This window comes from Poecilia latipinna, unplaced genomic scaffold (assembly GCF_001443285.1).
Source record: "Poecilia latipinna isolate Pla-1442-1.1 unplaced genomic scaffold, P_latipinna-1.0 Scaffold937, whole genome shotgun sequence".
Lineage (NCBI taxonomy): Eukaryota > Metazoa > Chordata > Actinopteri > Cyprinodontiformes > Poeciliidae > Poecilia > Poecilia latipinna.
This window is the reverse complement of record NW_015113553.1, coordinates 11,076-73,829: the sequence shown is the minus strand read 5'-3', so window position 1 is coordinate 73,829 and position 62,754 is coordinate 11,076. Positions and strand designations below refer to the sequence as shown.

General features: G+C 39.0%; 5 protein-coding genes and 2 long non-coding RNA genes across 7 annotated transcripts; 5 read left to right on the top strand and 2 right to left on the bottom strand.

Annotated features, from left to right (window-relative positions):
- Positions 1 to 5,796: 5,796 nt before the first annotated feature.
- LOC106957796 (junctional sarcoplasmic reticulum protein 1) lies at positions 5,797 to 10,171 on the top strand. The gene is made up of 7 exons (XM_015049267.1): positions 5,797 to 5,906; positions 6,462 to 6,568; positions 6,894 to 6,922; positions 6,999 to 7,074; positions 7,157 to 7,291; positions 8,240 to 8,337; positions 8,445 to 10,171. The coding sequence occupies exons 1-7, from the start codon at positions 5,860 to 5,862 to the stop codon at positions 8,763 to 8,765; spliced, it is 813 nt and encodes a 270-aa protein (XP_014904753.1). The 5' UTR covers positions 5,797 to 5,859; the 3' UTR covers positions 8,766 to 10,171.
- Positions 10,011 to 14,353, bottom strand: sf3a2 (splicing factor 3a, subunit 2). Its single transcript, XM_015049266.1, has 8 exons — positions 14,246 to 14,353; positions 12,916 to 13,183; positions 12,756 to 12,802; positions 12,418 to 12,527; positions 12,267 to 12,316; positions 11,255 to 11,395; positions 10,895 to 10,963; positions 10,011 to 10,482 (listed from the first exon to the last, which is right to left on the bottom strand). The coding sequence occupies exons 2-8, from the start codon at positions 13,111 to 13,113 to the stop codon at positions 10,213 to 10,215; spliced, it is 885 nt and encodes a 294-aa protein (XP_014904752.1). The 5' UTR covers positions 13,114 to 13,183; positions 14,246 to 14,353; the 3' UTR covers positions 10,011 to 10,212.
- An 873-nt stretch (positions 14,354 to 15,226) lies between these two features.
- plekhj1 (pleckstrin homology domain containing, family J member 1) lies at positions 15,227 to 18,264 on the top strand. The gene is made up of 6 exons (XM_015049268.1): positions 15,227 to 15,594; positions 15,755 to 15,822; positions 15,925 to 15,991; positions 16,271 to 16,361; positions 17,170 to 17,233; positions 18,045 to 18,264. Exons 1-6 carry the CDS (start codon positions 15,501 to 15,503, stop codon positions 18,135 to 18,137), a joined length of 477 nt encoding a protein of 158 aa, XP_014904754.1. The 5' UTR covers positions 15,227 to 15,500; the 3' UTR covers positions 18,138 to 18,264.
- Positions 18,265 to 20,774: 2,510 nt separating this feature from the next.
- Positions 20,775 to 21,432, top strand: LOC106957798 (uncharacterized). The gene is made up of 2 exons (XR_001427032.1): positions 20,775 to 20,817; positions 20,891 to 21,432. It is a non-coding gene; the product is annotated as an uncharacterized LOC106957798 (long non-coding RNA).
- Positions 21,433 to 23,122: 1,690 nt separating this feature from the next.
- On the top strand, positions 23,123 to 34,638 carry fzr1a (fizzy/cell division cycle 20 related 1a). Its single transcript, XM_015049263.1, has 14 exons — positions 23,123 to 23,309; positions 24,243 to 24,316; positions 27,020 to 27,148; positions 27,336 to 27,399; positions 29,545 to 29,675; positions 29,762 to 29,847; positions 29,944 to 30,127; positions 30,234 to 30,299; positions 31,413 to 31,515; positions 31,706 to 31,890; positions 31,982 to 32,215; positions 32,607 to 32,711; positions 33,490 to 33,582; positions 33,685 to 34,638. The coding sequence occupies exons 2-14, from the start codon at positions 24,245 to 24,247 to the stop codon at positions 33,724 to 33,726; spliced, it is 1,494 nt and encodes a 497-aa protein (XP_014904749.1). The 5' UTR covers positions 23,123 to 23,309; positions 24,243 to 24,244; the 3' UTR covers positions 33,727 to 34,638.
- Positions 34,639 to 40,413: 5,775 nt separating this feature from the next.
- On the top strand, positions 40,414 to 42,909 carry LOC106957794 (uncharacterized). The gene is made up of 2 exons (XR_001427031.1): positions 40,414 to 40,807; positions 42,353 to 42,909. It is a non-coding gene; the product is annotated as an uncharacterized LOC106957794 (long non-coding RNA).
- Positions 42,910 to 53,039: 10,130 nt separating this feature from the next.
- On the bottom strand, positions 53,040 to 57,969 carry LOC106957793 (spindlin-1-like). The gene is made up of 5 exons (XM_015049265.1): positions 57,822 to 57,969; positions 57,228 to 57,269; positions 55,510 to 55,769; positions 54,909 to 55,142; positions 53,040 to 53,374 (listed from the first exon to the last, which is right to left on the bottom strand). The coding sequence occupies exons 2-5, from the start codon at positions 57,245 to 57,247 to the stop codon at positions 53,169 to 53,171; spliced, it is 720 nt and encodes a 239-aa protein (XP_014904751.1). The 5' UTR covers positions 57,248 to 57,269; positions 57,822 to 57,969; the 3' UTR covers positions 53,040 to 53,168.
- Between the last annotated feature and the right edge of the window lie 4,785 nt (positions 57,970 to 62,754).

Sequence of the window (62,754 nt, the reverse complement as noted above, 5' to 3'; positions counted from 1 at the left end):
GTCAATGTGGCCTGTTGAGGGTGGCCAATATGCTGAAGTGACCCTCGGCGAAATTGAGTTTGACACCCCTGGTCTAAACACTTAAATTAAAAAACGATGTAAGATAAAACACATACTGGTCAAATATTAACACATAAATTTTTTTTTATGTGTTAGTATCCCTATGTCCACCCTATTAAAAATAATAACACATATTGCTTGAATATTGCTGCAAAGTCGATGGTTAATTATGAGACAGTGATGTTAAACCAACTTCACGTTTCTTGTCTAACTTCACTCTTTAACCCTAACCCTAAATACATATGACCCCTCATTTAAGCAGATATTAAACCCTTTTTTTCCATTAAGCAATATCTATGTATTGAAAATGTTTTTTTATTGGTCTGATGCAATATTAAATATAATAAAATGTTGTGTTTTCAATAATATTATGTGACTATCTTCTATTTTTGATTGCTTTTTGTCACAGTTCATGTTTCATAAAAAATAAACTAAACTTTTGTATGTCAGAAGACGATAGCTGGGTAAACGTAAATGAAGTTCTCAAATGATAATTTATTTATAACTGCAAAACAAGTTATGGAAACCAAGGTGGGCCTATGTTAAAACGAAAATTTAATGTATTTAATTAGATGGGAAAACTGAGATTGACTCATTTATTTTACCTTTATTTATAAAAGCTGGGATTCTTACTCTCATTTCCAGAGGGAAATTGTAACACATACAAATACACAGCTGACAAAATGACTCCAGTGAGTTGATGAGCAGCACTTAAACACTTTCAGAAATCATTCGCGCTTTGTGTGATCCACTCTAGAAAAGGAAGTGGGAAAACTTTGTCACATCTGACATATTTCACTGTGTTTCATCAAACATCCGCAATCTTACAGCTCCAGACCAATCACAATGTTCCAGCAATATATCTCTCATTCATTAGTGCACGAGGATTCACGCTGCTCTCCTCCCACAGGCACACAGGATTCTGCCGGAGCATTAGGGTCGTGACAGAAGCTGTGAACAGCTAGCCCGAAAGTGCTGCTTTGTGACATGCTGAAAGGACGAATGGCCTCAGATGAATGGATGGTAATTAATACATATCGCACCCATGAGACTCGAGTACAAGAACAGAGCAAATTACTCTGTCAATAAAATGGCCCAAAGACACAATGAGAGAGAGAGACAGGAGGAGATGTGCACTGGGCTGCCAAAGGGGCCCGTAACGCAGTCATGCGTCCCTGGACAAACACTTTTAATGGAGGAAGTGTCCTAAAGCAGCCTTGAAAAGTCCATTATGGGAGAATATTTATGAAGGAAGTGAAGAATAGCTAAAACAAAGATTTTTTACGTTAACAGCCCAGAATAAAAGCCACACATAACTGTGGATAACAGACTCCGGAACAAAGAGACGATGTTTCAGACCTGAGCGTTTATGATCGAACAATATGGACTGGATTTTAGTCCCTGCAATGACAAAAAAAAAAAAAAACGACTGCTCTTTCTTCATTTCTCAGTTCACACGTCATCCCTCAATGTCTTGTGTGCTTTTTATTTAGCGACGATGAAAAAGGCTCGGAGATATTTTGGAAGGAAAAGATCAATGAGTGGAGGCACATGCCCTGCACGAGGGAAAATCTTTCATCTTGTTCTCTGAAATCATCCATCCACTACAACGCACGTCCCGGCCTTCCTCTGGCTCTTTTCCCAGATTATCTCTCGGGATGTTTTACCTCTCCTCTCCTGTGATAAAAATGTGACAGGCAGAGTATCACGTTGTTTAGACAGTTGAACATATATCTGCCTGGGGGCGCGGCTTGAGCAGCAGAAGGGTCCATCCCTCTCCGCCACCAGGACCCCGCGCGCTTACATGTCGTGGTCTCTTGGAGATCAAAGTTTCAACGAGCCGCCTGAAGACATACCGAGCATGTGGGAAACAAACGAGTCCCACAGCAGCTCCGGCAGAACGTGAAGCCTTTGGTCTGAAGATGCGAAGAGAAAGGCAAGCAGCAAAGAGACAATGACTATATGAGCCCTGGTGGATCTGGTGTCACTTCTCCTCAGATGCTAGTTTTACGCTGTCAGCACAACGGTGAAGGAGGATGCTAAACACACACAGGCTTCGAGTCTTTTCCAGCCACTGCAACTGGTTTCCTTCCAGTATCACCCTGTCTTCACCTGCAGCCATTTCCCACCAAGTCTAAGCAGCTTCCCTGCTGAAGAACATCATCTCCACCACAGTTTTACCATTGAAAATTTCCACATAGCATTGACCATGTTGACAAGACAAGAACAATTCAATCTTAATCTTCCACATTTTTCGGTTCCCCTAGAAGGTTTCTAGCAAATGGTATACATTTTTCATCCATTTTTTTAAAAATGTTTTTTATGTTGCCACTATTTGATAAAGGTCAGATGTGCGAGGGGAGAAAAGCTGCTACTCTGCTATGAAATTGAATTTACCCCCTAGCAGACTCTTTAAGATAATGTTGAAGTTTCTCCCAACAAACCTGACCAGCAGTATTCGCATAGATTGGCTGTTTATTCTGCTTACCAAATGCACTTCATATCTTATGACCTCATTTGCGTTCAACCTGACAATTTGCTCAGGATTCAGAAATTAGTTGAGATAAGGACAATGTTTTGGCAGAACTACTTGCTCTCCAGGGAAATCTCTTTACTGTGTGAAGTAAACACAACTATTAATCAAACTGCTGCTTTGGAGATTACTTCCCCCACATAACTTATATGACAACATGAAGTAAACCAAAGGATCTCAAAGAGCAACACTTCATGCCCCAACCTTAATAAATGTAGGAACGGATATGAAACATCACCACATCAATTACTTCTGTCAGTCTTAAACTGATCACAAAGCAGTTTCTATGACTCTGAGAGTCCAGAGTCATAGAAACCACAGTGAGGGTCATCAACGTCCAAAAATGGAGAAGGCATGAAAAAATTGCTACTTTTTTTCATGCTGTGGCTATTTAATATAAAAACAACTTATACAAAATGATCAGAAGCCTAAAAGGGACCAAAGAGCAACTGGCAAGACATCAAGCTGGAAATAGGTTAATAAGAGGATCTGACAAATGACTGGAAACTGGGCTGGAGTGAAAGTTAGTGACCAGATTTACAGAGTAGTACTCTAGAATATATTCATAATGTGGGATTTTTTTCTCCACCTATAACACATTTATTTAAATTAAGGTTTTTTAGGTATAGCTTCTTTAAAAGTGAGATTATGGTGCTGCCATGAAATCTGAATGGTTCTGAATGTTTGTAACCAAGTAAGCCAAAACAAGAGATCGCTTTAGTCACAGCTCTCCAAACAGATAAGCAAAAAAAAAAAAAAGATAATCTCATTGACTAGGATTGTCTTTTACAATCAAATAGTAATCCAAACACAAAACCAAACAGTTAATTTTGATAAGAACTATTTATGTCTCGTCTAATATTTTATGGGGAGGGGAGGGACTGAGCTGCTTGCTGGACAATCAGGCTGTCCTCTTTTGTGGAAGGACAAAAAAAAGGACACAAAATGGGACAGAAAGCTTCGTCGGGTCTCTCTGGTGCCTCAATCTGGAACTTAGGTTTTTGCCGTGAGTGATGTTTGCTCATTTTATGTGCTGAGGTGTTTGCACAAGGGGCTGTTATTCACCTCAAACCGTTCTTTAAAACCCCAAAGAGTCACTTTAACCTTCTTAGTTTTTATCTCAAAAAGTGCTTGGAACACGAGCACAAAGTTAAAATGAGTTGATAGTAAGAAGCAAAGTCATGAATTATTGTTCACAAGCTTGTTATGGCTTTTTCAACCCATCCTGACTGTGTAAATAGAAGAATATCGACTTAATTTGTTTTTCGAAGACATTTTGTTCAAAAGGCTTATTCAGCTGATTATGAGTCTCTACCAAAGTGTTGCCTTTTCCGCCAGTGTTAAGTGAAACTACTGATTCCACAGAGGATCCACTCTTACAATCAGTCGATCCTCCCAAACCTTTTAGGTCTACAAAGAACAGAGGGTTGAGTGCGGGCAGAAGACGACAAAAACAACATGAAACGTAACTGATATTACTGATGAGTTTGGAGTAGAAACTCTTCAATTTAGGCTGCTCTAGTTTTGTAATTAATTTGAATTAACGTTTAGAAGAGGGATGTATATCCAAGCAGGCCACAGGCTGGGTGAGTACAACCACCAAACTGACCTTATGCTGAATAAAAAGCCAGACATCACACTACAGAAGACAGAGTGCCGCAGGCCAGCTGTTCAGCCATATGTCCCCGATTTGGGCATTTCTCTGCCATCTTTTGACCAGTTTACACATATCAAAGGTTGCAAAGCTAGTGTCCAATTGGGATTACAGACGGATAAAGCAAAGTGTGATTCATCTGGAACTGGACACCAGCAGATGCATGAGTCACTAACATATATCGCCACAAGCCTGTTTACCAACACTTCCACTGCACTCCCACATACAGGGGGCCCGAAACCACCTAACCCTGATAAAACCCGGTCATTGCTACATCTGGTCATAGAGCTTGGTGCTAGCTGCCTGCTATCCTTTTCCCTCAAACAATTACAAAACACGGCAGTTTGGATAAAAAATGAAAGAAATAGGGAGATGAACCAAAGCTGCAATAGAAACATAATTCAATGAATCACAGCGGTCTCAAGATAAACTATAGAAACTGTTACGGTTTTTCAGAAGACGGGAGTTAAGTTGTTGACTTTTTTTTCCCCTTCTTCTTCAGCGACATGAGCTGTAAACTTGTAAAAGCAAAGTGACCTTCCGAGAGCTTCCAAGAACGGTGGCGCTCTCTGCTGGTGAATACCGCACATGACAGCCAGACAATTTCCTAGACCAGAGAAGTGGAGAAGTCTGCATGTGGATCGTTTCCCAGCACATGGTGGCTGGTGTGCCTTTAAACGTAAAGGCAGGAGTTTATAAGTTCCTCTTTGTGTTTTTATGTAATATCTGATTAGAATAATCACAACATAATAACACTAATGATGCAACGGATGCCTATTTTGTTCAGTGATTTTATATCACCTAACTGAAAACAATGTGCTTTTTTTATCGTCCATAAAAATGTGAAAGCATGGTTGGAAAAATTGTGGAGAAAGTGTGGAAGGTTGTTAATGTATTTTACAGTTCTGGCTGAGTATAAAGCAAAAATAAAGAAAGGAATTTTGAAAACTCTGTTTCGTATGTTTTCATCCTCCTGTTCTTCATTCTCTTTGCTTTGCCTTCCCTCATCTTACTAATTGTTTGTTGTTGCTGTTGCTTTTTTCAGGTTTTATTCATAATTGCTGTCCACAATAAAAAAATCTGACATAATTTCATATTTTTAACTTCAATGTGCTGCAAAATCTGATTATTTCAGTTCAGAACCGTATGAAATTCTGATATAAATTGGGATTGTTAAGAACAATAATTGCTTAATGTCTTTTGAGTATATATTTTAACATTGCTGTAAATGGGTTGTCTTTTTTTAAGGGTCAAGTACGTTTAAAGGCACTTGAACTACATTTCATGGAGATCCAGGATCAAAGTTGGTATTATAAGGGTTGTCCTAACAACATTGTAAGATTACAAAAATCCTTAGAATAAAAGCTAAAAAGTCAATAATAACTACTTATGTGAGCAAAGGTCTGGCTGCTAAGTAAAACTGTCTCTGCATACCTTCTCTTGGCAGGTTATGTTTGTCTTTATTCTTACTTTTCAGCATAATATCTAACAGCTGAAAGAGGCATGGTAATTTCAAGCTTGTCTCAGTCAACACGTTTTGTTTTTTTCATCCTCCTGCACCTGTGCTTGGCTGTCAGACAGCCCAAAGACTCTGTGGAGGAACAACAGCCCCATGACAAAAGGTTTCCTGACTCCGGACAAGGAACACTGCATGTCAAGGCAGGTAGGTCCTTATTTCTGCCTGAGGATTTTCACCAAATGGATTTAATAGCATTCAATTGTTACATCCAACATATTCTTTTCATGTATTTTTATATTGTCAATCCATCTGTCTTTCCGGGTGGCCCTGCTCCATCTATTTATAGGCCTACAAGGACATTAGCTCGGTGTTCGTGTAGAAATGTCATGTAAGGGCCTTACAGAAGGTCAAGAAAAAGGAATCGGTTTTGTCCATAAAGGGGAGAAATTAATCTTTTTCTTTTGACGGTCTGTGCAGCCATGCTGAATACTAATTTATTCTGACATTTTGTGTGTGTGTGTGTGGGTAAAAGTAAATAAAGTGAAATAAATAACCTCAACACTTGGAATATTCAAATGTTGTTTTAAGCAGCTCTCAAATCAGAAGCGCTAAGAAAATAAAATATCATGTGCTAAACTGGTGTCTGATTACAACCTTATATAACGTGCATGCCTGAAGTTTCAGATGTAGTTTGAATAAAAGAAGAAGAATAATTTCTGCTGCTTCTGTCTTCCTCTGTCTCTATCTTTTTTCAGAGGAGGAATGGAGGAAAGCTACGAGACATTCGAGGAGGAGTTATGGCCACCGAGGGCAGACGCTCCTCCACAGAGACCTGTTCGGCAGATCCGCAGAGCGAGTGGCGGCACGTACAAAAAGCACACACACCGACTCACTGATGGCTGCATGCTCAGCTGGGTTCAAAATAACGGCAGTCCATTGTCACTGAGATCAAGCACAGTTTCAGATTACCCTTATATCCCGTTGAATCATATCATAAAATAAGAGAAAACGTAAAGAAGAAAATTCACAACTTGTCCTTTTTGGTAAAAAGGTTTACAAAAGACGACAAAGGCTGCGACCTCAGTTTCACACATCGTTGCCGAGAAGAACCGTACAGAAATGAGACATGCTTTTTTTTAGTTGTTTTATTGTATAATACTTCAGTGGGTTTGTTATTTTTATTTCAGAAATGTACACTGCAAGAAAAATCAGAGAGGTGAGTTTGGGAACAACCGACATTTACAAAAGTGGTTCATACTGAGATCCTTTATTGCCAAGTTGTTCCCCGACAGGACGTGCCTCCGGTGTCTCTGCAACCAAGATCGGAACCTAAGATCTTACCCAAAGAACCCAGCTCCACCAAACCTAGTGAGTAACCTACATACTTCCTCTTAAACTCCTTAATCTTTTTAAGTTCAATATTTAAAAGCGTTTTCTTTACATCTTCCAGCATTCTCGCATAAAACCCTGTCGATCCAGAACCCGACCCAGCCAGAGACTCCCTGGGAAAACGTCACCCTCAACCGTTGTCTTTTTGTAGCCATTGGCATCCTGGTGCTCACCTCAGGCTTCCAGAAGCTTCACGGCAAGTAGACTAAACTATAAATACATAAAAATACGCTTCTGATCAAAATATGAAATCTGGGGAGTTCAGACTATCTGCTTTTCATGCTGTTGGACTTTAACCTGGTTTTAAGTTGAGGTTCAGGGACATGAGATGAACAAAACTGAGCAGACAATTTACAGAAAAACACATCTAAACTGTTCATCAGTTTTAAGACCAAGGCCAAAAAACAAATAAAAAACCCTAAAACAAAACAAAACACAAAGTGCAGAATTGAGTGACCCTGATGTTCTTGTTCATCACTTCGAAAAGTAGTTAGAACTATGCAAATGTTCACAGTTGACTTGAAGCTCAGTTGATCAACTAAAGGAAAAAGCTACCAGATCACAATGGACCCATGTCCACTTATAGGACACCTGTCCAGTGGGATCTTCTGGTGTTTCCAGTGACATTGGAATCCGTCATGACTCTTGTTTTTATCTTCTGGTCAGAAAATGAAATTTTCTTCCACCTTTGAACATCCCACCTTTGGTGCTGCTTTGCAGTGTCCAAAAAGAAAAGAAAGAAGGAGACGAGGCCTTAAAGACGTTCTCTTGCTGCCCTTCTCACACAGATAGTCTTTTGACTTGTTGGCTGTAGTCGGCATCAAGGATTTGCTGGTGTCATCGCAGGCAGCTCATCAGCACAGATGTGAACTTTTTTTGTGCCTCAAGAATCATTGCACTTTTAAAGATGGAGAGACTTTTTTTTGTGTTTGGCTTCATGAGAGTGTGAATGCATGACAGAAAATAACACAAAAGCCATATAAAGCACTTTGATTAGCTGATGGGCAGCTTAAGTGTTTTCAGTAATTTGCCAACTCCGCCTCTTGCAGCAGGATGGAAAATGATCCCTGGTTTCGAGATGTTGAGCAGAAGTGTACAGAAATGACTGAGTTGTTGTTAAATAAAGTATTTCAAAATCCCACAGAAACTTTACGTGGCCAGGGAACAATAGAGGAGGAAGAGGAAGCTGGACTAACAATGAGACGATCAGAGTTGTTACGTCGCAGAGGCCGTCTGCCGGAGGTAAAGCTGGTCTCCTGTTGCAGGTGTTTTAGAATTAAACATCGAGCGTTTCATCACCATGACTTTGATAAGCCCATCTAAGCTAGACACATTTCATTTCCTTAAAGCCAGAGACGTCTCTATGGGAAGTCATGTTTTGGTGGCTGCCAGACCTCGACGATGAAGATGAAGACGAGGAGGACGACGAAGAGATCAAAAGAAGAAAATCAAAGAGGGGAGTAACGAGACGAACATCGAGAGGTCTCAGGAACAGGCCGCTGCCGGAGAAAAAACTCTTAAAGCAAAGAGACGGGAAATTAAAGGACAGGAGGGCCAGGAAAGCCAGGGCAAACAAAATCAAAGACAAGAGAGGGAGAGCCAGGAAAGAGGACCCTGAAGAGGCAGCAGACAAAGAGGATGAAAGAGGAGACAAATGCAAAAAAGAATAAGCGGCAAGATGGGAAATAAAACGAAAAAACAGAATTTTTATTCTGCTCTCACTACACATCAAATGGAGTCTCAAATGTTTGCCTAATCAAGTGGCAGAAAAGTTTTAAAGCTCAGTGGTGCTTCCGTGGAAAGTTGCTTTAACGCGTCAAGCTAAAAATGAAAGCAAAATATGTTCCATGCTTCCTTATTGGAGAAAACACTTAAAATATTCTGCTCTGAATCGACTGCTGGTTGAGATATCTGTACATTTAAGGTGAAACCTCAAAAGGTTCATTTATTTTACTATCTTAAAACTTTAAAGCTGAAACTCATGCAGATACATCACAAAGTCTGGTGTGTTTTAATAGTTTATCTCTGTTGATCCACAGCTACTGAAACCCCAAAATTCAGTCTCTCAGAAAATTTTATTATTACAGAAGACCATTAAAATAAGGGATTTTTACGCCGGATGTTAAACCCTATTGGAACTGAGAAGTCAAGAAAGGGAACTGCTGAAGAAAGCTGGATGTTCACTTCACATACAAGACTGATCATGGATAGTTTAGTGGAAGAAAAAAGTGGGTTTGAACAGATGTCCAAGTAACACCTGATGTTATCCTTTTATAAAGTTAAACATCAGTGAAGCTTTCTAATTTTATAGCATTTCATGCTGGAGTTTGATGTCAAGTTTTTAGGTAAAGTCTATTATATTTGCCAACAGGAGAAGAGTAACCGTCCACATGTCCAAAACAATCAAAACCTGCTTTTCTGAGAATATATGGAGTATATATAGAGGGGGAAAGGAAACATACAGAGACTGCTCGTAAAGACATGCGAGCTTCCTTAACACCTCAGCAGAACCACAGGCTGACCTCCATGTCAAACTGCATTGATGCAGAAACTCGAGCAAAAGGAACCCAAACCAACAACTGACAGCAAATACAATAAGAGCACATAGTTTTCAATGAGCTAACAGTTCTGTAGGGAAAAAAAAAAACTTTAATGGTTCTGTGTAATTTTTAAAGGTTCTGGTGAACATAAACAGTCAAAATGTATCGCTGTGAAATTAATTACTGTTTGAATTGAATTTAAAAAGTAGTTTAAGAAGCGGGGGTGGAAAAAAAATCCTAAGGTTTGACGTATTGAAACAAACCTGAAAATTGTGTGAAGATTCAATCTGAAGCTTTATCCTTGTAGATAAATTTGACTTCAAACAGGTCAGCATAGTAACATCTTCACCGTCACAACAGACACAGACAAAATGATATTTTTTCTTGGTATTTATTTAGAAAAACTGTTTGTCAAAAAAGTTTTCAGCTCACATTATGTACTGATTTTAGTAGGGGAAAAAAAAAAAAAAAAAACATGTTGGAGAAGTGACCGAACATATTTTATCCCGAAAATTATAAGTCCAGAAATGATAATTAAAAAAAAAAAAAAAACTATGACAAAACCAATTATAGTAAATTAATTCATTCCGAGGCCTTCCGGAGGCGGCGGTCTCATGGGCATGGGGGGCATGGGCATCTGTGGGGGCATCTGTGGGGCGCCAGGAGCCCCGGGTGGGAGAGGAGGAACCGACATCCCTCCTGGAGGAGGAGGGGGCAGCGAATCACTGGGCAGCCGAGATCCTGGCCCGCTCATGAGTGGAGGTGGGTGCTTCATGCCGGGAGGAGGAACTGGACCGCCGGGCTGGGAAATAGCTTTCTCCATTTTGAAGTGGAACTGCAGGAAAAACTGCACACAAGAAAAAAAAAAAAAACATGGTGTCAAAACATGCAGTCATATTCAATAAATTAAAATTTACGTCCCAATGAGACTTGTTTGTCAAATTGAAAATACCTTTTGACAATAACCTGCAAGCAGGTATTAAACATACTTTTCACCAAGTCAACATTTAACTTTTGTTTTTGAAAACAGTTTTTTTTTTTTTTTTTAATTGGTTTGCTCAGATGTATTTTTAAATGCCCTGTGTTCATTTGCTGCAAGTGGAAAATGATCATAATTAACAGAAATAAAGACTTTCAAAAGTCCATCTGAGTGTAATTAATTTATAGAATGTGTTTCACTTGGTGATCAATAATATTCCAATTTATTCTGTAGTTCCTTCGGTTTATGTAAACTCCCATAATTGGGTGCGCGTTAGTACCTGTTTAGTTTCTTTGTTCCAGTGGGTCCAGAAGCGATTTTCTGCTTTATCTATTTCCCTGCTGGGAACCTGAAAGAGCAAACGCATTACGTTGGTGCCTTCAGCACATTGACATAATTCCCGCACATCTATTCGTAACTGACTTCCATACTTTGAAAATCCAATTTTTCACAGTTTGTGTTCCACTTTTTGCACATTTTATCAAAGTATAAATACCAAAACTTCACCATGAACAGAACTGGAACATTTCTGTCGAGGTGCAGCTTTAAATACAGAATGTCAGCATAAATGAAGGAAGACCTTGTCTTATGTACTTGCAGAAACACGGTAACGATTACACAAAGTGAATGAGCAGCTCACCTTGAAGGCGATAGTTTCATAAGGTTCGGCAGCGAACAGCAGGTACTGCCAGCGGCGATCGGGGGGCTCGATGCGCTGCTCATAGGCAGACATGAAACGATGCCTTGGTCCGATTCCTTCGGCAATCTCAGGATAGTCGATCTGATCGAGACGGATACAAAACATTAGCCGACATCTGGAGCAGAAAGCAGCTTTTTTAATTTAATTAGTAGCAGATGAGTCCCAATTATTGGGAAAAAAAAAACCCTTCAAAAAAAACCCGAGAAGAGGAGGTTAGTTTTTTTTAACATACACATGAAAAAGGAGCTATAATAAAGGCAGACTTAGCATTTCATTTTCTCTGTTAGGCACAGACCAATATGAGATTCCCACAGCATAATAGAGTAAAAACAACACAGTGTATTCACACAGACTTAAAACATGATGCATATGCTTTTATTAAAAACAGAAAAACAATTTTAGTAAAACAAAAATAGAAAGTACTGATTATAATAACCCAGATTATGCACCGTAAACTTAATCATGTTCAAATAAACCTTCTTACTGTGCAGAATATTAGATATTTCTGCTGCGTCTCCTAGTTATTAATAAGATTATTTGCTTCATTAGTGTTTGCAGTCGTTTATTTTACAGAGATGTAAAAACAACAATTGTGATAAGTGATACTGCTTTAGCTTTGCATGACTGATTGATTTTTTTTAAAGGCTGGAAATATCTCCAGTCAAACTTATCTTTTTTTGAAAGAAAGGTCAAACCTGTTAATAGCCTTCTTCCAGCCAGCTGAATGGCAGTGCACAGAACAAGGTGGGGAAGAGGAAATCCCTCATTATTTTATACTCCATATAGTAGGAAATAATCCAATACTTCCTCTTGCATCTTATTAGAAGAAAACCTTTTTTTTTGTTGTTGTTGTTTTTTGGAGTTGTGAAACCAAAACTATTTAAATCCTACATATTCCTTGAGGAGTTTTCCCCAAAACAAACTGATTTTGGTTTTCATATCAGGTTCTAACCTGGAACAATAACGACTGCTGACCGGTCTCTGGATCCCTCTGCTTGGTCACTAAGAAGAATAAAGACACAATGCACTTAGAAACCACTGCATTAGCAAAAATATGAGAGGACCACAATAAACCTGATTTGATTATTGCACAGCCAGCCTACCCTTGTATCCTGGTCGACCAATTTTGACAAACTTCTTGACCTCAACCTTTACTTTGGCTGGAGCTGGTTGAGCAGGAGCTTCTTTTGCCTCTTTGGCTGCTCTCCGTGCTCTGAGACACAAAGTATCAAACCGTCAGAAGGACGAGGGTTTAACAAGTGACACAGCATCGTATTGCTGCCTGAGCCACAGAAATAATAAAGCAGGTGCCACCGCAACACAAACTTAATTATAAATATAGTTACAGTTATAAACAGGTAAATGTGAAATATAAACATATATATTTCTAAACAAGAAAAATAATGATGCATTTGGAAAAGCAAGAGTGAGATTCACTTACAAGTTAGTCTGATGCTTCTTTCCTTGTGTGTGAGCCAAGTAGCTGCCCTGTAACACACCGGAGAAACTTTTAAGTTGTCTTTAAAAAAGAAAAAAAAAGTGTACAAACATATGGAAGCATAACCGTAAATCTAAAGCCAGTTGATCACTTGCATTCTCACCTCATTGTTGTGAAGCGTCAGACAAAGTTTGCACTCATATGAGCCTAAATGATTCTTCATAAAGTAGGGGTCTTTGTTGATGTCGATTGTCTCCAGAGCCAGCTGGCGTAAGCGCTCACGCCTGTCACGGTTACTCTCGGAGGCAGAGGCCACCCCGCCGCTGCCGGTTTTCCCTCCGGCTCGATGCTGGAAATCCATGTTTCCGAGTGGATGGACTCAACCACTTAAGCAGAATCTGTCCAGTTAAAACTAGACTTAGAGCAAATTCCTGTGTGAAAACGTGATAATAAAAAGCTTATGACGGACCATTTTACTTATATAACAAACAATAGAAATGCAGAGGAAACTATTACCTGGAAACCAGAATCTGGTCATTTTTTTTTACTGTGATTTACTGTTTTATCCATCAAAAGAGTCTAAATGAAAGCATCTAACAACTAAAAACAAATCGGAGCTTTTTTCAGATTTTTTTTAAGACAATGTTTTAGGAGAAAAAAAGTGTGCATTACATTTTGGTTTGGGACCATTATTCTACCTGGAGAGAAAATCAGAAGTGTTGTAATTCTTTTAGCATGAGTAAAGTAGGAAAAAAATACCTCTGTCACATTCATAAAACGAATTTTATTGCATTTATAGCTTTTCAGTGAAACACCAGTATCACTGAAAATTATTTAGCCTGAAACATTTCGCTGTTTTTGAGGAATTATCATTTTATTTTACAAAGTATATGTTATTGTTGAAACTGTTACATTTCCAATATACGCCGGAGGAAGGTATGTTATTATCATCGAGTCTGCAGCTCAGTTTAACCACAAAGCTTATTTTTGAAGTTTTGACCCAACAGAACTGTGCTTGATTTATCTTGCAAGAATGCATTTCTTCTCTTTTTTTATTTAACCTTTCTGTTAAAAATCAGCGTAAGTAAAACACAACATATAAAATAAGTACTTTAAGTAGGTTCGCTACAAACTAATGTATTAATGTGACAGGGTTTCCGTTCACGTGCTTCATAAAGCATATTTTCTTTTATCCAATTTGACCAATATAATTTATAACACATGAATCATAATTTACTACTCCACAAAGGACCAAAAGTTTCAAAATCAAACAATCCATTTAAAACGCACTTAGCTCTATGTTAGCTTAGATTACATTGTAAGCATGCTAATACAAATCTAGCGATGTTAGCATATAGAAGCAGATTTCTCCCAGTTTCTCCCTCACTAATCATAAAACAAAGCATACGTGTATATATAATTATGTACAGGTACGCACAGAGTAAAATATCGTCGATATGTAACAATGAAACTACGTTTTCCAAAGCACTTACCGACTCAAACGAAAGAAGAACGCAGAAGCAGTTAGCTTTCTTTCTACAGTTTTTTTTTTATTTTTTATTTAGCAATTTATTAGCTGAATACTGCCACCTACTGACTGGGAGTCCAGGCCTAAAGTTAACATCTCTTCTCTTCTCTTCTCTTCTCTTCTCTTCTCTTCTATTCTCTTCTCTTCTCTTCTCTTCTCTTCTCTTCTCTTCTCTTCTCTTCTCTTCTCTAAATCTATTTAAGCTTGCAGCAAATTTCTGAAAATAATGCTGGTGTTCTGTGGTCCATATCAATTACATTTACTCAAAGTGATTTTCTATGAGTGTCTTTAGATAGTTACTCATTGCTGGGGTAAGTTTTACATATACACATAAAAACTATATATCTGCTGTTTTGCATTTGTCTTTAGTCAATTAACACATTGAATAAGAAATTCAATGAGTTAATTTTCTAATTGTTTTCACATGTTTTTTTGTTTTAATTATGAATATGTGCTTTGTTACATTTAAATGATTATAGCATTAATTTTTACTTCCAATTTACCTTAACTTTGGCAAAACAACATATTTGAAAGCTTATTTATTGATAACATTTTGATATTCGATAGGGTCCGCAAACTTTTCAATACAAAGAGCTGCTTTTTGTCTAGCCTCAAAAATGTGAAACTTTATAAACAAAAATACAATGTTTTATCTTGAAAACTAATAACATTTAACTCGTTTTTCTATTTTCAGACATTAGAAAAAAAATATTAAATTTTTACAACTGAAATAAATATTTTTAGTGGAATGACACTAGCTGAGTGAATTCTTCACATAAATATGGGAACTGGAGAAAAATAGATATAAAAATATGTCATAGTTTCATGTTAAGAAAAAAACCCCAACAACATTAAATTATGCGGTTCTGGATAGACGGGCACGTCACCTGACATTCCAGCCCACTAGATGGCGGTAATGGCCGTTCTGGATGCTTGACAACCTTCGCAAATCTTGTCAGGGAGGCACAGAGTAGCGAGTTTATCCGGTGTGTAGCAGAAGAAGTGTACACGGATGTTCAACAACCTCACCGCAGAGATGAGTGGACTGCCACGGTCACAGTGCGAGGACATCAGATAAAGGAGATAGGGAACTCGGCTTGAGAAACACCAACATCGCTCCGGCATATTTATCGTTTGAGAACTTCTTTGAAATGTTTTTATTGAGTAAAGCGAGCCACTCGTAGCCAAAGAAAACCCCTCCGCCTTCTTCAGTGACCGAGATGCGTTTCAACGAGAAGGAGCTGGTATGTTTGAGCCGCCAACCCTCAGAGATGGCAGCAGAGCTGGGAATGCGAGGTCCCAAGAAAGGAGACGGTAAAATACGACCCATTTCCTTCTGACTACAATATTCGTTCAACTCTAGAGTATTCTGTTACAGCAACTAATGTTTGCGTCATTTATTTATTGGCTGTGCTAACATCCGTTAAGTGTACAGTTCAGAAGGGTGTGTTATCTGTGTATCTTTCACGTACAGTTGTCAAGAGGAGGCTGGTGAAACTGGTAGTTAACTTTCTGTTTTACTTCCGGATTGATGAAGAGGAGGTCAGTTTGAGTCTCTGCTTCCTCTTTTGCTATACACAACAATTATTGCATCTGTTTTAGTAGATGAGTTGGCTCATTTCCATGTAAATGTTTACTTTACAGCCAATCGGGGCTCTGCTGTTGGAGCAGTGTCGTGTAGAGAGAGAGGACAGTCAGACTTTCTCTATTGGTGAGCCACTGACCCTCAGCAACAGATATTTATGTACACCACATACAAATAAATCACATTTTTATTCTCACCGCCTGCCATTAAATTGGACAGAGCCGTTTTTTTCTTTCATCAACTTTCTTCCTAGTAAGAAAAACTTTGGTGTTTTGATACCAGTAACAATCTCATTCCTATTTCTGCTAAGAGGTGCATCCATGTAGGAGCAAAGTCCAACGATTGTGACTGTTTTACAGTTTCAATTCGAGTGTTTTACTAACTTGATGTATGTTTCTCTCCCAGCATTTCTAGATGAAGCAGAGAGGAAATATCTGTTTGAGTGCGACTCTGAGGAGCAATGTAAGGAGTGGACAGACTCTATTATCAAAGCCAGGTAAGACCGACTGGCTTTCTTTCTTTTAACACTTAGCATAAATGCTTAGCATAAATATGGGGTGGTCTTACCATAACCTCAATTAACCTCTACAGTAGTCACAAAATCAATGACAAATTGATGTGTGCATCACCGTTTTGCATATTTTTAATTTCTTATTGCTGTGAGAAACGGTGGCATTAATGTCAACCATATCATTCTTAACGGCGTCTCTTTGGAAGTGCGTCTCCTTTTGCTACTGCTTGAAGGCAGTGTTCCTTTTGTTCAGTGGGAAAAGTAGTTGTTTTAATCTTACTTCATCGGTTTCTTTGTCTTGTTTACTTTTGTGGTTTTAAATATGTTATAGTTATAGAGCTATATTCCTGCTTGGTCAGGCATGTGTTGCTGTTTTAGAGTGCTACAATTTTGTAATTACAAGAGAAATATTTCTGCAGAGGGAAAAGGATAGTCTTGTTTGCTTAGTTTGCATCCCACGCAACGTGGCTTTAATTATTATTATTTACACTTTTTTTATGTTTTGTTTATCCTGAACTTTCCAAAACATTTTTATAGACTTCATAAAAGTTTAATTTCCCAACATTACCTGGTTTATTAGTTGGGTTTCCTGCTTAACTAGAAAGAGTATAGTCTCCTACTTAGGAGATGTGATTCTTGTAGCTTTCCAACTGCAGTGTAAAAAAATACCGCGACCTTATGAGTTTAAAGCTATAAAAAAATTTTTTACCAGCGACAATCCCATGACTAGTTGACTGCTATAAAATTAACTACAGGCCTAAAATACTCAATTAATTTTTGTCATTTCTTGCAGCTACGAATTCATGAGGAGGAATCTTATATTCTATCGAACGGAAATCCACAGGCTCACTGGAAAGGTGAGATTTGCAGCAACACGGATTAAGCCTCTTTCCTGGTGGCGACCTTTGAACAGTGTAAAATACTGTCACTGAAGTATTTTAAACATAAGTATTGGTACTGAAATAACTATCTACTGTCAGCTTGGATTTTTCTTCCTTTTATTTTTCCTCTTTCTTTTTTCTGTTCTTTTGAGCTGATCTTGTTCTTTTTGCTTCCCTTCCTGCTTTTTTTTCTTAATCACATTCTCTTTCTCCACTCTTTTTCTCCTCATTCTTCCCTTTATCCTCATTTTTCTTTTTGTTTGTCTTTTTTTTTGTCTTGTTCTTTTTCTTCTTGTTGTTCTACTATGTTATGTTGGCACTTTTTAAAGAAAGGTTCCTTAAAACTTTGAAGGCAGTGATGATGAAAATCTTTAGAGCGGTACATACTGTAGCTAAAGTCCTTCTCATTTACTTGCAATTGATTTGTCTCTGAAGTTGAAGCATGGAGTAACTTAGCCCTACTTTTAGAGGGCTACATTTGTTTGGTGATGACTGCTGTTAGCCAAGCAGTGCACTCTGTTTCTCTTCATTTTTTTTATGGGTTCAGAGACATAAGGAACATATTCACACGTAGAGATTTTTACAGCCACTATTTTGACCGCAAACTGTTAGAAGTGCTTATTTTATCAGCAAACTACAGTTAAATATAGTGGGGAAGACACTTTATCTGTAAGTTATTCTCATCTTTGTTGCTTCAATTGATAGTCTATTTAAAAATATTTAATTTCACTGTAATAAAAATGAATTGCCGCTTCTGGTCTATATTCACTGTCTGCTTTCTGCGCAGGATCCATTGGAGCAGTACGGTATATCTGATGAAACCCGCTTCCAGGTCAACAGTGGGTCGCAGCTGATGGCCAGAGATACCTCCTCCCTGTAGACCAGGAAGCTGTGCTCGGATTATTTTGTTTAGTTTGCCATTCCATCATTCGCTTTTCTTCAAAACAGCGATTCTGTCCTCCAATCTCATCCATCTGCATTGGTCTGTTCTGTTGGATTGTCAGACTCCTTGTTTTTAATCATTTTTCTGTATATATATATTTTTTTAAGAAATATTGTACTTTTCAGAGAATGTGTTGCTAAGAGAAAGATTGTTTTCGAGTGGGGTTCCTGCATTCATTTTGTGAGCAATCATTTCTAATGGAGCCTAATTCAGGATACATGTGATATAAACCCAACCAAATTCAGAATTAGCGCACAATTGACTCTTATTATAATTGTAAAAACTTTGCTAGATAACTGTTCTGACTTGACTTTCATTAGGCTCTTAATCTACAGAGCTAAACACCACCCCCATTTCTCATTTTAGCTGTTTTGAGTGTTTCTTCAGTTTATATCACATTTAAATTTTGTTTTTGCACATATCACTGGAAATGTAGTTTCTTTTTTTATTTTTTTAGAATTACAGTAATTTACTTGAACCTAATCTAAGTTTTTCTACAACTGTGAATCAGATTAATTTAGCTAAGCTATTGGACCATTTAGAAAACAACATTCTTGACATTAATCCTGAAATATAATGTCACAATTTACAAAGTCAGAGCAAATTATAGTTGGGAATTTTACGGCCTGGTTATAATTTTCCCACTGGGTTTTGCAGTTTCACACAAATTATAATGCTGTTTGTCAAGAGTTCCAGGACTTGTCATTGAATGTATGTTATTTTTAATTTTTTGCACATATTATTTCTTTTAGTACTTATTTTCAGTACACTTGTTTCACTGGCATTTCTTTTTATACCAATAAAGCAGTTTGAAAGAGATTCATGCAGTCCTCTTTGAAAGAAAATATTCTCTAACTGAATTATTATGCATGGATATAATCTTTTTGTGCCATCAGTCAACCTACTTACCGCAAGTGGAGACATGGTTAAACTCTTAAACTGGATGACCTGAGAAGTCCAGCGGCTGCTTAAAGAAAGGAACGCTGCTTTCAAGTCTGGGGATAAGAACCTCTACAACTTGGCACGGAGCAACCTAAAAAGAGGAATCAGAAAAGCTAAAAGGGACTACAAGGAGAGGACTGAAGAACATTTGAAGAACAACAACAGGCAGGCTTGGTTGGGAATCCAGCACGTCACCAACTACAGAATGGAGCAGCCAAAGGTGACATCTCACTAGCGGAGAAGTTGAACCACTTCTTCGCTCGTTTTGACTCGAAGCCTTCAATGGCAACTGTCTCGAATCAAGAAGTGCAACTAAGCACCTCCATCTTCCAGGTGGAGGAATTAAAAGTGAGACGCTCGCTACAGTCTGTCAACCCCAGAAAGGCAGCGGGACCTGATGGTGTTCCCGGACGTGTGCTGAGGAACTGTGCAGAGCAGCTGGCTGGGGTCTTTATAAAAATCTTTAATCAGTCTCTGTCTCAAGCCAGAATCCCACCCTGCCTGAAATCCTCCAAAATCATTGCCTGAAATCATTTCAGGCAATGATTTCAATGCCTGAAATCATTGTTGCCATTCCTAAAAAATGACCCATCACCTGCCTGAACGACTACTGACCAGTGGCTCTCACCCCATTGTTGATTAAATGTTTTGAAAGACTGGTTCAGAGTCATATTCATTCATTCATTCCTCACGCCTTTGACACACGCCAGTTTGCTTACAGAGCTAACAGGTCAACTGAAGATGCTGTTGCCACTGTCCTGCATGATGTCTTGTCCCACCTGGAGCATCGAGATAGCTACGCACGCATCCTCTTCATCGATTTCAGCTTGGCATTTAACACCATCCCCCCTGACAGATTAGTGGTTAACTGGCAGACCTGGGAATCCCCTCTTCCACCTGTTGCTGGATTAAGGACTTCCTGACGAATCGCAAACAAAGAGTCAGAATGGACCCCCATACCTCTTCATCCATCAACATCTGGCTCTCCTCAAGGCTGTGCACTGAACTCTCTGCTCTTTACGCTGTACACACACGATTGTGTTTCAGTTCTTCAAAGTACCACCCTCATTAAATTTGCAGATGATACAACTGTAGTGGGCCTCATCTCAGGGGGCAATGAGTCTACCTACAGGAACAAGGTGGAGCGACTGACAGCATGGTGCACAGACAGTAACTTCATCCGAAACACAACCAAGACCAAGAAGATCATAGTGGATTTTAGGAGAAGGAAAAGAGGCGTTGATCCACTAAACATCTGCAGAGAGCCTGTGAAGAGGGTGTCAAACTTGCGTTTCCTGGGAGTTCACATCATGGATAACCTGGCCTGGGATGTAAACACAGCAGAGAAGGCCCAGCAGAGACTCTATTTCCTGAGAGTCCTGAGGAGGAACAATATTTCTCAAAAACTGCTGGTGTCCTTCTATCGATGTTCTATTGAAACCATCATCTGCTATTGTCTCTGTGTGGTTCCCCAGCTGCACAGCAGCACAGAGGAAGACTCTCCAGAGAATCTTAAAATCTGCTCAGAAGACCATCGGCTGCTCTCTGCCTTCTCTCGAGGATCTCCACAGGTCCCGCTGCCTCAGGAAAGCCAAGAATATTTTAAAAGACTCCTCACACCCTCACACAAGATCAAGAAGACAAAAAAGACCTCCATCACCTCCAGGGGACAACTGTCCGTCTCCTGTTGGGCATTTGGACTGAAAACTGTGTGAGAGCTTTAACAACCTCGCTGGTCTGCTGTCCAGTATCAGCATAGAGGAAGAAAAGCTAAACATGCTTCGGAGCTGTGAGCGAAGACGACTCTGAACTGTTGACGCTTGTTCCATCTGTGGACAACATGGACATTTCCTGAGGGACGATCTGGACAACCCAAAGATCCAACGCCAAAACCAGTTGGACTGACAGGAACCCAGAGGAGAGAGACGGGGGAGGATTTCACTGCAGCAACGCCGAGACCGAGTGGAGGAGAGGGGCGAAAAGGAAGGAACAACCTGAATCCACATCAACCACTGTGAAGGACGACCTGTCTCTAATGTCCATCTAAATCATGACTGTAAATCTGAAACAGCAACAGAGTGAGCAGCAAAACTTCACTCTACCAAGAATCAAGTACTTCAGCTTTTGACACCAAAGAGGTCAATGTCCAGAGGAACAGCAAGTTTAAATGTTTCTGAAAGACTCTCCACTCAAAGAACTATTGCTGGTCCACTGGCGAGTGACGGAAACGGAGAGTGAAGATTTACACTGTTCTGTTATCCTTAAATATGCATTTAAAAGAGAAAATCAACGTCAGAAATTACTTGGTTTTTCATATGTTTAATTTTGACCAAAGAGGATGAAATCAGATGTTGCCTGGTTGTTTATAACTTGGGTTTATTTAGAATCAAAGAGTTTGGAGATCACTTTGAAACAGTTTTGTTTTATTTTGAAGAGTCGCCATTAGAATCAGATGAGGCAAGATTAAAATTTTACTTGTTGATTATAACGTGGGTTATATTAAAATCAAAGAGGATGAGATTATATTAAATTTTAATTAGATTTTCATAAGAGGACAACTTAATATCAAACCTACATTTTCATTAACATAAGCAACATAAAATGAAATTATTCATAATTATCGTGTTAGAGATGTCTAAGGATTGAAATGCATGCAAGGACATGTGGGATTAAAATAATTACTTATTTAAGTATTTAGAAATATTGCTTAGAAAATGGTTTGGTATTCCTCTGGTACTTTACTTCCAAATACATTATTTCAATTTCCTCCTTTTAAAGTTTTGTGAAAGATGACAAAACATATAGAAGATCGTCTCCCTGGCAAGGAGAGGTTGCAGGGTAAATTTTCTTACCTAACAGAAGTGAAACAATAAAGGGATGAATGGATGAATGCTGGTAGGTTTATCGTATCCTGCGTATATGCTTTTGTTTCATCATACAGAATAATGTTTCAATGACTGAATAAATATGTAATGTCTTAAAATGTATGGAATAATATTTTCATTTGTCACCATAAAAATTGTAGAAATTTCCTTTTATATAATCAGTGGGGACGGAATAAAATTGGACAAGTGATTAATAGTAAATATTACATATTTACTGATAATCAAAAGTAGGGAAATGTGGTGTAAAATTACTATTACTATAAGTTAACATCTGCTGATCATGTTTATGAAATGCTTGTGAACTCTCACCAAAAGAACTATTTGGGTTACATGCACAAGGTTGGAAGTTCTTTTCAACAGCTGTCTGCCAATGTTTTGAATTATTTTCCCTTGGTATAAGACTCATGTGTTGTCTCTGCCTGGCAGAGCTTTCCATCCAGAATTGCTTCATCATTGATTGTCCTGCGAGCTCTCTGAGTTGTGCACAATTCATAAATAAACCTGATTGAGTGATTTTACCTGAACAGTGCTTGGTAATGGTTTTTTTCCCACAACAATGGTCAAAAACATTAAAGGCTCTCAAGTAAAAGGCGTGGCAGTTTTAGCTAATGTTGGACCCATGAGCCCATGCTAACATTAGCATATTAGACTGCGAAGACTTTGATGCATCATCTTTTTGAAGAAAAATCATCCTGTAACCATATATGCGAGTAGTATATACAAATATTTTTGAAAAAAAAACTGGAAACGTACACCGGCTATAAGCCGCTGGTATCTCCACGGTTCTCGGTTTTAGATAAGTACGCAGCAGAGGGCAGAGGAAGAGGACTGCGTCCTAATAAATCTGCTTTTTATGCTCACACAAAGTCAGTGGTTAAAAATAAAAAAGAAAACGTAATTTTTATTAATTACACTTTCTGTGACAGCAGCCCAGTTCTTTTCAGACAAAGCCTCCTTGGTTTGTTTTAAAATGTCTTATCTTAATGAAAGCTCAACAGGCTGCTATAAAAGCAAACATTACACTAATTTATTATATCGCATGGCAAAGACCAGAGTCGACCAGTAGCAGACGTTTCCTTAGCAACGGGAAGTGTGCGATTCAAAATCAGTGACGTCACGGCCTTCCCGTGGTGCTTTGCAAACCCAAATTGAATGCTCGGTTAAAGAATACATTTGTATTCTGTTAATTCCCGTTTTAAAGGCATAAGAAAAGATCTGAGTTTGACACGCCTGGACAGAAGGAGCTCACCAACACCCAAAGTGGAGAGTGTATCGGATAAAGGTAGGACTTATCGCGAGTGGAGATTGTTCACAAATAGTGTTGACAAAGCATTAGCTTGACAGCTATCTTTAGCTTAGCTTAGCTCTGTGCGCTAGGTGATTGGATTGTTTTTGTTTTGTTACTTGTTTTGTTTTTTACTACTGTGACTATCTATTGATGATAATTAACATGTAAAGCCAAATACAGGTAAATAAATCCGTGTGGTTAAGATGCAGTTTCAGATTTAAGTAAATAATTTTGTAGTGGCAAGTAGATTATAGTGGTGCTCTTATTAGCATCTATTTAGAATGAACTCAATCCCATATAAAATAAATGAATAATAATGTCACGTTAAATCCAAAGTTGACATGAGTTGGATACGGGACGAAGCAAACCTTTGAGTTGTCATTTCCTCACTCGGTTTTTGTGTTCTTGTTGTTGTTTTAGGACTTCACTTGATTTGACCGATTTATGACCGCAATGTATTATTTTCTGCCTCTTAATGAATAATAATAAATTAACCTTTTATGGTAATCAACAAAATGACATGCGTTCTAAAGACAGAACATGTAACCTATAATTTTGTGCAGCGTCATTTATAAAGTTAATTTAAGTACTGTTAGACTAAAGCAGGGGTGTCAGACTCCAGTCCTTAAAAGCCGGTGTCCTGCAACTTTTAGATGTGCTTCTGCTGCGCCACACCTGAATAAAATAATTGTTAGCAAGGCTCTGGAGAACTTATCTACACAATGAGGAGGTAATTAAGCCATTTCATTCCAGTGTTTTCTTCCTGTGGCACATCTAAAGACTGCAGGACACCGACCCTTGAGGACTGTACTTTGACACATTTGGACTAAAGGGTCTTCTGAATGATAAAAAATTACAATTCATCAATTATTTACATTTCTAATCTTTGCTGCAACATATTGTGTTGTCTTTGCTTGTTTTGTTAAGGAATGATGGATCAGGACTATGAATGCCGGCTGCTCAGACAAATAAATATCCAAAACGAGAATGCAAGCCCCATAGTAAGTATGCAAGAAACTTACCTTTTCTTCTTTGCTCATTTTCTTTCCCCACAAAATTGTTTTAATTGAAGCTGGCAGAACATGGAGGAGAAAATAAGAAGTGGCACAAATTTAAGCAGGATTCAGGACTCGGCTTGTTCATTGATCTGTCATGAAATGTCGAGGCAAAGATTAACTTTATGTTTACATGCTCTTTCGTTTTTATGTGTCCATTTTATTCTCTGTTTTTTTTTTAAAGTCTACTATTCTTGAGTTGAATAAATTTACAAGAATTCCAATGTATGGTAATGCATTCTATTCTATTCTCTGTGCTATTCCTCTATTAAAGTTATGGTATTTTTGTTACATAAGTATTTAACTTTCTGAATATTTCTAAACACTTTTACTGCATGGTTTTGTACCATATCACTGCTAAAAGTTGTAATAAGGAGACCATTTGCGATGGTCCCAGATTTTCTGTGTTGCTCTTTGTCTGATCTGTCATTGTGTTTCCAACTCCCTCTGTGACATTTGGCATCTTATGCACAACATACTGAAGAGAAACTCCACCCAAAGATGATCTTTTGTGGTTTTAGTATTGCACAAAATGACATTCCTATGAGACTTTTTTGCTGAGAGGTTTTGTTCCATAAATATATAATGGCATTACACAATTGTGGATTTTTTCCACCACCTCCCAAAGGTACTTTACTGGGTTGAGATCTGGGCACATTGGGAGCCATTAGAGTAAATTTCTCTTGCTATGTTCAAGAAACCAGTTTGCGATGTAGTGAGCTTTGAGACGCGGTGCATAATTCTGATGGAAATAGCCATCTGAAGATTTGCAAACTGTAAATAAAGATATTGAGATCGGTCAATAACAGTTGGAACGATTTGGATTGAATTTATTTTCATTAAACCAAAAATCTTGTTTCTGATAGGAAACAAAACCAATATTTCACACAAGACAATAGGGCTAAAAAAATTATTTCTTCCTGTTTTTATTTAAATTTGGACAACAAATGGAACTAATGGACTCAAAGTGTGCAAAAAAAAAAAAAAAAAGTATCCTCTCTGCCATTACATCACCGCCAGCCTGAAACAGTGATATAAAGCTGTTCGGATCTGCGGTTTCACGTTGTTTTTCACCAGAGTCTGACACTGCCATCTGAATGCAACAGCTGAAATCAAGACTCATCAGACCAGGCAACAGTTTTCCAGGCTGTTATTGTTCCGTCTTGGTGAGCCTGTATTAACTGAAGCCTTAGTTTCCTGTTGTCAGCTGACAGGAGTGACACCCAGTGCAGTCTTCCACTACTTGGTGTCGGCATATTGTGCTCTGCGTTTAAGGGTTTCAATGAACAGTAGAGCTTTCTGTTTTGGTATCAACAAAGCAGTTTTGACTGCACAACTACCTCTCACTGGAGATTTTCTTTTTCATACCCTTCTTTGTAAATTCGAGAAATAGCTGTCCAAATTTTGGGCATCAGTTTCTGAAACGCTCGGTCAAGCCTGCCTGGCACCGGCCACCATTCCTCCGTCAGAGAAACTCAAGTTCCCTTTGTACTTCATCCTGATGCTTGTTTTGATCTTCAGCAAGACATCCAACATGCTTAGATGCTGTCACGCGATTGGCTGATTCCCTATTTGCGGAATCAGCATCTAAAGTGGCTGCTGAGTGTAACATCGTTAGCCTCGCAGCATAACTGCCTAAGTCATATTTTAACGTTTTTGGAAAACGAGAAAAAAACATAAATAAAATGTGGAAAAATATGTTCACAATTTATGGATTTTGGGTTCTGATAGGCTGAGTTGAAAGGCAATTAGACAGGGTGATGTAGGAGTTTAAGGAGATCAATATTATGCAGATATCTTACCATAACTTGGCCAAAATACAGTCTAGGCAATTACGGTATAAAGGCAACAACATGCCGTTGTAATTTATGTTTAATTGGTTTACAACATAAAATGTTGATTGAGCCAGACGGTTGCACTTTACTCTTTAGCTTCATGTTAGCAAACGCAATATAGAAGCTTTTTGGTCTGTTGCCTGTAAGTGTGCTTTCAGTTTGTAGAGTTGCTTGTTCAAATAAAGCATCTTCAGCCAGAGCTTCAAAATTTCGTAATCCTTTATTGTAAAGATAACTGGATTATCGACTCGTATTCAATATATTAGCATCTACAAAGTGCCTGTTTGACGAAAAGAAGCTAACTGATTGCATCAAATCGCCGTTTTTTTTGGGTCCAAACCTCGGCTCTGAGAATGGAAAGGGCTTCAGGCGACAGTCAAGAAAACAGCAGCACCGGATGCAGAAAGTTGTGCCATCTGTCTTAACTAGTATGTTTAATTCATCATCATCAAACAATATTGACAATTCTCCCAAAAGATTAGTTGTAAACTGGCGCGAGACTAAGAATGGAAGAGCTTGTTACTGTCCATCTGTGTGAAGGTAAAATAGTCAACAGACGAGTTATTTGACTGTGACTCCGGGGTTGAGCCCGGAGTCACAGTCTCAACCCCGTGGCTCCAATCATTTGGCCTTATTGGCCAAATGATTGGCCTTTGTAAATGTTGCCTCCTGTTGTTAACACCTCAAATGAATGCACCATCTGCCACATAAATTATCCTCCTGTTTTGTTATTAAGATTTCAAGTCTGTGTCCAAGAGCCGTTTCTGTTTGGCCTCCAGTCAGAAAATGCCGTCCTCTCTCTTCCCTCGTGTAGAAAGCTGTGGGAGCGGTGCGATCTCTGACACCCACCAGCTCCCCACTGTCCTCGCCCAGCAAGCACGGCGATCGCTTCATTCCCTCCCGGGCGGGAGCCAACTGGAGTGTCAACTTCCACCGCATTAATGTGAGTCTGCCACTCGGCACCAGCGACTTCGCTGTCTGTCCTGGCAAACGCACAACGCTTCCAGAACCAAAGTGTTCAGTTTGTGCGCTTGGGGAAACATATTTCACGCTACTCGTTTTGTTCGATCTCCTGTTTAATGTCTAGCTCCGTCTTGTCTGTTTGTTTTGTTTTTCATTTTCTGATCCAGGAAATTGAAAAGTCGCACAGTCAAAATAGAAAAACCAAAGATGGGACAACCGACAGCAATAAAGGTACTATACATTTTGATTTTTTTTTTCTCTCTCTCTCTCAGCCTGGGATATTTTTGGCACAAATCCATAGCGGCATCCATTTCTCCTGACGTCTCAAAGCAGGCAATATCAGAGACGGATATCAGTCACTCTATTTTTTCTCTTAAAGGATTCTGAGTCAGTCAAGGCAGAAAACACTGTAAATGAAGACACAACTCTTGCATTGCAATTGCATCATTCTACCTTTGTTGGAAGACGTGAGCTGTGCTTTTCTAATTTTAAAAGCCCATGTTTATCATAAACGTTCAGTTAGAGCTGTTTTGTTATGTCAGCTTTTCATCTGTCACATAATCATTTCATCTTAAGTCTTAGTTTGGTAAATTTAACCCTTTTACCTTTTTTTTTTTCTTTTTCTTCAAGCAAAAATTATTTAGCTAAACATTGATGCCAAACTTTATTAACTATTTGCTATTTAACTACAAAGTATTGTTCTTCTGGGTTTGGAGACCTGATGGTTAGTTTTTTTGGTTTTATCCTAAAATAATGAACACCAGTTAAAAATTACATTTTGTGTTCACTTGTGTTGACTTTGCCCAACATTTCAATTGGTTTGATACTTTTAAACACTGAAGTGCGAGAAGCAAACAAAAAAAGGGAGGCAAACACTTTTTCACACTGCTGATCTTCTGCTTGCGTGTAAGCGTAGAAAAGATTTGTTTGCAAAGAGCCTCACTCTACCAAAAGTGTTAAATTCAAAATAAAAAATCATTTTAAAAGCATCATGCGTTATGAAAGGGGCCTCGGTTTGGCTGGGGAGCCTCTCTGGTTCAGCTCTGCCTGAACGGGAACTACTGGAATACGAACATTACAGCTGCTGCGTATGAATTTGAGGCGCCTGACCTGATTCGAGCGTGTTTGAGCTTGTACTAAAACATCCTTGTTGAAAGCTCTCGTGAAGCGGTAACTTTTCTGTTTGGCCGTCTTCTGTTGAATGAACACGAAGTGGAGGAAATATTTATCTGATCGCAGCCGTTTTATGAGCTTGCTCACCTGGAAAGAAAGGAAGGGTTTTAGTGAAGTGAGGTGTCGATCCCCCGCGACCCTGCCAGGTTTCATGCGTCTGTTTGGCACAGAGGTCAAACGCAGAGTAAATCCTTTCATGTCAGCTATCACCGTGGAAAGGCAGGAGATGTTAAAGGCGTAAGATGGGAGATCTGAGCTGGGTGTAAATCTTGCAACTATCTGTGTTTTTTTTTGTTTTTATTCAGAAATGTTGGAAAAACATATGATGACAAAAAATCAGGGAGTTTTATTCCTGTTACGACATGAATTCAACACATTTATGGACTAATAGATGGGAGCCATGAGTCATAAAATGTCGTGTGTGAACATTCCTCCCATAGCGGAGGCACTGATTGGTCAGTGGTGACCCAGGACGCATCGCCAGGGCAACAAGGAGGCGGCTAAGGGAGATCCACGTTAATGCCGTTGAGGCTCCTAGTAGGTCTCCGCACCTTAGTCCTCCAAAAATGTACTGAGTGAGCCGTAGCTTTGTGTTGCTTAGCAGCCGCCACTAAACCTAAAGGATTTAGAGTATTTCTGAACAGAGGAGGGAACCAAAATCCTTCCTGAGAGGTTTGCCAACCTGGTGACCAGCCGAACAAAATCTCTGAGCCGTGCTTGGCAACAAAGCTGTCGCTATGAAGCCCTTAGTCGTGTTTTTCTGAAGAATAACATCAGTATTATTTTATTTTCCCCAGTAGAGTTTAAATTGTGAAGTTTCATTAATGATAAATCATTAATTGTTTATATTAAACAATATACATCAGAGAAGACAGCAAGTCTTTGCACCATAACAGATTTTATTTATTGGTTTTAGATGTGCATTTAGAGCTGAGCTTTTTTTTTTTTTATCTAATATTTTTGGACTGTTTCCTCAAGCTTCTCCTTCTTAAGCCAGTTTTGATGACTTGACCTCTCTTTTATTTACAAAGCGTGAGAAGGCATATAGAATAAGGGAACCGGTATTAAACACAGCTCAGGCAAATATCCTCGATAAAATTGTGAGAGGGAGCAGTGAAATTGCAGAGGGAGCACTGTGAATTCATGCTTAATTTTGACAGCCTGGTCAGATTTTTCACCTCTCGTCTGCGTCTCTGTCGTCAGTGGACGGTCTGGCTTACTCCGCTCTGCTGAAGAACGAGCTGCTGGGAGCGGGAATCGAGAAGGTTCAAGACCCTCAGTCTGAAGACCGTCGATTGCAGCCGTCTACTCCTGCCAAGAGGAGCCTTTTTAGCGTAAGCAAAGAAAACGGCTGTAACTCGTATTTGTTCATTTTAAGCGGGGGACTTCCTCCAAGTTATTTGCCGTTTGTGTTTCGTAGTATTCTGTAAGTACGAAGAGGGCTCTACCGGAAGAAGACGGCAACACGGTTTCCCCCTATTCTTTATCACCTGTCAGCAGCAACAGGTAAACACTTTTATTCCAGAATCGAGGAGTTATTTTTTGTTGTTGTTGTTGTGATTTTTTTTTTTTTTTTTCTTCACTTATAATTTTGCTCTGCAGCCAAAAATTGCTACGGTCACCAAGAAAGCCTACACGCAAGATTTCCAAAATTCCCTTTAAAGTTTTAGATGCTCCAGAGCTTCAGGATGACTTCTACCTCAACCTGGTGGACTGGTCGTCTCTGAACGTGCTCAGCGTGGGGCTGGGTACCTGTGTCTACCTGTGGAGCGCCTGCACCAGCCAGGTGTGCGACGCCTCTTTCTAGTCTGGCTTTGAAAAGTTTTCCGATCCTTGTGTTGCGTGAATCGGGAATTTATTTATTTATTTATTTATCTTTTTTTGTTTCCTAGGTGACGCGTCTTTGCGACCTCTCTGTAGAAGGAGATTCGGTGACGTCAGTCGGCTGGTCAGAGAGGGTACGTCCCCCATCCTTCTTACAAAAAAAATTAAATGAACCTTTCTTAACACAAAAAGACGGAGCTCTAAAATAAGTTTTCTCCAGAAATCAAATCAAATTGTATTTTAGTTCAGTTTTAGGTATTTGCAATTACTGCATACCAGAAAAAAAGTCCTATTTATAAGTTGAAATGTTGAAAGGGCAATGAAATTCATACTTGTGCGTCTACAAAGAAAAATACATTATTAGAATGTGAAGTATGATGGGACTTAATTAGAAATGCACAAAATCAGATTAGATTAATTAGATTAGATTAATATATTTATATTTGCACAATATAAGCACTGTTTAAAAAAAAAATATTGGGCTAAAACTTGACTAGAAGGATTTATTCTATGGTTATGATGCAGAGTTATGAGCCCAACCCCACCCAGTGAATACATACAGGACAGAGACAAACAAGAATACACAATGTACAGTTGAGTTAATCTAAATAAAGGAGACGATGGTTGGAAAAGAGCAGGGTGCAGACTCCGCCCTGTTCCACTCGAGCAGCAGCGATTGGTTCCTATCAATCACGCATCCCAACCAAAGCGTCAGGATGGAGCCGGAAGACATTGAACAAAAGCTAAAAACAGGAGAAGGTTTACTTCTTACTTAAATGATGGCCTAAAAGAAAAAAAAAAAGCAGTAAAATCTTAATTAAAATAATATATCGGGTTTCTTCTGGCTCTGGTCTATAATTAAAGTTAATCAGTAGTGTTAGATCGGGCTAAGACACAATGCCTGCTGGTCGAGTTGGAATTTTTATTTTTAGACCCAATGTAAACTCCACTCTACATTGGGTCCAAATGTAGACCGTGATTAAAAAGTCGTGGTCTAAATAGTCCACTATTTAAAAATCAAGTTTCTATTCTGGTCGATGGGAGTCGTATTAAAGCTACCCAGGATTTACAGAAAAAGGCCACTGAAATAGAAACAGATCCATTATCCATTGTTGAGCCGAGCACAACATTTCTATTCCTCTTTTTCAATAATTAAATGAAACATTTAAGGTTTAAATGCGTCATCTGACTCCACAATCACACCTCTGTTTCGGCTGCGCTGTGTTTGAATGTGGTGTTGTTTTTAGGGTAACCTGGTAGCGGTGGGCACTCACAAGGGCTACGTCCAGATTTGGGACGCGGCAGCAGGGAAGAAGCTCTCTGTGTTGGAGGGACACACGGCCAGAGTGGGTGAGTTGACAGTCAGACAGATGGAGGAGGAGTTGGTGCGAAGACGAATTTATTAAAAGCTTTGAATATTTCCTAGTAGTTGTTATCAGTGTCTCTCGTTCTCACCCAGTGAATCATCTCCCCTTCGACCTGCCTTTTTTTTTTTTTTTTTCTTTTTTTTTTTTTTTTCTTGCCTGTTTTTTGCTGCCAGGTGCTTTGGCGTGGAACGCCGACCAGCTGTCGTCTGGAAGCCGCGATCGTGTGATCCTGCAGCGGGACATCAGAGCGCCACCTCTGCAGTCGGAGCGCCGTCTCCAGGGCCACAGGCAGGAAGTCTGCGGGCTCAAGTGGAGCACGGACCACCAGCTGCTGGCTTCAGGCGGAAACGATAACAAGGTGGGCAAGAAGTAGAGGATCTTAGCTGTTCCTCTGACGGCCGCACATCTGGAGAGCAACCTGATATCCTGCATTTCCCCCGTTTCCATAGCTACTGGTGTGGAACCACTCGAGCGTGCTGCCCGTGCAGCAATACACAGAGCACTTGGCTGCAGTGAAGGCCATCGCCTGGTCGCCCCACCAGCACGGCCTGCTGGCCTCGGGTGGCGGCACGGCTGACCGCTGCATCCGCTTCTGGAACACTCTGACCGGCCAGCCGCTGCAGTGCACCGACACCGGCTCTCAGGTCTGCAACCTGGCCTGGTCCAAGCACACCAATGAACTGGTGAGTCCTCTGACTCTTCTGAGGCCGTTGATGTGAAAGGAAATCGTTGCAAAGGAGGGAGGGGGGGAGTAAAGTTGGTTGCAGATGTGTTGGTGACTCAAAGCTCAGCTTGGAAATGACTAAAGGATTTTAGATCAGGCTTTTTTTTATTTTTGTGAATCTTTCACTTTTCACTAAAACAGTAGGAATTGTTGCTGTTCCTTAAATATTTGACTTTTGCCAGGATACAAAGTGTTTCTTTGAATGTTGTGACCCTACCTTTAGCTTTTTTTTGTTTTGTTTTGTTTTTTTTTACTGATTTTATTCAATACCTACTGTACGCTCCTGTCTGCTTCTGAGCCACATTCCCTCCACATTTGTTTGCTTTTCTTTTGTTTGTTGTTCTCTCCAGGTTAGCACACACGGTTATTCCCAAAACCAGATCCTGGTTTGGAAGTATCCCTCTTTAACCCAAGTGGCAAAACTCACCGGGCATTCCTACAGAGTACTCTACCTGGTGAGCAATTTATCCAGAGATTTAACCACCATAAACAAGAAAAGGGTCTGATTGGAACCATAGAAGAAGTTGGTGAAAGATCGTAACAAGTATAGGGGAATCTTTGCTTGAATATTATTTAATGTGTACATATTTTAAATTTGAGAGGATAATAATTAAATTTGTCACCAGACCCAAAATCTGCTACAATATCCTTTGCAGAGGGTTCAAGTAGTTTAATCTTTCCATCAAATTCACCCTCAAAATGAATTCCTTTATTTTAATTGTTTATATTTAAATTATTCAATGTTGTTAAAATTCATTTAAAGTATCCAAATTAGGGCGTCCTAATGTTTTTCTTCTCACGTGATCGTAGATGCTGTTTGCAGTATTCTGGCTCCAGGCAAAGAGCTGATTGTGGTTTTGATCCTAGTTAAATTGCTCTGGTGGTTTTCTGTCTTCAGAGCCGCTTTAATAAATTTTACCTGTGAAGTCAAACCGCCAACAAAAAAAAAAAATCCGGAACAGAGCCGAGAGAGAGGGTCAAACATTTTACTGGTGGAGACATTTGCAGTGATGTAATGCGATGGCACCATGTTGCTGTGGGAAGCCGAGCCGTTTCTTTTACAGAACACGTTAAGATCTGGTTCTCATTCCGGCCCCTGGTTGGGCGATGGAGCTGCTTTGCTGGAAAATAACAAATAGACAGTCAGCTTTTCTGGAACGTAGCTAGAATAATAACAGTATAACCCCGAGGTTCATGCTGTGCACCGGATGTGTAATGAGGCGCTCTGTGCAGGCCATGTCACCCGATGGAGAAGCCATCGTGACCGGGGCGGGAGATGAAACGCTTCGGTTCTGGAACGTCTTCAGTAAAATGAGATCCACTAAGGTAGCAACCCAACACTTTTTTTTTTTTTTAAAACGTTCCATTCTCCTAAAATGCAACAACATGGCATTTTAAAACGATATGTTTGTGATTCCTCCCCCTCAGGAATCTGTGTCGGTGCTGAACCTCTTCACCAGGATCCGGTAGTCTGTTCTGCAAGGGAGCGGCGGCGGGAAGCGGGGAGTCATCTCTGCACACATCACGTTGTGAATGGACCATCTTCAGGAGGGGAGGCGGCGGCGGGCGGGGGCTCCCTTCCCCTCCGCTTCCCTTGAATAATTTAGCCGTGTTGTAGCCGAGGTTGGGAGGTGCTGCAGAGACGCACAGTCAGGTTGTGGAGAGCCGAGCCGAGGGGAGGAGTACAGCGCACACAGAGAGTGAACCTCTGCCTCTGCAAACAGACCTGTGGTGCCCGACCACGGGGAGCGTTCCGGAGCCGTCTGTGTGATTGTTTTGTTTACAAACTGACTCTGTGCATACCTGCCAAAATATATTACGTTTGTCCTTTTGATTGTTTGTTTATTTATTTTTAACACTTTTTTTTTTAAAGGTATATTCCTATAATTCTGGAGGATTTATTTTCATGTCCGTAGCTTTCAGTCTAATGTCTGGATTTGTTTTTTTTTTGTTTGTTTGTTTTTGGAGAGGTTCTGATGCGTCATGGATAAGGACTACAAATAACATCAACCAGTTTTGCTTTGAAATCTCAAGACAAATCAATTTCATTAAAAAAAAAAAAAGCCTTATTTTTTTTTTTTTTTTACCAGAGTTCATTTTAGGATAATAAATGTTCAGGCATTATTTCTCTATCATAAGTTAAAGAAGAAAAGGACTAATGGAAAACTGTACATAAGGACAATATTACAGGAGTAACTCCTGTGAAGCTATATTGTTTTTAGTCCGACATGTATGGGATTCTTTTTTTTTTTTTTTTAATTTTTTTATCCTTTAATTCATTTGTGGATTATTGAACAAGGAATATTTAAAAAAAAAAAAAAAAAGTCATTTCGGTTCATTGGTGTACTTTGTAACCACGACTGAACTTTACGGTTTAAAAAAAGAAACGGAACAAATAATCCGAAAACAAATTATGTTTGCAGAACTTTTGCGTTGTCTGCTGAGACACTCGAGCCCAACGCACTTCAGCCATGCTTTTTGGATAAACATATTTTACCGTGTCATATCGCCTCCTTTCATTTTCTCCCTGGAGTGTCGAGCCGAGGTGCCAGGCTTAAATGAACGACTTTTATTTTTCTATACAGTGAAGCATGTTTGAGGAAAAGATGAGCAGATTTGCTGCAAACATCTCATTTGATGCCACTTCAAACTTATCCTGCCAGTTTAAATTATGGAAAGACTGTCTGAGTGGGAAAATTTTCTGTACCAAGACCTGATCAGCAAATAAATGCCCATGTCTTGTCAAGTCGGCCACGGCTGTTTTGTTTCAAATCCCAGTTTTCGGTAAATGGACTGAACTTTTATAGCAGCTTTCTAGTCAGATTTAGCCAGCTGCAGTCTTAAACGTCCGTATAACGTTCCTGTATGCGTTTCTTTTAATGTTGTGCTTTTTGATTTACAGAGTCCTTTTCTTAGATTTCTTTAAATTTATTTAAATATTGTAAGTTCATAAAATTATATATACATATTTATTTTATTTTCAAGATCACTCAGCTTGACTATTTTGGCCCCCTGTGGCAAAAATGAAATGTCTTGACTCTGGTCTAGACCCTCAAATCCGATATTCAGTGTCTGACATGTTATGCTGTATTTGAGTTTCATTCATTTATCATTTATTTCCCCATCATCCATCACCAATCTCAACACTTTCTAGCTGCCGTCTCCCTTTTCTGCGCCAAATCCAAACACCAGAGGGAGCCACTCAAATCCACATCTGCTTCCACACCCCTGCATTCAACCTTAAACAAATTACATTGAAGGTAAAGTTCAGATACTCCCTGTGATTCAGACTTTGTTAAAAAAAAAAAAAAAAAAAAACTGGCAGGAATCGTGATCTTTGACTCTCGCAGAGCATCCAGTTTAATTTTTAGCGAGAGTTCAGATTAAAACCCGCATTCGTTAGGATAAGAGTTTCTAGCCGTGAAGCATTTTCTGCATCGCCTTGTTTCCTGGGAGTCTGTAAATTTCCATCATATTCCTGGAGCAGCCCACACACAGAAGCTTAGTTTTGACCCAGAGGATGGAGCATAATAAATGTTCTCAGCCTTAAAACGCTCCCACACCTCTGCAGGTGCCCTGCAGCTTATCCAAATTCACTGTCACCCATTAAAGCAGCAAATGGATGTTATGAACAACAGCTGAAGGGCCCAAATACATGCAGAAATGATGGGTGAATAATTACACTCCTTTTTTTGTTGTTGTTTTAATTTACACATCACAAATAGATTTCAGCATTTAAGCTGAAAAAGTTGAATTTAATAAGAAAAAAACACAATCACAACTAACTGAGTTACTCTGAAATAATAAACAAAATTAAGGTGTTCTGCTTTTTTTTTTTTTTTTGTGCCAGGTTCTGTGGGCCCGGGTGACTCAGCTTCTATCAACACCAAAGAGCCCGAGCCTTTCTTCCCTTTCGGACTCCATTATAATGTCATCGGAATAACATGCCTGCTCCATTATAGTGATCAGATAAATCATCAGAATGGAGGACTTTCAGCACAGTCTTCCTGCTCATCACGGTGGGCAGATGTTAACATTAAGCCCCCTGAAAGCACTGGGGAAAGGGGAACTCTAATATGCATAATCCTACCTCCTGATGTTCCCATCAAGAGACTCAGAGTGTGATGCACATTATTCCACCAAAGCCCTTCGACACGGAGAACAGGATCTTTCCCCAGGTTCCTCCCTAAGCCCGACTCTTGTGTGTTCTTGATAACTAGGCGAGAGTGATATCAAAGGAACAAAGCTTCTGTGATCACCGTTAGCTGCAGCAACCAGACTCCTTCTTCTTTATTTATTTATTTTTTTCTCCTTTTGCCCATTTTGTCCGTGAGGGCACTGTATACACGTAGAGAAAAGTCGCTCACCTCTGTTCTGCCTTTTTTCTTTTCACCTTCTATTAAAACGTGGGGGGTGTTGGGTGTTTTTCCACAGCCTGGAAACTGCAATGAGCTGTCAAATGACTTCTGCTGCTCTGATTTAAATAGCTCAGTATTCTAATGGTGCTTCAACATGTTCATTAGGTGGGAAAAAAGGAAAGTGAGCCACGCTCATGCAGGATGTGAAAGAGAAACAGAGAAGAATTGATTTCTATTTAAGACATCCCAGACAAAGTGAAAAAAAGGTACTTTGGAGGAGTGATTACCTCTGAGCTTGACGTGTTGCAATGGGGAAACTCGGTAAAATGTGTTGCGTGTGTTAGTTTTTAAACACGTGTGTGGATAAAGCGATTATAACAGTGCATTATCTATCTTAGCTGTTACGTACAGAACTAGAAACTCGCCCTTATCTTAATGAACATCAAATAATTTCTATTTATAAATATAACCAAGTGACAATATCATTTTTATTCTTTTTTCTTTTCTTTGTTTAACTGAATTACAAACCTAAATCTGCCAGGGGTACGGCTAGTTTTGGACTTCACTGTAATTTCTTTAGATTTTATTTTATATTTTTAGCTTCTTTTTTTTTCTTCTTCAGAAATGAGTGTTGCATTGTGGTGCAGGTGTTAGAGTGCTGCTGTTTTGCAGCAAAAAAAAAAAAAAAAAAAAACTTTTAGGGGTTCAAATCCCTGACTAAGTTCCTTCTGCTCTGCCCCTGCATGTGTGAGTTCTCAGTGTTTTCTCTTTCCACAGATACGCCACCAGTTTAAATTTCTCTTAGTGTGAGCATGTGCATTCTCTGTGTTGACCTCTGGCAGTCAGATGACCTACCAGCCCTCAATGGTAAGTTAACATAATTTGAGCTTTTCTAGCAGCCAATCATATGCACACCACAAGGGTTCACCGTCGAATCCAGGAACAATCAACATGTGACAAGAGGATCTGGAATTGAACACACAACTTTCCATTTGCTCTAGCCCATTATTTGCCCCATTTTTAACTAATTTATTAATCACATTGAAAGGAAGCAAATTGAAAACAATGAGTAAATAACTGCTGGTCCAAATCAAACTGCTGGTCCAAATCAAACAGTGCACAAAGTGCTTAATGTGTAAAAAGTTTAACAAGCATCTTTGTGTTCAGTCATGACAATTTTTTTCTTTTTCTTTTTTTAGCTCCCTTGAAAAAAATGCTTGTCCGAATGAACCGCTGTGCTGTTTTTGAAGCTGCAACTGCTGTAAGATGGCAGAGGTTCTGCGTTCGCCTTGGCCCCAGTCTGTCTGCCCATTAGATGGAAAACTGGTTAGAAAATGCCAAACTCGTGCCAAGAAAGACATGATGAGGCCTGGAAGAATGTAGCCTGAGTGGTCCGATGAGGAATGAACAACTCAAATGGAGGTGTAAAGATTATACGGACAAAACCAGAGGAGGAGGTTTTCTGGTCCAGCAGCTTCAGGCTGAGACGTTCTGAGAAACAAGAGGCTGTTTGTGAGCAGCAGCTCTCAGGAGTCCAGCACTTGTGAGGACGAACCTCAGCATTTAATGTCGTTACTTCCCAGAGAAACTTCTCCAGGTTGAAGTTTCTCACCGAGAAACTTGGGCCTGTTTGTGTCGCAGAAGGACATCTTCCACTCCATCGCAGTGAGCTTTCAGAAACCTTGACGTTCTTATAGTCCTTAAAAAGTGTTAATTATAAATATTTCTTCAGGCTTTCTGATGGCTTTTGCAGGGTTTTTTTTGTGTGTGTGTGTGTGTGTGTGTGTGTGTGTGTGTGTGTGTGTGTGTGTGTGTGTGTGGACATGGCTGCTTTCCCCTTCGTTTTTAGTACGTATCTTCTCAGAATAACATGCAGAATTTAAAAAATAAACATGAAATAAATTTTGTTTTTTTTGTTTTTTCTTTTCATTTTACTTTCAATTTTGCATCTGAGTTTCTCTCAAATATTCCCCCTATAAATAGTAACGTAAATTATTGCAATCAACATTTTTGTTTATTTTAAATGATTGACAGTGTTAGCTAATTTTCATATTATTATTTCATTAAACAACCCTGCTTATTGCATATTGGTTCTATTACTCTCTACAGTTGTATCTTTTACTGCCTTCATGATAGCACAGAGTAGTTACTGGTTTTGTTTGACTTGATCCAAAGGCAACATCTTTATCTGCTATGCAGCAAATTAAAATGATATTGAGCTCTGATGCTATCCTAACCAGATTACAGTGTGTTGCCGTTGCATCGGTTCAGCTTCTTCAGGCAACAGGTAGGCTTTTCGTTTAATTAAAAATAAATTTAAACTGCAACCTTGATCTCAGAGTTAAACTTTTATTTAATTAGATTCGCTGTACCTCAGTTATTAATGCCTCTTTGGCGTTTTCACATTTTGTCACGATAAAACCACTAAATTAATTGTGTTTTATTTTGATCTTATTGTGAAAGACTGACCCCAAAGCAGTGTGTTATTACGCATCAGGGGAAGGAAATGATGCGTGGTCTTCTAAATATTTTACAAGTAGCGGTGCCCTTCTGTATTCATTGCAAAAACCTTTCCGTTGCTGATTGCATATTCCCTGCAATCACAGCAGCAATCTTTTTTTGGGGGGGATGGTGCATTTATAGAATTACATTTTTTGCTGATTCGTCTTTGCAGATTTGCTCCACTTTAGTCAGACCGCTCAGTTAAATACTGAAAACATACATGTGTCAAGTGTTGCCACATATTTTCAGCTTGGCTTGGCTCTGGACTTTAACTTGACCATGTTAATACATGAAGATTATAAAAAATAATAATGATAATTCAAAAAGGAAATACGACTGTGTTTTTAGTGTTGCTTTCTTGCTGTAAAATGAACATATATTTCAGTTTCAAATCGTTTGAGGCACAAGCAGGCTTCTCTCCCAGAATTTGTCCTGTTTTTAGCCACGTTTCCCTCATCAATACTTACCATTCTCCCACTCTGTTCATACTGAAGATAATTGTCCTCCCACCACTTATGCTGCCACCTCCATGTTTCAGCATTGTTTTGTGGGCAGTAGTAGCCTTTTTAGAACACAAAGCATTCAACGTCTGAGCAAAATGGTTCAACTATAGTCTCATCTGGCCAGAGCACCTTTGCAGTGTCACCTGCAGATTCTATGGCAAACTTTGGATCGGTCCTCTTGTGATTTTAAGCAATTGCATCAGTTCTAATCTCCCTGAAAGGCCAAACGGTGAAGCCTTTCAGGGAGTTGACCTGCTGACGGATCCTCCAGCGGACTGTGGCTCTCCCCTTGGCTGCTTGTCTCCTTCTGTGGCCTGCCTGCTAAATGACAAGCCAGATCTTTGTTGGCTTGTGATTTTGCTGTGCTTTTGCACATTTTTAGGATTGTACTCTGAGATGCTCAATATTTGTTCATCACTTAACTCGGCTTTAGTCTTCTACACAACTTCATCCTTTACTGTTCATCCCTTCTGTCTTCCTTGGTCTTCATTATGCTGTTTGTTCATTTATGTTCTCAAACTGTTTATTCTGCACTGAGTTGGGCATAATTCACTTCATATTACTGTATTTTTTTTAATTATTGTTTATTTCTTCACCAAATTCAATTACCGACCAAAATTTTAGTAATAATAATAATAATAATAATAATAATAATAATAATAATACCTCAGCCATACAGGGGAGAAAAAAATACATCTTGAAATAGAAACAGCATATTGGCAATATCAACATCCTACAGAGAGATCCAGCCTCACTCACCATATGTTTTATTCATAGTTTTAACCTTCATATAATGTAATTTGGCTACCGGTTCGGGCCACACCCTTAACGCGGTCTGAAAAAATAAAAAAAATAATAAATAAATAAATAAATAAATAAATAAACTAAAAATCACGTCAATTGGTCTCCTCGCGCAGTCGTCACTCCGCATCGTCCCACCTCCTTCTTGTCTCCTCCGGGCAGCAGACGTATATAAACACGGCTGATCCATCTTCCTCCAGCTTACCCAGTAACATCACGATAACCATTACGTGGAGCTCAGATGGGAGGGCTCAGATTGTGGCTGGTTTCTGTAAGAAAGAGAAGCTCGGAGAGAGAGAGAGAGGGAGAGAGAAAGAGAGAGAGAGGCGCAAACAGTAAAACAGCTCAGGCCTCGGATGCTCAGAGGTTCGTCGGAATAATTGAACGGTGAGTGTATGATTGTTTTTATTGTGATTTATTCCACTGAAACAGTCCGGTTTGCTTCTTTTAACCGCCACAACTGTCGTCTTTTTAATTTATATATATATATTTTCGACCAAACGCGATTAAAATCAGTTTACCAAAAAGGGGGTGGAAAAAAAGTGAAAACGCTGAAAGCGTCTTATATCGACACACGACAGCCCGTATTTCCTCTCCTTCCTTCCTGCCTCGCGTGAAGAAAAAGTGTTTATCATGTCGTCATGTGTAGCTGTGATTTGAGACGGAGGATGGGGGGGGGAGGTAAAGAGGAAAAAAATAGGCAAACAAACATATAAACACTTCCAAACCGCGGCGCATTTTGTAATCCCGGACAGGAGAGATGTGTTGGCCCGTTTTTGTTTTTTTTTTTGTTTTTTTTTAGCCTCCTCAGAGAAAAGTTGGGCGCAGCAACAGGTGGCATGTTGTCTCTTTTCTTCCCGGGCCGAGGCGAGGAGATGGAGGAATAGTAGGGCGTCATTCAGCACCGAGACACTGGACAGCTCCCACGTCTGTGGCCAGTCGTTCCCCTCCCTCCAAGCTGCCGATCCGGTGGGAACAGCAGCTTCATCTGGGAGTTATTTTTCAGCAATGTTTGGACTTATTGCTGGTCACCGTAGCGCGTCCATTGATTTCACGACCTAGCTTAAAAATCAAATTGATTCTTTTTTTTTGAGCAGATGTTTTCCTTCTTCCAAGGAAGTTGCCTAATTTGCTTTAAATCGACACCAAAAAAATAAATAAGTTGGTTAGTCTTATAGATTATCTCTAAGCAGGTTTTTCCTTTTCGTACAAATTGTCTCTCTTTTTTTTTCCTAGTTTGCACTCAAGGACCCCCCTTCTCCTCCGCCTCCTCCTCCCCTTTTACCCTCTTGCCTCACTTCCTTCCTCTTACTAAACTGGCCCCTATCTTCCCATCCCCCCACTCCCACTCACTCCCAGTCTTGTTGCATAGCTACCGACTCAAACACATACTGGGGATGCAGGACGTTCTCCACGTCTGTTCTCTCTCTTTCGGTCCAAATGTGTCCTGGTAGACAGAGGAGCACACACACACACACAAAAAGCCCCTCCACGAGCTTTCAGCTGTGCACCGTGTTAAGATTTCTGTGCTGTGATCCGCTTTCTCTGTTTCCGTGTCCCACCACCCCTCCTCGCAACCCCCAGCACCCCTCCTGTCTCGCTCTTTTGAGAGGAGCTGAAAGGTTGGCATTAAAACAACAAAGGAAGGATGGAATGTCAACAGGCTTCAGAGAGAAATAGGTTGAGGGAAGCGCAGAGATGGAGATTGCATGTACCGTTTCCATCTGCGACTAAAGTTCACAACCTGACACGCTGGGAGCTCGTGCTCCGCAGCACCGCCGACACACGCTGTGTGCGGCAAATGCCTCTAATTCTTGAATCCACTCTGTGGCACACATGAAGCCATCGGCTCCTTAATGAGAGAAGGAAAAAAAAACAGACTCAAGTTTCCAATCTCCTTGTTTTTCCTTCTTCTTCTTCTTCTTCTTCCAGCGCAGACTGAAGCACGAGGATGAGGACCCAGTCAAGCCTGGGATGAAGTATTGGTGATGCTGAGTGGAAGACTAGTGATTTTGTTGTGATGCTCATCAAAGAACAACAAGTCCCAGTCTACCTCTCAGCACAAGCAAGTGCCCTTCAGTATGCACCACCTTTGCACCCCTGCACGCACAGTCGGCGCTGACGTTAATGACAAGATTTCCAGTTTTTTTTTTTTTTTCCACCAGCAAGCTGCCCTTTAAAATCCCCCCCCCCCATCCCCCCCACCCCAAAACGCTCTGATTTAGTCCCTACGCGAACCAGCATTCAGTAATGTTAATTACCGGCAAAATTGCAATCAAAAAGGATAATTTAGGCATGGTACTGAATCGTGCGGTGAAAGCTGCTCAGGGAAAAACTGTAATTATGTCATAAAGTGCCTTGTAAAAAAATAAATAAAAAAATACAGGGAAGCAGCTTTGTTCTATTGTATTCCTCCCATTTATTCAATAACCTTGGATGAAACGTGTGTTTTCAGTTCGTTATGAAGTAAAATAAACCCTTAAAAGTTTCATGTGTGTTCCAGATGTTTTTTTTCTTTTTTTTTTTTTTCACTTCAGCACCAACACTTTCGCGACAGCATTATCAGAGGAAACCCAACAGGAAGGTTTTATGTGCATTTAAACGCGCAATCATTCATTTTATCTAAAGGAGACCTGAGCTGTAGTCATGGGTTCACTTTTAGCATCACTTATAGTAATGCAATAGATCACACATCAATAGGAGGGCCCACTGTGAACTGAGGAAACAGCCTTTCCTGTGCTGGAAATGATCAAGTTGTAAAACTAAAATTTGCAGATTTGGTGAGAAGATGTGCAACCAGCAGAATAAGACATCAGAATGTGTGAATATGCACACATGAGCAAAGGCATGGACGTCACATGTTAGCCAGAGAAAGTAAAAAGCGATGAAGATACAGAACGAGTCTTATTTTTGTTGCCTTTTTTTGTTCCACACAGCCAGTATTCAGTCTGCATACAAGGCCTGCAGTAAGGCTACATTAATATCTGTAAACAGACTTGAGCAAACATCAGATATCTGCTGAAGATGAGAAGCAGAGCGCGCACGCTGCGATCGCTACTCTATTGAACATAGTCGCCTTTTAACCTTGCTTAATGTTAAAAATGGTAAAGAAATGACACCCAGTGAACAGAAAAACAACCATAGGTGGCAGGTGGATGTTTAAAGAAGTCTACTCATCCCACTTTGCAAAAATACATAATGTACTTGTCTGTCATAAAGCTACCAGGGATGAAAAGGGAACAAAAGGGCAGCCTAAATACACAAAATCCTCATTCCTGTATGAGCTGTGGCTTGAGGCTATAGAGATTAATTTGAAAACATACCACATATACTTACCTTTGCTCGTTACCAGGAAACCTGCATGACTGAGCTGACAGTATCCCAGTCTTTGTTATTCCTAATGAACACGGTACCAAACCCGCCTTTGCTGACCAGGAGACATGCACTTCTTCTACTACAACCTAACAAATCCTAAAAATCTGGGGTTGATTTATTGAAATCTAAAGCTAAGAGGAGCTAAATACAAGCAACGTTTGAGCAGTGAAAGGGCATCATCTCCAGTGACACTGAAGGCTAAAGTCAGCCTCTCTCTGAGGTCGACCCGTGTCAGCGCCTTCAGCTCTTTTCGCTAATAAAAGCTCGCAATGATAGAATTAAAAATGCATCTCAGCAGCATCTCCTGCACACTGCACCCTGTAAGTCTTCAGATTGGCAGCATCCTGGTTTTTCATATATATAAAAAAAAAATAGGGACTGGCTTCCGTTGCTAAGCAACACAAAAGAGTCAAGTGCATTTGTTTATCGGCCAATAAGAACGTGAGTATAGTTTCAAGGTTTTTGAGGAAGGCCCTGTAATAATAACATGAAAAAGAGGAGGAGGACTGATCCATAGATAGCTTTCATACCCAGCCTGGGAATGTATAGATGCGTGTACATACATATGCATATGTATCACTAAGAATAATGCATTAACACCATCTGTCTTTTTTTAAATGCTATTTTTATTGCAGGAATTGACATTTGCAAAGTAGCAAATGTGCAGCAAAATTTGTTGCATGATGTCTTTTAAGAAAGGCAGATTTACCTCTAATATTTATGCGTCTCTCTGATGATTGATAAGATTTGCTACGCTTTTGAAGAATCGAAAAATGTAAAGGGGAGAAAGGTCAGTAATGCCTGCGACAGACTGGCGACCTGTCCAGGGTGAACCCCTCTTGCCCGAAACGTTTGCTGGAGATGGGCACCAGCACCTGGATGGATGGATGGATGGATGGATGGATGGATGGATGGATGGATGGATGGATGGATGGATGGATGGATGGATGGATGGATGGATGGATGGATGGGTCAGTAATGCAGTAATATTTAAAGTCATCCCACAACATTTCATTTGGAAAAGTCCTAATTCTGACTTGGCCACTCCCAAACCTTCACTTTCTCCTTAAAGATTTCCCAGTAGGAATTGCCAGAGTTTTATGGCTACAGCAATTCATCCACAAACCATCACAGCACCACCCCATGTTGGACAGCCAGTACAGTGGACTTTTTCTTAAATAGTGTGTTCACTCTTCCATCACCGGCTAAAATGTCCCACTTTATTCTGACACGTCTACGCAATATTTCCCCGAATGTCTGTATTCGGTAAATGTAAATGTATGTATTTTTGTAAATGTGACAAAAACGTGATTTCCACCTAGAAAAGCTCAAGGAATCCCATTTTTTGCCCAATCTCTTGTGAGGCTTGCAGTGCTTAAATGTTGTTCTGGGTTCATTTACGACCTCCTGGATGAATCTTCAATGTGCTTCTGCTGTGCCAGTTTCCGTATGCCTGCCATCAACGAGAAGGTTTTGGACATTAAGTTCAGCATGGTTCACTGGAATCTCTTTGGGAAACGAATCCCAAAAATATTCATTTGTTTCTCTCCTGTTCTCTAATTTCTTTATATCAGAGCATCATATGTAGGTTTTTGAGAATTTTTAGCCTACTTCATGTTGTCAGACAGGTCCTGTTTAATCAATTTCTTTATTCCGTAGATGCCGTAGTAATCAAACCTGTGTGGCTAGTAAAACTGGACCCCTAAAAGTTTGGGTAATCACAGTTAGTCCACTGCGGCTCAATGTTGGTGTCTTACAATTGGAAGGTTGTAGGTTCAGTTCCTGCTTCCTCCTGTCACATGTTGGTGTTCCCCTGGACAAGCCACGTAACCGCATGCTGCCTGCCTATAAATGTGTTCATGTTTGTGAGTGAATGCATTTGTAGTGTATAGACTGAAATAGGTGCTACATAATTTTAGTCCATTTACCATGGGGGTCAATTATTTGCTGACGATGGGGCTTTTTACTTTCTCTCCGTAATAAATGAAATTACTTCAAAGACGTATTTTGTACACTGCTCAAAAAAATAAAGGGAACACTCAAATAACACATCCTAGATCTGAATGAATGAAATATTCTCATTGAATACTTTGTTCTGTACAAAGTTGAATGTGCTGACAACAAAATCACACAAAAATCATCAATGGAAATCAAATTTATTAACCAATGGAGGCCTGGATTTGGAGCCACACACAAAATTAAAGTGAAATGTTCCCTTTATTTTTTTGAGCAGTATATTTTCACAGTCCATCATGACCAAAAGCAAGAAAAGAAGAAATCTGTTAGACTTTTTCACAGTACAGCACAAATGGATCTTCTTCTTCTTATTATTTTTTTGTTTTGTTTTGTCTCAAATACAACCCAGTGTTGGGAGACTCAAACACAAAAGACAGAGCCACAGTCGAAGATATGCGTGCAATTATGATGTCTAAACAATAAAAGCTGTTGCTAAGAGCTCTGGCAGATGGCTTCATGAGAAAAGGCAACACTAGTAACTAGTGATGGACGTGTAAAGGGAAGTGCACAACAGGTGACAAAATTACATCATGCACATTCTCAAGAGCGCGGACCTTAGGCAACCCGTGTGCTCCCTGCTTGTTTTCATTACGAGCTGGGCGTACAGCCTGGTGTGATGGTATGCCAACTGTTCCCCGATGTCTGCACCGGCACCCGTCGCCAAAGCCCCTGGCACCCAGTAGAAACTCCGGGGGTGGGAAGAGGCAGTCAGCATGTGGCTACATGTGAGATCAGGGAGATCAGGAATCAGGCGAGAACATGTCGACATTAAAGCAGGGCTGACATTTGATCGGCAGAACAACGCTGTTATCAAACGGGGAGCTCCTCTGAAATGGCAGATTGCGTGCGATGTTAAATCAGGACAGATATCTGAGCCAGGTCATTTCCAATAACGCTCCGTTAGCCACAGGAGTTTAAAGTCATAACGGTCGAGCTTTTCTGACCAAACCATGAGCTGCAGTCAGCACAAAATGCTGCTGATTTTCAAAAAAGTTTTTCATGTGACTCCATTGCTAAAGCAACTTCATTGGCTCCTGGTGGACAACAGAGTGCATTTCGAGGTCAACATCTCTGGACGACTACAGCTTTGACCCCCGTCAGTGAACCCATGACTCCAAGACTTTGGAGTTCCCTACCTTTGGCTCTCAGATCCATGCAGAAGTGGTTCTGATCTACTACAGCAGGTACACGAGTACCAGATTGGATCCTTTTCCCCTTTCAAACTGTATCTTCTATGGTATGAATTCAACAGGACCTGGATAACAACCCTCTGAGATTTTGGTTCACAACGACGTGGTTGAACATTTATGACAGTCGACCCACAACCTTTGCATTTGGAGTACAGACCTCACTATCTCCCAGTCCAATAGAGATTGAGTGAGAACAGTAAATATGCAAACTGGCTCCCTGAGAGTCAGACAGCCCATATTTGATCCAATTTTTCAGCTCCATCGCAGTTTGTCTGGTGCTGAAAGTGGACAGAGTAACGCTGATTCTGAAACTTTGTGTTGTTTTCCTTGTTTTGCATAAAAATGTACGAAAAAGAACTTAGAACTAGGGATTAAAATCTAATAAAATAAACAAAAAGGTGACTTTTTTAAACATTTAATCACTTTTGGTTTTGTTCTAAGTGCTTCTTTCTTCATTAATAAACTTTTGGTTAACACGTAGTCTGTGGAAAAATTAATCAGTCGTATATTTGTCTTGTGTACATTTCTTTTGTTTGATTATTACATTTTGTTGCGCCAGTTTATTGATCAGTATCCAATGATCTTTTTGATTTTGCTGAAAGGATAGCTACCTTTTTCATTACTTTATATTACACAGCAAATATCCAGATTCTTCTTTATATGTGACAAATGGAAAACCATTTATAATTTCACACTGATTTTGAATAGAACTAACTGGTCTATAAACATTAATGTGATTTAACCTACCTTAACATCGCCACTCAGAGAACAATTAAAAACAGTAAAAGCTAAAGAAAATATATACAATTTGACAAAGCAAGACATTGAAACAGTAAAAAGTATAACATATACCAAGTGCAGAAGTGAAATGACAAAGAGGATGTATATGGACTCCAAGTACATAAAATCTATTCAAGGTCCCACAATGTATTCAAGCTGAAGGCCAGAGAAAAGAGAAGAATCTTTCTCAGAGATTTAAATTGATCTACACTCAAAGCAGTGCAAACGGGGGAGGAATATTTTTCCATAGAGTTGAAGCAGTTGCTGGAAAAACTCGATCAGCCCTGCAACCTAATATGGATCTCGGAAAAAGAGAAACCGCCCGGTCGTACAGAGAAGATCACGTGAAGAAAAGTAGGATAAACCATAAATCGTGAAATTAAGTAAGAAACGTTGAAAATCAATGTAGAAAAGAAAGTCCAGGCAAAAACTGGACATTTATATCAGTTTATAACCTGCTGCGTTGTGAGGAGTTTCAAAGTGCCGCATCGAGGTCTGAGCTACCCCGACACACGAAGCACAACAGAGCTAAAGACCTGAGGCAATAAAAGCACAAATAAATCTGGTCAAGGTCAGTGAAAGCAAAAACACCTTAATTTTACAACATGTCTTATCTTTTTATCCAAGTTACAAGGGATGTCAGGTGTCACGCCCAAATTCATAACAGCAGAACAAATGACAACAAAAAGACTAAAATAATTTCTCAAGTCAAATTATTGGCCCCGTCTTGTTCATTAAGACTGAGAAAGTTTACCTTTTTGCATATCTTAATTTTATTTATTGGTTTCAATGTTTTACAGCAAAACAATTGGACAAAAATGAGCTTCTCAAAGACATAATCACAAGAGGGGATACAGAACAAAGAACAAATGGGATCCCTGAGGAACCCCAAAACTGAAAGCGGCAACAGAATTTCTTTCTTTTTTTTCTTTTTTGAAAAAAGGACCCAAATACAGAGTAGGGGCTGAGAATGAGTTGAAAACAGAATACTTTAATAAAGTATAAGATTAGTTCATAAACCATGAGAGGCAACGAGGGAAGAAAACAGACAAGACAAAACAATCCATCAGGGAACGACTGAAAAAGACAGGAATAAATACTGACGAGTGCATTTGCTGACAAGGTTCAGGTGGTTGATTACAAAAGGGGCATCTGAGAGAGAAGACAAACAGGTAGACTGAGAGAAGATGAAAAATAAACCAAAAGAAGCTGAACAGGGACTCAACAGATCCTGATTACAGGAGGCTGACAAAAAGGCCGACTACAAATAAATACAAATATTCAAGAAACAGGACACAAACATAGCCTAAGAAACTAAACACCTAGAGAAGAACCAATAAGGCAAAACCTTATAATAATGAACTAACTGTGGCAAGACCTTTTAAGAGATAACAAAGAACACAAATACAAGTAAAAATCAAAACCCAAACACTAAAGGATTGTGACGCAGAACAGGTAGAGAACAGATACACTTGGATCTGTCAGGAACCAGCACTTTTGTTTCCAACCATTTGTTCCAATGTGGAACAAAAGGAGCAGAGCTTCATCAACCTGGTTTACCAATTGTGAATCTGGTTATAATGATCCACAACACCAAACAGGTCTAAAAGCATTTCAAAAAAGGCCTGTGCAAGGCATCAATGTAGAGTAATTAAGCCCCGCTAAAAGAGCCGGTTCAGTGTTACGGTGTGATTTAGGGCTGTTTCTCTGTGTTAATTTCATTGGCCTTTAAAAGCTGAAGCCAATTAGGAATTTGATTAAAATGAGCATCAAAAGTGTTTTGTAGCACATGCCAGGATAACTTTGACTCGTATATACTTGACTTTTAAAGCACAGACAGGATTTTCTTTTATTGTTTGCCAGCCTGGCTAAGAGGTTTTGCTAGCTCTACACTTAAAATATAATAAAAAACACAACACTAATAATATTAATTTCGAACACTAATTGCACCCAGGAGCTGGGTTAATTGTTCTCTCTCTCTTGCTCAGGTGGGCATGACAAGACACTGGTTTTGATTTTTGTTTTGTCTAAAGCGTGCAGATCACAAGCTGTTGGTAACATCTGCTAGTTTTCAAGAGGAATAGATTAAAAAAAATTGGGGATATAAAACAAAAAAAGTATGAGATGTAAGGATGAACCTGATAAAACTTTTGCAATATTTGATCTATAGGTGTTATAGAAAATAAAAGGCTTGATTAAGCAGAAAAAAAAAATAGCATTCACTGTGTACAAGGTGTCCTTTCTTACTCGGCTTGAAAGTGACGATTGTTTACTTTAATCGGCGATAGTTGACGGTCTTCCACTGTTATTATGTGGATCTTAAGCTGAATCTGCTACTACTGACAACCAAAGAGTTGGCTATAATTTAACATCTTACCTCAGGATATCAGAATGACCTGTAATTTTTCATCAAGTGCCATGATTAAATGTCACTTAATCATACACTGTGATTTAGGAGAAAAATACCTTCGAAACTAATTAAAGTGCCCTAAGTGCAGTGGAGGAAAATTAGATACTTTTGAGGAAAGTGTACAGCTTTGAAATGTATGCATGAACAAAATGTTGTCATCATTTCTATTCTTAACAAGAAGGCGAAAGATGAAAATTAAGCTACTCCTGTGCAGGTACTCCATTCATAAAAGTGCATCCGTCAGATTTACATGTATTGTTGATTCTCTAATGTAGAGAAAAGCAGAATATTAATGAGAGGCTGTAACATAAACTCCATGTTTCTTGAGGAAAGTAACTATTATACTTTTATCACCTTTATTGAAATGATGCCTCGTTATTTCTTACCAATTTTATTTCGATGTAATGATGGACATGTGCGTCTTCTGACCAAATTATCTTCTGTTATTGAACTACAGCAGCTATTGTCTCATGGTTTACTCAAGCGGTGTCTTAAATACCAAAAGAAAAAGGCCAATCAATTAAATCAGTCAGTCAATCAGTCAATTGAGTCAGACCAGTTTACCAGTGAAACACAATTAAAAGTCAGAGGTGGAAGGGAGAAGAGCTCATAACGGCTTCCTCATTTACTGAACGTCTGTTTTTTTTTTAAACAATCAGATGAGATCTATTTATACTAAAAGTTCAGGCTGAACTGTTCCTCAGAAATTATGAATGCATTTTTAAACCCAGTCACCCCTGATAAATCCGTCCTTCAATGTTCTTGTTACTCTGACGGAGCGAGCTGCAGTAAGGTTGAATCGCTGATTGAAACTCCGCTCCAAGTGCCTTGAAAAAAATAATCATTTTCAGGAGACTAGAGTCAATATCTGATGAACTCCTAAAATGCATTGGTTTATTTAAAAAAAAAAAAAAAAAAAACAAGGAATGTTTCAAGTCCCGCAGAGGCAAAAGTTGAGTGTTTTTGGTAAAAACGAACTGAAGCAACATTTCAACATTAAAAGTGTCTGAACTCATTTATCATCATTTCAGCAGCGAAATCAAAAAAAGGCCAAGGAGAGATTTCTCTTCATATCTGTATAAAAGAAAGCTTTATCACTTTATGCTGGACAACATAGACAGTGGCTCAATGTTAGTTTTGGAAAAAAATGTGCAATTTATGAAATGCAGTTTACACAGTAATCGTTTGTGGACTTGAAAATCTCAGAATACAGTTGATTGGTATTGGTGCATCCTATTCTTGTGACGATAAAAAATGACAAAATATTATTCATTACTAATTTTAGATAACCGTATGGCTGTGACTGCATGACACAAAATTTATGGCACCGCAAACACAAATATTGTTCTTGAAAAATATTCCAGTTTGAAATAATTTTCTTTGGGACGATACTTTACGTCTAATGTACTTTTTTCAGTAAACTACTCGCATCAGCCGCATTTAATCACAATCGAATTACTGACATTTATAACAAAAAATCTAAATTCTTATAAGAAATTTGTAACAATAAATAATAAATGGTCCTATAAATGCTCACCACTGGTCAAAAAGTAGACCTATTTCTGTAATTTCATTCAAAACATGAATATTGTGTGCTATACGGACTCTCTGCGCACACAGTGCAGCTGAATCGGACGCGAACACACGCCATAAAGTCTGTTTAAAACATCATCCTACCAGTACAACGTCACAGGTGAATTTTACATCATCAAAACAATCTTGCAGGTTATTCTGCAGTCTGAGGAACTTCATGTAATCGTCACTAATAACCTGAGCGAAAGCCTCAGCAAGCCCAGAGTTGCAGAAAAATATTTAAAAAAATTAATAAAAAGTAGGTACTCCTAGCTAACCTACAGGAGGTGTGATTCAATGTTAGAAAGCAAGAAAATAAATATGCATTTTAGCTTTAACTGTATATTTTAAGTGCACTTTTACAGGGATTCAATTAAACACCCACATGAAATAACTAAACATCCATCCATACCAGGAACATTTGTCAATACAATAGATTTGTTTATGTTCTTAAAAATGTTTAATTATATTTACAGAACAAAAAACATAGTCAGGATCACATTGAGTAGTATTTCTTCTTTTTTCTTTTTTGGCAAATAATAAAGACGCGAGTTAAAAATACTAAGCAATGTAAGTAGCCAAATCCAACTAGATAGTGTGCAGCACAAACAGTTTGAAACAGCCCCACATGAACACCAGTAATTTTGATACAAGATCATAGTGTAGAAAACATATGGTTTACATGATGAAGCTAAACAGAAATATGATACATAATTTTTAACTTTTCTTTTTTAAAGGTCACACCGTTTTTTATTCACAATGTGAGACACAGTCTCATGAGTGCCGTCACACTTAAAAAAAAAAAAAAAAAAAAATGGAGTTCACCGGGAAGGAGAAAAACAAGCACAGTAGTTAAATGAATATTATTCCAATATTGAACAAGCTGAGGCTGACTCAGTGACGTAAAGCACGGCCGAGTTCTGGTTTTGGTACCAGCAGCAAGGCAAAGATGCACCAAGTGAAAAATAAATAAGTGAAATGAAATCCAGAGACGGATAAGCAGGAAAACAAACTTCTCTTCGTCTGATTGAAACTGGAGTTTTGGAGTTGAAACAAAGAAGTTTGATTTAACTAAAACACATGTCTAACTCCACGAGTCTCAGACATGACTTATTTACATTGAAAAAAATATCTAAGTAATATATTAAGTTAAACTTGAAAATTAATAGTAATAATAATAATAATAATAATAATAATAATAAAAATAAGCAAGCAATATTGTAAAGCAAGAGTAAAGCAAGTAGGCGAAGGAGAAGAAAAGTCTTGGGTCTTTTGAAGTTGGACATTTCTCCTCCCGCTGCAGAAAAAAAAAAAAAAAAAAAACGTCCATCTTTAACACTTGAACAGGTAACGACGGGCGAGAGGGAGCGAAAGCCATGAGCGCAGGCCGAAACGGGGGCAGTTTTTAGGTGGTCTTCACCAGGTCATAGACGTGAATGTGGACGTCATCGTCGTATTTGATGTAATAAACGGTGGGCTTCGCCGGGACCTGGTAGATGACCAGCCCCGTCCTCTTCAGGCCGTTGTCTGTCACGTACTCCACCTGTTTACCCACAAGGCTCTCTGGCTCCTCACCTGGCTTCCTGTCAGCCGGCAGCAGGTGTTTGTTCTCTGGAAGACCAAACACAAGAAAATGGAAAAAAAAAAAAAAAAAAAAACATCAGACCGGTAACAACTGAAATACGCAGTTTATAGCAGTTTTCTACATTCGTGAAGTGATTTGTTGGGATTTTATGTGACCAATACAAAGTAGCATAAAATTGCAAAGTGGAAAGAAAACAATACATTGTTTTTAAAGCGTTTTTTTTTTTTTATATATATATAAATATAAAATAAAAACCTGACAGCTCTAACTTGCATTTGGATCTAAAATGCATTTGAAAAAAAACAACAAAAAAAAAAAAACATTTTGCTGCATGTATAACTCCACGTCCTTTGCATACCCAGCTTTGCTTATCAAGGCTGAAACTTTCCACTTAGCTCTTTGCAACGTAGCTCAAACTCAGCTGAATGAATGATGAGTATCTGCACAAACAAATGTTTAACTTTTGCCCTAAATTCCTAAAGTGTTGGACTTTGACTTGGCAATTCTGACATAAATATGCTTTGATCTAAACCATTTTATTATCCAGCTGTGTGTTTAGTCTGATTATTTTTAATCTTTTGCTGCCCCTAACTGGTTTCCTTCCAGAATTGCCCAATGTGTGTCTTCCTATCAACTCTCAACACATCTCTGCTAAAGAAGAGCACAGCATGATGCTGCCACCACCATGTTTCACTGTGAGGATGTTGTGTTCAGGGTTTGTTTCTGTCGACGCAAAATTATTTTTCATTTAGAGCTTAAAGTTTGATTTTAGTCTCATCTGACTGGAGCACCTTCTTACATGTCACCGCCTGATCTCTACCTGGTTTCAGGCAAACTTTCTTTCTTTTAGATATTTTTTATCAGTAAATGGCCTGTACTTGTATAGTGCTTACATCAAGTCCAGAGGACTCCAAAGCACTTAATACCAGTCAGTCATTCGCCAATTAAGCTAGAATTACCACCGACCTCTTGGCTGTTTTTTTTTTTTGGTTTAATATACTGCTAAAAAAATAAAGGGAACATTTCACTTTAATTTTGTGTGTGGCTCCAAATCCAGGCCTCCATTGGTTAATAAATTTGATTTCCATTGATGATTTTTGTGTGATTTTGTTGTCAGCACATTCAACTTTGTACAGAACAAAGTATTCAATGAGAATATTTCATTCATTTAGATCTAGGATGTGTTTTTGAGTGTTCCCTTTATTTTTTTTGAGCAGTGTACTTTCCTTGCTTAGTTTTGTTAAAAGAAAAAAAAAAAAAACAGCAAAAAGTAATTTTCCTTCCAAATCACATACGTATAACTTTGTGTTGCTGTAACGCATTAAATCCTAACAAAAACATTGTGGTTGAAAAAAAAAATATGAAAAAGAACATAATAAGGAATAGTTCTACAACTTCTAAGCAAAAAAATATGCCAAACATCATCATGATGAAAACAAAACAGTAAAGTCATATTTTTTTTGACTCAGACTATTTAAATTCATCCTTCTCCCTGAACTCTAAACCGTTACAAAATGTCTTAAAACGTTCAGTGCGCTACCAGAGCGCTCCTTACTGTACCTGACTCCGGCAGGACACGGAGATCTCCGTCTTTGTAGTCGTCCCACAGCTGGTACATGTACAGCACCGGGTCCTTCTCGTAGGTGATGTAATACCAGTGGGTCATGATGGGGGCTCGGGACAGGACCATGCCCCGCCACTCGTTTTTCTCCCCGTCCTCCTTCTCGAACAGATGCTCCACCGCTCGACCCACGAGCTCCTCGGCCCCCGGAGGCACCTTGATCTTATTGTTTACTGCGACGGAGAGAAGCCGCTTTAATGAGCCCGGAAGCTTTGCAGATCCAAAATAAATAGTCGGTGCATAAAAGTACCAACGTCGGTTCAACATATTGAAAATTGCTTCATATTAACCAATATCAGATTTAAAAATTTTAAAAAGTCGAGTTGAAATTGCCTCCCATCTTAGAAAAGTCAGAAGCTAAATTAACATTCTCTGCACAGTTTACTTGTTTGACAAAGCCGACAGAGGTTTTCTAGGTCAGTCAGCATCAAATGATACATTTTTGTAAACAGAAGTAAAAAAAAAAAAAAAACAAGTAGACAGGTTTACAGTTACATCAAAGCTTGCAATATAAAACTAAATGAACTACAACATACTCACCGACTTTCTCTGCCAAAACCTGCAGGTTGGACACCCGGTTGTCTTTGAAGAGCTCGATGCCGTAAACGCAGTCAAAGCCGTCGTATTTGACCATGTAGAGGGAGTTGTTGACGGTGAGGCGCTCCAGGACCGTGCCTTTCCATTTGGTCACATTGCCCTTTTCCCTCCAAGTGTGCTGGATCCTGCGGCCCAAGAGGTTATCCGGGTCCGGGCTCGAGGTCGACGCCAAGCTTTCACTCAGCTCTCCACTGCTACGCTTCCTTTAATCGCAACAGAACATGTCTTTGTTTTAAGAGGTCAGTTTAAGGAAAGTCTGACTTTTAATTGACTGTTACTGCAGATCCAATGCTTTTATGCATAAAATCACATTAAAGGCACAGATTGAATGCAAATTAAACTTGGAATAAGGGCTTACGGTTTGTCTTTTTTTAAAAAGAGTATTACAGATAAAGTTTATTTTAATTTTCTTGACTAAGGTCAATTTGTTCTTTTTTTTTGTCCTTGAACGTGTTAATTTCACAAAATATTTTAGATACCATGACTGCAAAAAGAAGGGGAAGTTAACCTAGTTTTGCAAACTGACAGAAGTAACATGCATGCATGCATGCAAAAAAAACAAAAAAAAAAACAAAGCAAACCAAGTCAGTTTCAATCATGAACGTGTCAAATGTTCATGAAAAGCTGCAAACAATTTGTTTGTGTTGTCTGCATGCATGCAACGCCCAGGGGTTTTCTCTCACTGCTAAACAGGCTCATGCTACATCATAGGACTTTATGCAGAAGTAAAGTCGAGGATTTAGTTGTCTTTACAGCACACTGAAATAGATAATCGTGCTAATGACAATGTCTTTTTATATGGATTAGTAGAAAACATAGACTCAAGAAAATAAATTGTCTATACAGCTCCTGGAAGAAAAACAACATATGATAAAAATCAACTGATTTCATCCATCAGGTAAAGCATCCAGCACACGATCCTGATTCTGTGCAAAATTAGAAATAATTTTTTATTTTAAATTTAACTGTCATTTCTGCTTTGATAAAATAATTTATTCAAGAAAAAAAGTTTTATTTTAAGGCAAAATATTAACTGCAGCTGTTTTTAAAGACAAAATGAAATGCTAAATTAAAGAACGTGAACTTTTCTTGATAAAACACCGTTACGTTTAACTCAAATTTCTTCTCCCTACTGAAAAACTACTGAGAAAACATGATTCAAAGATGTTTTTTTTTTATTTGAACATTTTAAAATAATATATACATTTTGTGATTTCTACTCTTGTGTTTTCTTAGTTTCCACTATAACTTGACATTCATAAATTACCACCCACACAGGACAAACAATCATGCACACAAGCATTCACACCTAAGCCCAATTTATTACACCAATTATCCTGGCAGTTTTGGACTTTGGGAGGGAGTACCCAGAGAGAACCCATGGAAATTAGGACAACATGAAAACCCCATGCAGAAAGACCTCTGGCTGAGATTTGAACCTAAAACCAGCTCGCTGAAAACCACAATGCTACAGACTGTTCCACACAGCAGCCGACATTACCTTGGATTATTTAAATTTTCTCATATTGCCCTTACGGAAATGAATTATTTGCTTTGGCAGGCAAGTCTTGCACATTTGGATGACATCCTAATTAAGCTGTCAAATGTAGTCAGTCATTTGAAAAGACATATTTTTATTATATTCCTTGAGTTTAGCCTACCTGCCGCGTTTCTTTGACATGTTTCCATAAATTCACACGGCCCTGTAAAAAAAAATAACTAGGTTAGTTCAAAAATAAGTTCGGAAAAATAATTAAAGCTCATAAAGTCACTGAGGAGAAACCCGCAAGTAGTTAAAGTGATCAAGTTTAGGCCAGCAGTTCAAGCTTAATGACCCGCAGATATGCAAAATATGAGAGGATCCCGAGAACCGGATGTAAACAAGCCACAGAGCTAACTACCTTGGTTTGAAGCTAACTACAGGTTACATATTTATGCAGCTAACCTTATGGCTAATAAATAACTTAGCACAGTGCTGCTAAACAAACACAGCCGTGGTCATTCAAAATATAAACCCACAGCATGTTCAACATTTAACAAGTCAGACGACTAAAGCCCAGAGAGCATTTGCGTCGCCACTTCCTGTAAAATACAAAATATTTTACAGAAAGTGGTTTCTACATTTCTGCACATAAGCTAGCCGAACAAAAGGAAATGCATCGCCATGTACGCGCTGATTTTTGCACCACTGCGACAGCGACTACAACAACATGGAAACAAGAACCACACAAAATAAATGAGCTGACAGCCTTTACCAGGACGACGGGTCAAATGTTCAAGAGCCGTCAGGAGAAGTCGTTTGTCCTGCCCGATCAATAATTTCACATGTGATTTGTGTTTGCTGAGCGGATTCCTCCACCTAACGTAGGCTACACGGAAGCGACACTGTTTTAGGAACTACAACTACCAGGAGCCTCCCGCAGCTCGCAAAGCCCTCTGGGAATTCTAGTTAGACGAAATTAGGCATCCTTTTCATCTTCTGCAGCATCCGTGTCTCCACTTATATTTAATAATTTATGTTTTACAAAGGTCACATTTTTACAAGCTGGTTAAGCCTCTTTGGTCCGGCGTTCATCTTCAGCACCCTCTCTGTTTGCACGCTGCATAAAAATGATCATATCATAGCTGCAAATTCTGCTGATTGTCATTGAAGATGAACCAAAATTATTTATATTAGCCAAATAACAGAAAAACGAAAATTTACTAAATTATTATCCTAAATCAAAGCTTTACATACATTTTCTTTTTATTTAGTAAAATCACCTGACTTAGATAAAACTTTTCTGGGTACCCTTCTACAATAGTTTACTGGAAGTGGAGATCAGGGCTTTATATGGAAGAAGATTAGGGCCACTGGAAAAAAAAAAAAAAAAAAATCTGACTTTTTTTCTCAGAATTATGACTTCTGAGAAAAAAGTCCGAATTCGGAAATTTTTTGTCAGAATTCTGACTTTTCTTTCTCAGAATTCTGAGATTAAAGTCAGAACTGTTTTATTTATTTTTTTCCAGTGGCCCCAATCTTCTTCCGTAGATTTATGATGGCTGCTCTGAAATATGTTTCAAATCTACTTTGAAACATATTTTTCAGTTTGCTTAAGTACCTCCGATAGCAAATCATTCTTGTAACAAGATGCTGCCACCTTCCTGCTTCGTGGTTTTCAGTCTGAGTGTCATGCAGCATTGTGTTTGAGGCGTTGTCTTGGAATACATCTAATTAACTCTGTGATGTAAATTAACCTTTCAGAACTTTTCAAAGCCATAACATCATCATCATCCAAGCTTTCACCAATTTTTTTATTTGTGCTTATTTAGTAAATAAACTAAAGAATGTGAAGACAAACTTTTTGAAAATCAAAAAAACAATTCTCTTTACTGTTTTAAATTATAAATTAACCAAAAAAGGAGAAGTGTTGTATGATTTATGTGTTGCGCCCTTTTTGACCAAAAAAATGAAACAAAAATGTACTGTAATTATATTTTGTGATACGTACTGAGAAATTACATTATTTAATCAAAACTGCTGTTCAAGAATTTTTTCACCAATATTTTTTTTCAGATGAGCTGCTTTCATGAGTTGTAAATGGTCTTTTGGTCACTGAAATATAGACTTCATCCACAAGATGTCACACTAAACACAGAATCTCTGTCCCTGCCTCTGCTAACAGACTGTGATCATAAACTGAGCAGCGGACAGTAAATGATCAAGCACCCTGGGATCCACCTGACAGGCCATTTTAGGATAAAAGATTTTGGGATCTGACATGCGAACAGCGAAAAAACCAACAGGCCATCCATCTTTTTTTACTCTTATTGCAACTCAGTATATAATATTTACAGGTTATGTTTGCTTTCTTATTTCTTATGCATTGTTTATTGTTTATAGTTTATTGAACTAATACGTTTGCAACTTGTTTCTGTCAGTTTATTTGGTTTCACTTTGAATATCTGGACTAATGAAAAACTGTTCATTTTTCTAAATATTAAGGTTCACAACAATAATGAGAAACAAGAGCAGCACGGAAATTAGAAATATTTGATCACTTATTTGAATCCAACAATCAAAAACAAGATTATGCTTGAAGATATAGATTAATTTTTTTTGTCATATTTTGTAAGTGTCAGAAAGAAGTTTCCTGATGTAAATCAAAGACATGCAAGGATGGGAGGTATTCTTGCCATGATGCCAGCAATGTAATTTCCTCTTTGGACCATGATTTGACCTGGAGATGGCTTCTCTAAATTAGTTCATCGAGTTCTGGGACCTCTTGACTAATTTACAGACATTGGACCTTTACACCCTGTAAAGAATGATTTAATTTTATTTTATGGTGTGGACCCCAGGAAGAATAATTTCTTCTCTTCTAGAGACTAATAGGGATCCTTAAATAAACAAATAAACAAAGTACTCTGAGAACCTGAACTCCAATCTCCTGTTTCTTTCATTTTATCATCTATGACATTGCAGGTTACACACCAGGCCTGCATTAGAGTAATGAAATTAGAGATCTGGGTTTGAACTGTGTGGCTGCACCAGTTTCAGAGTCACTTCTGAGACGTGTCAATGTTGGAGCACTGAAAAGCTCAGGGCATTTCGTGAAGAAACGAGTGTTGCATTGATACAAAGCTGTCTGGTGTCCAAGGTTGCCTCCTCTTGTCCTTCCTGTTGTCACAGCAACAGAAAAACCTGGATGCTGAGAAATTGGGCCGTCTTCTTTCAATGTTTTTTTTCCACTATTGCCCCTCATTACAGTATCTGTTTAATCAAAGGATATTCATCTGCTATCAAAGTTTTATTTGCTCACAGTAGCGCTCTGCCTTTTACTTCTTGAAGTCATAACGGATGTTCTGCTTTTACATCCAACCCCCCCCCCCCCCCCAAAAAAAATGCGAAGCCCCGTGTTTACTTGTCGTGATGACTGACATTTTCTGGAGCTCGCAGGTTTCTGTCTTGCTCTGCCATCAGAGGAGGGGGGAGCCCTCAGCGGGCCTCTCTCCTGGAAGCCCATGAGAACACTGACTCCAAAAATAGAGGAACCCTCTTCCTCTCCTTCAGTCTCCACTGTTCATCTGTGTGTACAATATCTATGCATTGCTTCACAGGATGAAGGACACAGAAGGTCGTCTGCCCACTCATTCATTGAGACTAAACATGTATTGCTGGGAGATTAAAGAGCACAAACTAAGATTGACTCTTAGGAACCAATATTGCTAGCAATTATTCCAAAAGAGGGAAAATTATAAGCGGATGCTGTATTGAAATGTCTCCAGACATGAACTGCAATCACGCCGGTTTGTATGTTTAAGAAATCCTATAGATGTTGAACGAGAGGTGCTGCAAATTGTGTGCTGTATCTGGATTTTTTATTTTTTTTTCTTCCTGTGTGTGGCAAATGTGCCTTTCCTCTTAGTGAATGAAAAACAAACCATCTTGAGCCAAATCACCGCGAATTACCGCGATTCTCCATCTTAAGTACACTTTGACTTTGAAGATAATGAATTATGACAGACTGCAAGATCTGTGTACGCTAAACTACCCGTGTTCGTATTTGTAATGAGCTGCTTTGTTTTTCTTCAGATCAGAGTTGATTCTCTCTTACAGAGCAGGCTGTTTCCCCATCTACTGGAAACTTCAGCAGAAAGAACAGGCGTCTGGCTGCCAAACACTGTAAGTAGTGGTGAGAATTGGTCAAAAAATGTCAATATTGAAAGACTACGGTGCGATTAAAGCAAAAGTTTAAAGACAAACGTTGGAGAAGGTTGGTTTAGTTATTGGAAAAACTCTAAACAAAGCATGTAATTAGCTCCAGGTTTAACTGGAACCGTGTGTGAAGATGATTTCTGATTGTTTCTAAGAAACAATCACTAATTAAACAGCAGGTGCAATGCTAGCAGAATATACAATTTTTAAACGTCATAGCTGTGGGTTATTGTTCCAGGGGATATCTCTCTTTCACTCACTCCTTGCTGGTTCCTTCCTTTTACGCCCGGCTGTTTTCTCGCAACCGGCAACAGGGAATTGGTAGGACTAGCATCTGCCAAACATTTATTTCAATATTAACAGAAGATTGAGCTACCTTCTCTATTGGGAGAGTTATTTATTATTACATTTCAAGTGTGTAATTTAGTTTCTTAGGACACGTGACAGCTTGCCAGTTTGGGTCTCTCTGGGGTGTCAAAAGCAGTTAATTTGAGCCCACAACGTATCTCATGATATATATATATATATATATATATATATATATATATATATATATATATATATATATATAGATAGATAGATAGATAGATAGATAGATAGATAGATAGATAGATAGATAGATAGATAGATAGATAGATAGATAGGGGCTATATCCAGGACTGATGTGGGCAATTAAATAATGACAGCTTTTGCAAAGTATGAATTAAGTGCTGCAGAAATAACTTCATGATTACTAATTGTTCTTTCCAGCAGCTAAGGGTAACATCTGCTATCCTGAACTTAACCGTAGCACTGAAGATTCGGTCTAATTACATTCATTCAGTGTGATAATAAGTAAATCCTCATATTAATTGGGTCTTGGGATTGTGAAGCTCTAACTGTCAGAGCGAATTGACCCTAAGAAAGGGTTGAGGTACATCTGGCTCCGTTTGCACACACCTCTAATTAACACCACCTCTCCAACATGAACACACACTTCTGTGTCTGCGCATGTGACATAGGAGCTTTTGACCCCAATCAAGCCAAGCACACCAAACGAACAAAAATAACACAATGTGGGATTTACCTCTGACCACCAGCAGCAGGCGAGGCGGGTCAGCTAGAGGCTGCACACATGCACAGAGAGCAGCACAATTTTGCTTCCATCAAAAACAAAAGAAAACACTACAAAACAGGGCAGATGCAAAGACAGCAAAATTGCTTCTTACAAAGCAAAGTTAGAGTTAGGGTTAGCAGGAGCTGGAGCTGTGTCTGCATTCTGCTGTATTTACCAACACTGTGATCCATATAGATAATCATTTTTACATTAAGAAATTCATTTGATAGGAAAAAAAAAAGTTAAGATTTCTGTTAATAAGCCAATGGTGGTCCTGGATTTCATGCCATCCTGCCAACAAGATACAAAAATTGAAAATAACTCTCCTGCGCCTGCTGTCTAGTTTTTGTTAAGATCCTGCTCCTGAAATGTATATCTTTCTTCTCGTTTTATT

Coding starts and splice junctions, on each gene's coding strand:
- LOC106957796 (XM_015049267.1), top strand. CDS start 5,860: ATGACAAAAGGTTTCCTGACTCCGGACAAGGAACACTGCATGTCAAG. Junction 6,569..6,893: donor GATCCGCAGAGCGAGTGGCG/GCACGTACAAAA, acceptor TTTTTATTTCAG/AAATGTACACTGCAAGAAAA. Junction 8,338..8,444: donor GCAGAGGCCGTCTGCCGGAG/GTAAAGCTGGTC, acceptor ATTTCCTTAAAG/CCAGAGACGTCTCTATGGGA.
- sf3a2 (XM_015049266.1), bottom strand. CDS start 13,113: ATGGATTTCCAGCATCGAGCCGGAGGGAAAACCGGCAGCGGCGGGGTG. Junction 12,317..12,417: donor TGGTCGACCAGGATACAAGG/GTAGGCTGGCTG, acceptor TATTCTTCTTAG/TGACCAAGCAGAGGGATCCA. Junction 11,396..12,266: donor AGCAGTCGTTATTGTTCCAG/GTTAGAACCTGA, acceptor CGTCTCGATCAG/ATCGACTATCCTGAGATTGC.
- plekhj1 (XM_015049268.1), top strand. CDS start 15,501: ATGCGTTTCAACGAGAAGGAGCTGGTATGTTTGAGCCGCCAACCCTCA. Junction 15,823..15,924: donor TCCGGATTGATGAAGAGGAG/GTCAGTTTGAGT, acceptor TTTACTTTACAG/CCAATCGGGGCTCTGCTGTT. Junction 17,234..18,044: donor TCCACAGGCTCACTGGAAAG/GTGAGATTTGCA, acceptor CTTTCTGCGCAG/GATCCATTGGAGCAGTACGG.
- fzr1a (XM_015049263.1), top strand. CDS start 24,245: ATGATGGATCAGGACTATGAATGCCGGCTGCTCAGACAAATAAATATC. Junction 27,400..29,544: donor GACAACCGACAGCAATAAAG/GTACTATACATT, acceptor CTCTGTCGTCAG/TGGACGGTCTGGCTTACTCC. Junction 31,891..31,981: donor CAGGCGGAAACGATAACAAG/GTGGGCAAGAAG, acceptor CCGTTTCCATAG/CTACTGGTGTGGAACCACTC.
- LOC106957793 (XM_015049265.1), bottom strand. CDS start 57,247: ATGTCAAAGAAACGCGGCAG. Junction 55,770..57,227: donor ATGTCAAAGAAACGCGGCAG/GTAGGCTAAACT, acceptor TTGCGATTAAAG/GAAGCGTAGCAGTGGAGAGC. Junction 55,143..55,509: donor GGTTTTGGCAGAGAAAGTCG/GTGAGTATGTTG, acceptor TCTCCGTCGCAG/TAAACAATAAGATCAAGGTG.